At 40.7% G+C, this 64,362-nt stretch overlaps 1 protein-coding gene across 1 annotated transcript; it reads right to left on the bottom strand.

Annotated features, from left to right (window-relative positions):
- Nucleotides 1-32,131: 32,131 nt before the first annotated feature.
- Nucleotides 32,132-58,796, bottom strand: LOC134371549 (cytochrome P450 3A4-like). The gene is made up of 13 exons (XM_063088372.1): nucleotides 58,721-58,796; nucleotides 54,941-55,034; nucleotides 52,999-53,051; nucleotides 51,471-51,570; nucleotides 48,995-49,108; nucleotides 48,620-48,708; nucleotides 47,164-47,312; nucleotides 43,363-43,490; nucleotides 42,176-42,242; nucleotides 38,500-38,660; nucleotides 36,819-37,045; nucleotides 34,450-34,612; nucleotides 32,132-32,227 (listed from the first exon to the last, which is right to left on the bottom strand). Exons 1-13 carry the CDS (start codon nucleotides 58,789-58,791, stop codon nucleotides 32,132-32,134), a joined length of 1,512 nt encoding a protein of 503 aa, XP_062944442.1. The 5' UTR covers nucleotides 58,792-58,796.
- Between the last annotated feature and the right edge of the window lie 5,566 nt (nucleotides 58,797-64,362).

Raw genomic sequence — 64,362 nt, 5'->3', positions numbered from 1 at the left:
CTGCCTAGAATCCCCTGTGCCCCATACAAGTCTCCTACTCTTCCTTCCAAAACCAACTCAGACAGAATCCCTTCTTTCTGTTAGACACTTTCCTCACCAACTTCCTCAAACATATGTAACCACCTCCTCCTCTGGGCAACTTCTATTCCCCCCCACACAACTGTTATTAGCCTCTCTTCACTCTAGCACACGTTTCCTGTACCACATCGTGAGATTCTCGAGGGAACAGTCTGAGGACCATTCACCATAATCTCCATAGTCTCCAGCAGAGTGACTTCCACAGAGAGGGCTTGCTGCTGGTTGCTTGAGCTGAGTTGGGTGAGATTGCTGGGTTCTTGCATGTCACTTTCCTGTAACTGTTTGTGACCACTCCATCTTCCTGTATTATTATACAGCAAGAAGGCTTGGCTGGGACTCATCTGCCATCGCTGCAAGTTCACAGTGATCTACCAAGATTCTGCTGGCATCAGGGCCCCTCAAAGAGCCACACAACATGCAAGATATGGAGCTGATGGCTGCAGCAACCAGTAGAGATTCATGCTGCTTCCTGAACAGTCCCTGAGATGGTCCTGCAGTAGACAGCAATTTAGACAGATTCTTAACAAAAGAATAGCCCCTTCTCTCTGGAAAGACTGCATGTCAAAGAACTGTGGGTGAAAAGGGAAAGAAGGGGAGAGTGGCAGTCTGGATGGCCAGATGGATCTGAACCACCTTAGCCACCAATGACGTAGCAGATGTCACTACAGGCAGCACACACAGCACCCATAGCTCCAAAAAGATGATTCGAGCTTTGTCTTTGGGGCAGTGGAGATCAGACCAGATGGCTTCCTGCTTTACACTGAGTGGGGGATTTTCTAATGGGTGGAGAACCGGCCCCAGGAACCATAAGGAGGAGGACTGTAACAGCAGCCACTGTCACCTGTAAGCCCCCGCTGCACTCCTGATGGCAGAGATCCCATGGCTGAGCATTTGGAAATCACACAGGCTCATTATCACCACTCTGACCCATGTTCCATATAAGCTTGGCCTGAGGAATCATGGATTAAGTGACAAACAATACCTCAAAGTTCTTAAAACTCAACAGAAAGAGAAGTTTAAGCTGTTCTTGTGTACTTCCTTTTATTGTTATCCTTTCCCACTTTCAGCCCTTCTGCAGAAGCTGACACCCGTACCTCACCAACTCTTCCCATCTGTCTTGCTTGTAAGTGCCCAAGGCTGCCCGACACTGGCCTGAGTAGGTGGACACCTCATTGGTAAAATGTATTAAGTCACAACTATCTCACCTGCCTCCCTTTCTTTCCTTGGGAGCTTGTCAAGCAGACTGAAATGTCTACCATCATAATTTGTAACCGTTGTTTTGAGGATTTCTCCTCCAAGCACTGAGTAAAATCCCTCGCTCCTGGCAAGTGTAATGCAACAATACATCTATTCATTCGTGCACTGATTCAAGCCAAGTGGGTGAACATCACGTGTAGGTATTGTGCCAGGTGTGGGCTAGAGGCCACAATCTCCCCTTCCTCAGGAACAGCCTCCCAGTGGAGTGACAGACAGAAACACGCAGGAAAGGAAGTGTGCATGTGGAATACCCTGGATTCTCTGGGATAGCAGAGCCCAACATAGAGGCAATTACAGAAAGAAGTGACAGCAAGCTAGAATATCAGCAAAGAACAGACATGGGGAGGTGGGAGACAATCCTCAGGAAAAGTAGGACTGAAAACCCAGGGAATTCTGCGTCCTTCCAATGGCTCCACTGGACACTATTAAATAGGGTCATGCTCCTATTCCTGGTTTACAAATGTAGAAACTGAACTTAGAGACTGCAAGTGTCTTTGCAACAGCTATTGATCACAACAAAATATTTTATATAAGCTAATGTGGAGATTGAAAAGTCCTCTGCTGCTCTGGCACACCATTATTTAGCACCTATCATTCCTGATAAGGGTCACTATGGGAAATAGTGAGACCCAAGACTGCAAAACAAATTGGTTTAGATGCTAGTCACTATCTTAATGGTTACTCAAATATCTCCCCAAAGGATCTTCCAGAGCAAAGGACTCCATCTCATCTCACCACAGACAAAAAAAGTGCAAGGCATGACCATACTAAGGGTACTGTTGTGAAAGATCTCCCTCTCTATGTTCCCAACCTGAGAAGTACACAGAATACATTCAAACAAGGAAGTATAAGACTGTCATCTGTTAACTATCAACAATTTAATTAGCTCACCAAAACCCAAGGCCTTATTTGTACTTCTTGGAAACAAAACTCCTGTGAAAACTGCATTTTTATCTTCCTCCAAAACACATATTTGTCTAAGTTGATGCTATAGTTTAAATGTCTGTCCCCTCTGAAACTCATGCTGACACTTAATCACCATTGCAACAGATAAGGACATATCTAATCAGGAAGGTGAGAAATCTACCTTTGGTTTTTGAAATATGAATCATTTAACAGGTGATGTGGTCATGAGAGCTCTGCCCTGATGGATGAATTAACACATTCATGGATCAAAGAAACAATAGTTTAATGTATTAATGGGCGATCAAGAGAGTTGCGCTGGTGGCTTTATAAGAAGAGAAGGAGAGACCTGAGTTTGCACATACTAGCCCCCTCACCATGTGATACCTTGCACCATCTTGGGACTCAGCCAAGAGTCCTCACCAGCAAGAAGAGCCTCGCCAAATGAGACCCTCCAACATTGAAATTCCCAACCTCCAGAACTGTGAGAAATAATTGTCTTCTTCATAAATTACCCAGTTTCAGGCATTCTGCTATAAGCAACAAAAAATGGACTAAGACATTTTATAACTAATTCTAATATGACCATCCACCTGCTTTACCTACCTCAGGATCTGATCCAGCTGGTTGCGATCTATATCAACATTAATACGCTGGTCATTCGCTGGGACTGAAATGTAGCCAGCACCACGTACTAAACAAAGCAAGTAGCCTTGCTCTGCAAGGGGAAATAATAGAAGTCATGTTCTTTGTGCCACTTAATTCTACAGAACGTAACACCTACTAAGAGACTTACCTACTAAGAATTGTGCTGAATGTGTGAAGGAAGACACTATGTATTGGAAAAATATGCTGACCACCCCATGTCTCTCATCTACTCACTTGTGTATTAAAGCACTCATCATGTACTTTTAAAGCTATGCTCCAAGAGCTATGGGTACAAAGATGACTAAGGCCCAGACATTATTCTGGTTGAAGATAGACACAAATATACAGATAATTAAAGCAAAGACAAGTAAAGGTAATTATACAGGTATGAGAGACATAGTGTCCTTATTAACATTGAATGACTTATCTTCTTTCTCGGTCTCCTTAGCAATGGGTGGAAATGATATTATAAATAACCTTCTGAGAAGCATAAGACTGAGTTATCAGCATAGATGGGGAGGTTGTCCAGAGACTCGGTGATACAAAGAGCACCATCAGTCCGATATTTCCGTCCTTTTTTGTTAGCCCAAGTGGTACTTCTTCTGGGAAGCTTGTTGTGACTTCCATGGGCCAAGTGAATTGCTCATGGTATGGGGAGGCAGCATTGTTCCAGAATGATTACTGTTTTAGATTCAAATTTCACAGGTTAAAATTTTTAAATACAAAAAAAAAAAAAAAAAAAGCAAAATTATTTTTCCGTAACTCAGTTCTCAAGTCCTTATTCTTCTCAGTAGGGTGAAACTTGATCTTGCCTGTTGGGGGTAACGAGGTGGTATCTAAGTTTTGGTGGCTGGAGGTGGAGAGTAGCCTCTGGGCCTCATGGTTGGGGGAGGTGGTAGTGAAGAGAGTGGCAGGTCCGTGGACATTCTCTTTCGGCATTGGAGAGGTGGCTGCCTCACCTCAACAGCATTGTATGTTGGTTGTGCTGTATGTCTGATGTGTTCAGACCACGTGGCAAGTGCTAAATATAATAGAATTAGCTCCTTATCCTCATGAAGTTTACACTCTAACAAGGAAAGAGACTCTAAACAAATAATCACACAAATTAATATTGAATTATGAATTGAGATAAATGCGATGAAATACAAGAACCCTTTACTTAAGCTCCCAGCAGTATTTAACACAGTTGACTCTTCTATCTTTCCTGAAATTCTCTCCTCCTTTGAAAGATATAAAGACAACAGAATCAAAAGGACTTCATGGATGGCAGGGTGAGACCTTGGGCATGCCCAGGCCTGTTTCCTCATCTGTCTGTGAGGGAAATTGACCAGAATTGACCTAAGAAGACCAAGATCATCCTCCTCCCAATCACGGGACCCCTGCAGGACTGCCTGCCTCGCTCAGCCTCTGTGTCCCTCTAGGATTTTCTAAGACATCCCTCTCCTTCATTTTCCTTCTCTTTTATATCACTTAGGATCCCCCAGGTCCTCCATCTCCATCAGGAACCAAGACATCCTATGGGCAAGATAAAGAGCAAAGATGGAATAGGATGAACCTGGGAAAAGAAAACAGCCCGTGTAGGCCCTGAGCTTTAAATTCTAGAATGATTTGTCTCCCAGGACCGCAGAGAAATGGACACACACACACACACACACCTACCTTACTTCAGGCAACAACACCTAATGTTTATCATTCTCAGTACTTTACCTGCTTTAACTGATTCAATCTGTCCAACAACCCTATGACACAGGTATTGTTAATATCCCTACTTTACAAATGAGCAAACTGACCCACAAAAGATTAACCGACCCATCAAGGTTACATCACCAATTTCCAGCACAGCCAGGATTCAAATTTAGACTGTCTAGCTTTAGAAGAAAGGTCCTAATCTTTTAACACAGCCTTGGCTTTTCCCAAGGCCAGACAGAATTCATGGGAGAACTAGCAGTACAACCCAGGCCTCCTGAATGGATAGTGACCAGACAGAGGAACACGGTGAGAACCCCTAGCAAGCCTGTTAATGACAGCTAGAATGGGGGTGGCAGGGGGAACGTCCTTGCTGCTCCCTTGCCCTAAAGCATAAGCACTTCTGTAGACCTTACAGCAAAAGGAGGAAGAAATCAAGGACTTAATCATGGCTGCTCACATTCTACTCCATCCAAGAGTGTCTTTTTCCTGATAAACTAACCACTAACATCTCTGTGGTACTTTACAGTTTATAGTTTTTTCCCATCTCTCTTGATTGATCCTCACAACTCTGTAAGATAACAAGTGCTGGGAAGACGGTAAATCCCACTTTGCAGATGTGGATAAAGACAGAAGGGCAAGAGACTTTCTCAAATGATTATACCATGAAGCCAGGGCATGGACACAGGCTTCCAAATTTTGCCAGTGTAATACGTGCTTGGATTCCAAGGGGCCTCCTGAAATAACTCGACAGGGTGTGTCGGCCTCAAATGGGATAAACATTTCATCCACACTTACCAGTACACTGACAGTGTGGCTACAAAATGCTACAGAACTGGTTGTGAATACAAAAACAAAGATCACAAGCACACCCTTCTACCCATTACCAAATTGAGTGTTCACTGAACTCAGGACATCAGCCGGAAGCTGGATGTTGCAGCTAGTTCTGACTTGTCACAATCAGAATCATATGTGTTGCCAGGAAAGCAGAAAGTAAAAGGTGATTAAACCAAAGAACAAGAGAAATCAGAATGTTAAGCAAAATTCAGAACACATAGAAGGAAATTAATGAAACAAAAAATTAATGAATAAAAAGATAAGCATCATGGGGTGTTTTGCAAAAGAACTTCAAAGCCTGAGCTGTCTCTCATAATTGTTGCAGTTCCGTCCTAACATGTTTTGCCTGGCCCCAGGCTGGCCTTATCAAGGGAATCCCCCCTACTCAGCCACCAGAGAGAACCTCATAAAACACAAATCTTATAACTTTTCTCCTTTGCTTTAATTGCTCCAATTGCTCCCATCATCACAGTATAAAAGCTAAATGCCTCCAGGTAGCAATGCAAGACTCTTCTTCATCTGGCCTCAGCTGGCTTCCTCAGTCTTGTCGCAGACCATTTCTCCATATGGATGACATGTTTTAAACAAAAAGTATGATTTGCCACTCCCCAAACTCACCAAATGTGACATGTCCACATCTCCTTGTGTCTGCACAGGCTGTTCTTCAGACTGGAGTAGGCCAAACCCATTTTCCATCTGGTAAATTCCTGACCATCCTTCAGGAGTCAACTTAGGCCATCGTCTCCCCCAACAAGGCTCTTCTACTGCCTCAGCAGGCAGGTGGTGGGGAGGGTCCCACTACTGCATGCTCCCAGTTCCTACAGAGGAACACACAGTGGCTGTCAACCCAGGATGCACGTTACACTCCAAGTGCACAGTGAGCTTTTAAAAAGTACAGATCACTGGACCCATCAGAACATCAGAAAGGAGAGAGGACTGCACAGGGGCTTAACTACTAGGAGGCATGGACCATTGACAGCCATCTAGAGCTGAAGCTGAGAGAACCCAAAGTGTCAAATCAATGTATAGAACTGAAAATCAGAGCATCATCCCTAACTCATTCTATGAAAGGAAGTCACACCAAAAAACAGGACAACAAAGGAATTATATCCGGTCTCACACATGAGCAGCAACATAAAAATGTTCAACAAAATAGCAGCAAACCAAATCCAGCAGTGATCAAAAGATGATACACCATGACCAAGTTGAATTTCACTCTGGAATTCAAGGGTGGTTAGTAGAAAAAATATATAGATACCAATGATCATATCAATAGATTAAAGGAGAAAAGTCGTATTTTCTCGATACCTTCAGAAAAATAATTTGATAATATCCAACTCCCATTTATGATATAAAAAAGTCTTTAAATAACTAACATCAAAGAATTCCCTTAATCTCTTAAAAGTGTCTATCAAAAAAGACATCATTCTTAATAATATAAAAATATTATCCTCTTCTACCATTTTAATGCTTTACCACGTGCACACATAAACTTTCAAAAACAATAACATTTTTTCAAACCAAGGAAATCCCACTAATTAACTTACTATTTGCTATAAATGGTGAGGACTTTTTACGTGTTTTTTGTTGTCGTTGTTGTTGTTCTCTGTTTTGCGGAATCCAGCTTGGGGATCCCAGGGTGAAAAGAATGCAAAGTTTGAAAATCACGGAAAATATTTAATATTTTTCTGTTTCATGAGGTAACTTGTACTGACCCGATTTCATGGGCAGCTAGGGGTAAATGGAAAGGAGAAAGCCAGTGAGTTCATTCAGCTGAGGTCACCTCAGTTCATAAGCTGGAGTTCTCGACCTTTAGTTGGAACATGGGTTCCTTTGATAATCGGATCAAAGTAATGAAGCCTCTCCCCAGAAAATTAGCAAGCACCTCTCATGTCTGTATGCAGTTCTGTGTCCGTGGTAGTGCAAGCAGAGTGTCACTCCTCTGGGAAGCCCCCCACCTGGGATGGCTCCAGATTCCTTTATCTCTGCCTCCCCTAAGCTCCAGGGTCTTTGCAGTCATCTCCGTACAGTGGATTACCCCACCTAGGCTCTCTGGGTATCGCTCCCTTTGTGAGGGTCTTGTTCACACTTTGTCTTATGGTCTGTCCCTCCTTGGTGCATTATATCACTGGGCACAGTGAAGACCCAATTCGGACTGGTACAGAAGGCCCCATGGCCCTGGGGATAACCATGCAACCAATCAGAAGAATCGGGCATCTTCTGCTGGAGGTCAGAGGTGGGCTGAACTTGGCTAGGGACGGCTCGCGGAAAGTCACTGGGCTTGACAGGCACCATAGTCATATGCCTCATACTTGTTAGCATATATTTCTGAGATTTTGGAAAATGTACAGAGGTAAAATTCAAACAACATAAAATTCACCATTTTAAAGTGAACAAATAAGTGGGATTTAGCACATTCACAGTGTTGTGTAACCACAACCTTTCTAGTTCCAAAACATTCCCATCACTCCAAACTACAATCCTGCAACCATTAAGCAGTTTCTCCCTACTCTTCCCTTTCCCCAGCCCCTGGCAACCACCATTGTGCATTCTGTCTCTACGGGTTTACCCATTCTGAATATTTCATGGAAACAGGATCATATAATATGTGGCCTTTTTGACTGACTTCTGTCACTTAGCATGATGTTTTCAAGTTTCACCTATGTTGTAGCATGTGTCAGTACTTCATTACTTTTATGGCCAAATATCTCATTGTATGGATATGCCACATTTTTGGCCATTCATCTATTTATCGAAGTTTGAGTCGTTTCCACCTTTTGGCTATTTTGAATTGTGCTGTTATGAATGTATTTGTTTAAGTAACTATTTTCAGTTATCTTAGATATATAACTACAAGTGGAATTGCTGGGTCATATGGTAATTCCCTGTTTGACTTCTTGAGGAACGCCAAACTGTTTCCCATAGCAGCTGCACCACTTTACACTCTCTCCACGAGTGTGAGAGGGTTACAATTTCTCCACACCCTCGCCAGCACATTTTCCTTTAATTTTAATGGCCATCCTAGCAGAGGTGAAGTGGTAAAATTTCTGGGATTTTGACTTTGTGCAACCACAAATGGTTAAGAATCTATGAGAATAGGCCAGAGACAGATGGGACATGAAAAGGGTGTGGTTGGGAACCCAGCCCAGGTGGTCCCTGGGCTTTCTATGGCCTCCTAAAACTCCTATTCTCTCTATTCTGCAGACAGCTAGCTATGCAGGGATCCTCAGAATGCAGCTGATGCACAGGCCCCATATGAATTATTTAAACTTCCTCAGCCTCAGTTGCCTACCCTATAAAATAGGTGTTAATTATTACATCTTTCCCTCCCAAAGAACCCCAGACCAGGCCAGACCCTGTCCTGTGACCAGAAGTGGGCTTGGGGCCTAGATCTGCAAGTCTGGCTCATTCTGGCTTTGATCAGAGATAACAGGGGACATTGCACAGCCTGGTACCTGACCCTTGGCAGTCCAGCCATAAAATGTTTGCTCAAAATTTTAAAAATTCACCTGGTGGCTGAGAGAGAACAGGAGTTATAGAGTAACGCCAAAGTGCACAATGTATTTTCTTCCATCAAGAAAAGGATTCATGAGTTCTAATTTTATTTGAAAAAATATAATTAAAAGGCTGGGTGTTTGATGTGTGTGGACTGTGGACCTTTTTCCTTTATCACTTGTGTCTGAAGAGCTTTTATTGGTGCCTGCTGTGTGAGAAGCCACTGATGTCATATATGTTTGGGAATTTAATTCCCAAGACCCTAATTGGGGCTGGTGGTGTCTGCCCAGCTGTGTGAGCACAGGTTCCTGGGTGGGACCACCACTCCCCACCTTTCCCCACCTGCTCAGGGTCTTGAAGTATCCCCTACTCTCCCCCACCCCTTGCCGTGGCTGAAACTCCTCCCACCCACCTCTCCCTCAGCTGGGGCAGAACTTCTCTCTATACATTTCCTAAAGTTAAGCAATCTGTAGGCAGAGAAAAGATAAATCCCAAAGTGTCCAAAGGAAGGAGTAGGAGGAGTTCATTCCTTCCTCACCCACACAGTATATTTATAAAATTCAGTCTGGACTTCCCCATGAGAGAGTGACACATTCCACATGAGCACAAAGTTGCCAAAAATCTCAGTAACCAAGATAAATCATACCGTAATGTGATATCTTTAAAAATCAATATTAACACAATAAAACTATGATAAACAACATCTCAAAAATTTTTTAAAAAACACAGGATCAGAAGGTTACCTTTACTTTACAGGGATCATCTAGTTAATGACATGCATGCTGTAGTGTTTACGGGTAAAGCGTCCTCATGCTGCAACTTATCCTGAAATGCAGCCAAAAATAAAGCAGATTGTTGGATGGAGGGGTGCATAGACAGGTGATAAAGCAAATAAAGGAAAATGCTAACTATTGAACCTAGCTCATGTGCACATGGATGTTTAAAATTTTTCCATTTTTTTGTTCAAATTTTCTGTATTTGAAAACTCTCACAGCTTTTCCCCTCCCCCACCGTGGCCCAAGCCACCTCGGAGAGGTTAGCCCAGCAGACCCATGTGGCACCAGCGACCCCTTCCCATTCCTTGGACCTGGAGGGGAGCACCAGCCCCCACCACCTTGCTGCTTTGCTTCACACCAATTTGTCATCTCTCTTCCCCCGGGTGACAGAGCCACAAAAGGATTACTCAAAGCCTATTTCTTCTGAGCAGTGAGAGACTCCAAAGGGGTTAATTTCCTGGAACCCTCAAGAGAGAGGCATTCCTTCCTTTGGAAATTAACCACGAACTGGGGTTCTCTTCCTGTATTTATTTTCAATACAATTCACCACCACAGTAACAGCCAGGGCCACTCCACAGCCAACCTCCCTTTAATAGAAGAAGAAAACCCTCTACCAAATGACCAAATGTCAATGAAAAAATACTGGAACTACATATAAACAAGAAGAAATGACAGCACCAAAAGAATAAAGTAATGCTCCAATGTCGGACTCCATGGAACAGGGAATCCTTGAAATGTCTGAAAAAAAATTCCAGAAATGATCTTAAGAAAACTTGAAGAAATAAAGGAAGACTCAATTAGAGAACACAATGAAACAAGAAAAATATCCAGAATATGAAGGAGGAAATCTACAAAGAGATTAATACCTTTAAAAAAAGTGTAGCAGAGTTTCAAGATGGCGGCGGCTGCGGCGGCTGGCGCGGAGTAGCTGAGGTGGAAAAGGTGGCCACTGGGCCTCAGGCAGCCGGGAAACTTGTGGACCTTCCTCTGGCCATCTCTTAAGGGAGGACTGCTGCTGCTGGCCGGTCGTGGGGGCTCAATGCCACTTTGCCCCCGGCAGGAGAGGCTGCCTCATTTACAGGCAACAGCTTTGAAGTGTGGAGCAGGAAAAGAACTGATTCTTAGCTGCAAAAGCGAGTCTTGAAACAGGGAACACGGCACCAGGGCTGCTGTGGATGCAGCCAGGATCCCGGAGGCTGGGGCCACTCTGAAGGCGGCCACCTGCCCTATTCAGGATTCGAGGTTTCAGGCCGGCATTAAAGAAGATTCCTGGGAGCGCCCGAGCGGCGCCGTGACTGAACAGCCTGAGGCGGCAGCGCCGAGAACACGGAAGGCAACAAACCAGAGACAGAGCGAGCGCCCGACCTGGCACAGCACTGTGAGTGATCCCTGGCACAGCTCTGTTCGGGGGGGTGGATGCCCACGTGGCTCCCGCCTGCACCACCAGGCCACTCACTGCCCCGGTGCTGCCTCCATTTTCCCAGGTGCGGGCAACTCCGCCCTGCTCGGCCATCACTGAGCCCATTTGCTTGGCCTGGCACGGGGATTCCCGGACCCTGCCGGCTGGCCTCCTCTCCCACTCCCTCCGTGGTTCTCTGGCGGGGCTGGGGGTGTGGGGTGTCCCGACCAGTGTTGGGAGGGCTAGGAAGTACAGGCGGGCTGACTGTCACTCCACCACACCCTGGACTCCGCCCCGGTAAACTTCCTGTTACTGGGAGGCAGATACCATCTCTGCGACCACCAGTTTGGAAAAAAGCCTAACGAATTTCTGGTTGGGAATAGTGTGGTAGGAGAGTTCCCAGGTCCGCTTGAACCTGCCAGAGAGCAGGCTGCAGGCGGGCACTAGACTCGGTTTATACCGGGGGGATACAAAGGTGAACAAGACCCGAGAAAGATCTACACAGTGCTACAAAGGCACCCAGAGAGACCGGTCGTCTGTGCCTAGCAGAAACCTGGTAGACTTCCTGGGCGAGGCGGTGCTGAGCAGGGTCTTGAAGGCCCAGCTGATAGACGAGGGGTGCAGAAGACATGCCCCAGCCCAGCACAGTGTGCACAGAGGGGGGAGACGTGCGGCCAGGGAGGCGGAGACTCGACAGAAACCACACACCCGGTGGGGTAGCCACTGCACGATCTAACAGCCTGGGCCAGAGCACACGGAATGGGGAGAAGTCCTGTACAGAAAGTGAAAGCTCAACAGAGATCACACACCCTGTGGTACGTGATCCACCAGCCCAGCAGAGTACAAGCTGACCAGAAAGGTGGATCCCCGGAGAAGCCCAAGACCCGAGGCAACCACACACACAAGACACTAGAGGCCAACTGAGCAGTCACGGAGGGAGCCATACCAAATTGGCAACCACAGCAACATCCTAGTTAGTCATTAGTCTCAAACCGGTGGACTGTGAAACCCCCTGCCACAATGAATAAACACCAAAAAAAAGACACCAGAAATACAAAAAATCAAGAAAGTACACCACCAAAAGTTAATAAATCTCATACTCTAGATCCTATAGAACAAGAAGCCCTTGAAATAACTGACAAGGAATTTCGAGTGATAATTCTAAGGAAACTGAATGAGATACAAGAAAACTCAGCTAGACATCATGATGAAATGAGGAAAAGTATACAGGATCTGAAAGAGGAAATGTACAAGGAAATCAAAGTCCTGAAAAAAAATGTAGCAGAACTTGCTGAACTGAAGAAGTTATTCAACAAAATAAAAAACACAACAGAGAGTTTAACCAGCAGGCTTGTCGAAGTTGAAGAGAGAACCTCTGAACTTGAAGATGGGCTGTTTGAAATAACACAAGCAGACAAAAAGAAAGAAAAAAGAATCAAGGACATGGAAGAAAATCTGAGAGAGATATCAGACAACCTCAAGCGCTCAAATATCCGAGTCATGGGTATTCCAGAAGGGGAGGAAAATGGAGATTCCATTGAAAACATATTCAACAAAATAGTGGCAGAAAACTTCCCAGGTATAGGAAAAATCACAGATCTTCAGATCCAGGAAGCTCAACGATCTCCAAACGTATTCAACCAAAAAACGCCTTCTCCAAGACATGTCATAGTCAAATTGGCAAAACTCAGAGACAAAGAGAGAATCTTAAAAGCTGCAAGAGAGAAGCGTCAAATCACCTATAAGGGAGCCCCAATCAGGTTAACATCAGACTTTTCATCACAAACCCTAAAAGCTAGAAAGGAATGGGATGATATTTTCAAAATACTAAAAGACAAAGATTGCCAGCCAAGAATACTCTACCCTGCAAGGCTATCCTTCCGAAATGAGGGGCAAATAGTATATTTCTCAGACAAACAAAAACTGCGGGAGTTCACTACCACAAGACCACCCTTACAAGAAATCCTCAAGGGAGTACTGGGTTTGGTTCCTGAAAAATAACTACCACTGCCATAAAAACCTAAGAAAAATCTAAACCCGCTAGTACAATAAAAATGGCATTCATGAAGAGAAAACAAGCTAACAAAAACACTATCTACAACCTAAGGAACCAACAAACAAAGAAACCAAACAGTAAATCAGAAAGCAAGGAACAAAAGACACCTAAGACAACCAAACAACCAATAAAATGCTAAGAATAAATCAACACCTTTCAATAACAACTCTTAATGTTAAAGGCTTAAATTCCCCAATCAAAAGACACAGACTGGCTGACTGGATCAAAAAGCAGGACCCAACTATATGCTGCCTACAAGAGACCCACCTCACCCATAAAGATTCACACAGACTAAGAGTAAAAGGATGGAAAAAGATTTACCATGCAAACAGAAAAGAAAAACGAGCTGGAGTGGCTATTCTTATATCTGACAAAATAGACTTTAAACTAAAAACCATAAAAAGAGACAATGAGGGACACTACTTAATGATAAAAGGACTGATCCATCAAGAAGACATAACAATCATAAATATGTACGCACCCAATGTTGGAGCAGCCAGATTTATAAAACAAACTCTATTAGACCTAAAGAAGGAAATAGACACTAATACCATAATAGCAGGGGACCTGAACACTCCACTGTCAATATTAGACAGATCATCTAGGCAAAGAATCAGTAGAGAAACACAAGATCTAAACAAGACTCTAGACCAATTGGAATTGGCAGATATCTACAGAACATTCCACCCAACAACCTCAGAATATTCATTCTTCTCATCAGCACATGGATCATTCTCCAAGATAGATCACATATTAGGTCACAAATCAAGTCTCAATAAATTCAAAAAAATTGGAATTATCCCATGTATCTTCTCAGACCACAATGGATTAAAACTAGAAATTAATAACAAACAAAACTCTGGAAACTATACAAACACATGGAAATTAAACAGCATTCTACTTAATGACATATGGGTCCAAGAAGAAATCAAGCAGGAAATCAAAAAGTTTATTGAAACTAATGAAAACAATGATACATCATACCAAAACCTGTGGGATACTGCAAAAGCAGTATTGAGGGGAAAATTTATTGCATTAAATGCTCACTTCAGAAGAATGGAAAGATGGCAAGTGAACAACCTAACACTTCACCTTAAAGAACTAGAAAAACAAGAACAATCCAATCCTAAAGTTAGCAGACGGAAAGAAATCATTAAGATCAGAGCAGAACTGAATGAAATTGAAAACCAAAAAACAATTCAAAAGATCAACGAATCAAAAAGTTGGTTTTTTGAAAAGATAAATAAAATTGACAAACCATTAGCATGGCTAACAAAAAAAAGAAGAGAGAAGACTCAAATAACAAAAATTAGAAATGAAAAAGGCGATATTACAACTGATTCATCTGAAATACAAGGAATCATTCGAGACTACTATAAACAACTATACGCCAACAAATTTGAAAATCTGGAGGAAATGGATAAATTTCTGGACACACACAAGCTCCCAAAACTGAACCGTGAAGACGTAGAAAATTTGAACAGACCAATAACAATAAAGGAGATTGAAGCTGTTATCAGAAGGCTCCCAACAAAGAAAAGCCCAGGACCAGATGGATTCACAGCAGAATTTTACCAAACATTCAAAGAGGAATTGACACCGATTCTTTACAAACTATTCCAAAAGATTGAAACGGACGCAAATCTCCCAAACTCATTCTATGAAGCAAACATCATCCTGATACCAAAACCAGGTAAAGATATAACCAAAAAAGAAAACTACAGGCCAATATCCTTGATGAATATAGATGCAAAAATCCTCACTAAAATACTAGCAAACAGAATACAGCAACACATACGAAAAATTATTCATCACGATCAAGTGGGATTCATCCCAGGGATGCAAGGTTGGTTCAACATACGCAAATCAATAAATGTGATACACCATATTAATAAACTCAAACACAAGGACCATATGATCATCTCTATAGATGCTGAAAAAGCATTTGATAAAGTTCAGCACTCATTCATGACAAAGACCCTCTATAAGTTAGGTATAGAGGGAAAGTATCTCAACATAATTAAAGCCATATATGCCAAACCCACTGCCAATATCATCCTGAATGGGGAAAAGCTGAAAGCTTTTCCTTTAAGAACAGGCACTAGACAAGGATGCCCACTCTCACCACTCCTATTCAACATAGTGTTGGAAGTACTAGCCAGAGCAATCAGAGAAGAGAAGGAAATAAAGGGCATCCAGATTGGAAAAGATGAAGTCAAACTGTCCCTGTTTGCAGATGACATGATCCTATATATCGAACAGCCTAAAACCTCTACAAAAAAACTGTTGGAATTGATAAATGATTTCAGCACAGTAGCAGGATACAAAATCAACACACAAAAATCAGTAGCATTTCTTTTCTCCAATAGTGAACATGCAGAAGGAGAAATCAAGAAAGCCTGCCCATTTACAATAGCCACCAAAAAAATAAAATACTTAGGAATTGAGTTAACCAAGGAGGTGAAAAATCTCTATAATGAGAACTACAAACCACTGCTGAGAGAAATTAGAGAGGATACAAGAAGATGGAAAGATATCCCATGCTCTTGGATTGGAAGAATCAACATAGTGAAAATGTCCATACTACCCAAAGTGATATACAAATTCAATGCAATCCCCATCAAAATTCCAAAGACATTTTTCTCAGAAATGGAAAAAACTATTCAGACATTTATATGGAACAATAAAAGACCACGAATAGCCAAAGCAATGCTCAGCAAAAAAAATAAAGCTGGAGGCATAACACTACCTGACTTTAAGCTATACTACAAAGTTATAATAACCAAAACAGTATGGTACTGGCGTAAAAACAGACACACTGATCAATGGAATAGAATAGAGAATCCAGAAATCAACCCACACACTTACTGCCATCTGATCTTTGACAAAGGCACCAAGCCTATTCACTGGGGAAGGGACTGCCTCTTCAGCAAGTGGTGCTGGGATAACTGGATATCGATATGCAGGAGAATGAAACTAGATCCATACCTCTCACCGTATACTAAAATCAACTCAAAATGGATTAAGGATTTAAATATACACCCTGAGACAATAAAACTTCTTAAAGAAAACATAGGGGAAACACTTCAGGAAATAGGACTGGGCACAGACTTCATGAATACGACCCCAAAAGCACGGGCAACCAAAGGAAAAATAAACAAATGGGATTATATCAAACTAAAAAGCTTCTGCACAGCAAAAGAAACAATTAAAAGAGTTAAAAGACAACCAACAGAGTGGGAGAAAATATTTGCAAAATATGTATCTGACAAAGGATTAATATCCAGAATATATAAGGAACTCAAACAACTTTACAAGAAGAAAACAAGCAACCCAATTAAAAAATGGGCAAAAGAGCTAAGTAGGCATTTCTCTAAGGAAGATATCCAAATGGCCAACAGACATATGAAAAAATGCTCAACATCACTCAGCATCCTGGAAATGCAAATCAAAACCACATTGAGATACCATCTAACCCCAGTTAGGATGGCTAAAATCCAAAAGACTATGAAGGATAAATGCTGGCAAGGCTGCGGAGAAAAAGGAACTCTCATACATTGTTGGTGGGACTGCAAAATGGTGCAGCCTCTATGGAAAATGGTATGGAGGTTCCTTAAACATTTGCAAATAGATCTACCATACGACCCAGCCATCCCACTGTTGGGAATATACCCAGAGGAATGGAAATCATCAAGTCGAAGGTATACCTGTTCCCCAATGTTCATCGCAGCACTCTTTACAATAGCCAAGAGTTGGAACCAGCCCAAATGCCCATCATCAGATGAGTGGATACGGAAAATGTGGTACATCTACACAATGGAATACTACTCAGCTATAAAAACGAATGAAATACTGCCATTTGCAACAACATGGATGGACCTTGAGAGAATTATATTAAGTGAAACAAGTCAGGCACAGAAAGAGAAATACCACATGTTCTCACTTATTGGAGGGAGCTAAAAATTAATATATAAATTCACACACACACATACACACACACACACACAAACCGGGGGGGGGAAGAAGATATAACAACCACAATTATTTGAAGTTGATACAACAAGCAAACAGAAAGGACATTGTTGGGGGGGAGGGGGGGAGGGAGAAGGGAGGGAGGTTTTGGTGATGGCGAGCAATAATCAGCTACAATGTATATCGACAAAATAAAATTCAAAAAATAAATAAATAAATAAAGTGTAGCAGAACTTCTAGAAATGAAAGATTCACTCAATGAAATAAAAAGCACAATGGAGAGCTTGAGCAGCAGGGTAGAGCAAAGAGAAGAAAGAATTTCAGATCTTGAAGATGGTCTTTTCAAAATAAATCGGGCAGACAAAAAAGGAAAAAAGAATTAAAGGGCTGGCCCTATGGCTCACTCGGGACAGTGCAACACTGGTAGCGCTGAGGCCATGGGTTCGGATCCTATATAGGGATGGCCCATGTGCTCACTGGCTGAGCGTGGTGCGGACAACACCGTGCAGAGGGCTGCGATCCCCTTACCAGTCAAAAAAAAAAAAGAATTAAAAATAACAAGGAAAATCTAAGAGAGATAGCAGACAACCTCAACCACTCTAGCATCCCAATTTTTGGTATTCCAGAAGGGGAGAAGAATGGAAAAGGTATTGAAAATCTATTCAAGGAATAGTAACAGAAAACTTCCCACGTATAGGCAAAATACAGACCTTCTGACCCAGGAAGCTCAAAGGTCCCCAAATAGATTCAATCCAAAAAGATCCTCCCCAAGATACATTATAGTTAAATTTGCAAAGCTCAAAGACTAAGAGAGAATTCTGAAAGCAACAAGAGAAAAGCATCAGGTCACTTATGGGGTACCCCATCAGACTAACAGCCAGCTTCTCAACTGAAACCCTACAGGCCAGAAGAAAGTGGAATGATATATTCAAAATACTAAAAGAAAAAAATTGCCAGCCAAGAACCCTTTACCCCACAAGGCTCTCCTTCAGAAATGAGGGGGAAATAGTGTATTTCCCAGAGAAACAAAAGTTGTGGAAGTTGACCACCACCCGACCAGCCCTGCAAGAAATACTCAAGGGAGTCATTGAACTGGAATGTGAATAATGGTGACTACTATCACAAATATACAAGAAAGAGCAAAACCCACCATTAAAACAAAAATGCCAGCAAGAAAGAAAAAGAAGGTAAATCATCCCACCTTAAATCTAAACTAACATTGAGGAAGAGAAATAAAAGGGGAAATGATGACCAAAAGATATTTAGGCTGGGCACACACACCTTGGGGCACCGGCACCACAGCAGGTAGGTGCCACTGCAGGGCTCCCAGGCAAGACCACCATGCACCACCCAGAGAGGCCCCCACAGAGGCCCAAGAGCTGCCGGGCCAATGCAACTTGAGGCACCCATGCCAGAGCAGGTAGGCACTGCTGCAGGACTCCAAGCCCAGGCCAGTGCCTGCCACCCAGAGAGGCTCTAAAGTCACCAGGCCCACAGGGCCCCAAGCCACCTGCACCAGAACAGGTAGGTGCCACTGTGGGACTCCCAGCCCAGGCCAGTCCCCATGGCCCAGAGAAGTCCAAGCCTCCCACCCACTGGCACCAAGGCAGCCATGACAAAATGGCAGTCCCTGCAGGATCCTGCCCAGACATTAGGGTCGAACGAGTGGACCATGAAATTCCCTGCCACAATGACTAAACACCAAAGCAAAGATACTAGAAATATGAAAAATCAACAAAGTACACCATCACCAAAGGGTATTAATAACTCTCAAGCAGTGGATCCCATAGAACAGGATGTCCTTGAAATGACTGACAAGGAATTTCAAGCAACAGTTCCAAAGATACTAAATGACACACAAGAAAACTCAGACAACACAGTGAAATGAGAAAAAGTACACAGGACCTGAAAGAAGAAATGAAAAAATATCAATGCCCTGTTCACTACCACATGGCCAAATTACAAGAAATTCTCAAGGGAGTACTGGGTTTGGTACCTGAAAAATAAGTAACACTGCCATAAAAACTCAAGAAAAATCAAAACCCATTAGTAAAATAAAAATGCCAACAATGAAGAGAAAAACAAAAAGTTTACCTACAACTCAAGAAACCAACACATACAGAAGACAAACAGTAAATCAGAAATAAAGGAACAAAAGACACCTAAGACATCCAAACAAAAATCAATAAAATAATAGGAGTAAATCAACACTTTTCAATAACAACTCTCAGTGTAAAAGGATTAAATTCTCCAATCAAAAGACACAGGCTTGCTGACTGGATTAAAAAAGGAGGACCCAACTATATGCTGCCTTCAAGAGACCCACATCACCTATAAAGACTCACACAGACTAAGAGTAAAAGGATGGGAAAATATTTACCATGCAAACAGAAAGGAAAAATGAGCTGGAGTAGCTATCCTTATATCTGATAAAACAGACTTTAAACTAAAAACCATAAAAAGAGATAATGAGGGCCACTACATAATGATAAAAGAATTCATCCATCAAGAAGACATAACAATCATAAATATATATGCACCCAATGTCAGAGCAGCCAGATTCATAAAGCAAACTCTATTAGACCTAAAGAAGGAAATAGACACTAATACCATAATAACAGGGGACCTGAACACCCCACTATCAATATTAGACAGATCATCTAGGCAAAGAATCAGCAGAGAAACAGAAGATCTAAACAACACTCTGGACCAATTGGACTTGGCAGATATCTACAGAACATTCCATCCAACAACCTCAGAATATTCATTCTTCTCATCAGCACATGGGTCATTCTCCAGGATAGATCATATGTTAGGTCACAGATCAAGTCTCAACAAATTCAAAAAAATTGGAATTATCCCATGTATTTTTTCAGACCACAATGGATTAAAATTAGAAATCAATAACAAATGAAATTCTGGAAACTATACAAACACATGGAAATTAAAAAGCATTCTACTTAATGACAAATTGGTCCAAGAAGAAATCAAACAGGAAATCAAAAAATTTATTGATACTAATGAAAATAATGATACATCATACCAAAACCTATGGGATACTGCAAAAGCAGTACTAAGGGGGAAATTTATTACATTTAATGCTTACTTCAGAAGAATGGAAATATGGCAAGTGAACAACCTAATACTTCACCTTAAAGAACTAGAAAAACAAGAACAATCCAAACCCAAAGTTAGCAGACAGAAAGAAATCGTTAAGGTCAGAGCAGAACTTAATGAAATTGAAACACAAAAAATGGTACAAAAGATCAGTGAATCAAACAGTTGGTTTTTTGAAAAGATAAATAAAATTGACAAACCATTAGCATGGCTAACTAAAAAAAGAAGAGAGAAGTCCCAAATAACAAAAACTAGAAATGAAAAAGGTAATATTACAACTGATACATCTGAAATAAAAGGAATCACAAGAGACTACTATAAACAACTATATGCCAACAAGTTTGAAAAACTGGAAGAAATGGATAAAATTCTGGATATGTACAAACTACCAAAACTGACTCAAGATGATGTAGAAAATCTGAACAGATCAATAACAATAAAAGAGATTGAAGCTTTTATCAGAAGGCTCCCAACAAAAAAAAGCCCAGGACCAGATGGATTCACAGCAGAATTCTACCAAATATTCAAAGAGGAATTGACACCAACTCTTTACAAACTATTCCAAAAGATTGAAACAGAGGCAGTTCTCCCAAACTCATTCTATGAAGCAAACATCATCCTGATACCAAAACCAGGTAAAGATACAACTAAAAAAGGAAACTACAGGCCAATATCCTTGATGTAAATGGATGAAAAAATCCTCAATAAAATACTAGCTAACAGAATAAAGCAACACATACACAAAATTATACACCATAAACAAGTGGGATTCATCCCAGGGATGCAAGGTTGGCTCAACATATGCAAATCAATAAATGTGAAACACCATATCAATAAAATCAAAGACAAGGACCATAGGATCATCTCTATAGATGCTGGAAAAGCATTTGATAAATTTCAACACTCATTCATAATAAAGACTCCTACAAGTTATGAACAGATGGAAAGTATCTCAACATAATTAAAGCCATATATGTTAAACCCACTGCCAATATCATCCTGAATGGGGAAAAGCTGAAAGCTTTTCCTTTAAGAACAGGAACTAGACAACGATGCCCACTCTCACCACTCTCACCACTCCTATTCAACATAGGGTTGGAAGTACCAGCGAGAGCAATCAGAGAAGAGAAGGAAATAAATGGCATTCAGATTGGAAAAGATGAAGTCAAGCTGTCCCTGTTTGCAGATGACATGATCCTATATATTAAATAGCCTAAAGCCTCTACAAAACAATCATTTTGATAAATGATTTCAGGAAAACTGCAGGATAAAAAATCAACACAATAAAATCAGTAGCAGTTTTTATTCTCCGATAGTGAATGTGCAGAAAGAGAAATCAAGAAAGCTTGCCCATTTACAATAGCCACCAAAAAAATAAAATTCTTAGTAATAGAGTTACCCATGTCTGTGAAAAATCTCTATAATGAGAACTACAAACCACGCTGAGAGAAATTAAAGAGGACACAAGAAGATGGAAAGATATCCCATGCTCTTGGATTGGAAGAATCAACACTATGAAAATGTCCATACTACCCAAAGAAATCTACAGATTCAATGCAATCGCCATCAAAATTCCAGTGATACTTTTCTCCGAAATGGAAAAAACTATCCACATATTGATATGGAATAACAAAAGACCATGCATATCCAAAGCCAATCTGAGCAAAAAAATTAAAGCTGGAGACATAACACTACCTGACTTTAAACTATACTACAAAGCTATAATAACCAAAACAGCAAGGTACTGGCATAAAAACAGACACAGCAAAAAATGTAATAGAATAGAGAATCCAGAAATCAACCCATACAACTACAGCCATCTGATCTTTGACAAAGGCACCAAGTCTACACACAGGGGAAGACACGGCATCTTCAGCAAATGGTGTGGAGAAAACGGGATATCCATATGCAGGAGAATGAAACTAGAACCATACCTCTCACCATATACCAAAATCAACTTAAAATGAAGAATTAAATATACAACCTGAAACAATAAAACTCCTTAAAGGGGTTTTAAGGAGAAACACTTCAAGAAGTAGGAGTGGGTACAGATATCATGAAAAGGAACCCCAAAGCAAAGGCAACCAAAGAAAAAATTTAAAAATGGAGTTACATCAAACTTAAAGGCTTCTGCACAGCAAAAGAAACAATCAACAGAGTTAAAAGACAACCAACAGAGTGGGAGAAAATATTTGCAAAATATACAGCTGATAAAGGATTAATATTCAGAATATACAAGGAACTCGAACAACTTTACAGTAAAAAAACAAGTAACCCAATTTAAAAATGAGCAAAGGAGCTGAATAGGCATTTCTCAAAGGAAGACATATGAATGGCCAACAGACACATGAAAAAATGCTCAACATTGCTCAGCATTTGGGAAATACAAATCAAAACCACGCTGAGATGCCATCTCTCTCCAGTTAGGATGGCTAATATTCATAAGACTGAGAATGATAAATGCTGGCAAAGTTGCAGAGAAAAAGGAACCCTCCTATACTGTTGGTGGGACTGCAAAATGCTACAGCTTTTACAGAAAATGATTTGGAGGCTCCTCAAACAACTACAGATAGATCTACCATATGACCCAGCTATTCCAATGCTGGAAATATTCCCAGAAGAATGGAAATCATCATGTCAAAGGGATACCTGTACTACGAGGTTTACTGCAGCACTATTTACAATAGCCAAGAGTTGGAACCAGCCCAAATGTCCATCATCAGATGAGCGGATATGGAAAATGTGGTATACCTACAGAATGGAATTCTACTCTGCCATAAAAAAGAATGAAATACTACCATTTGCAGCAACATGGATGGACTTAGAAAAAATTATATTAAGTGAAATAAGTCAGGCACAGAAAGAGAAGGGGTTCTCTTTTATTCGTGGGAGCTATAAATAAATAAATAAATACATGAACAAATGGGGGAACAAGGAAGAAGATGTGACCATCACAATTCCTTGAACTTGTTATGAGATGTGAACAGATATGATGTTGATGGGTGAGGGGGGGAGAAAGATTGGGGAGGGAGAAATCGGTAAAGGGACACAAAAATCAACTACATTGTATATTGATGAAATAAAAATAAATTAATTAATTAGTTAATTTTTTAAACATACTTAAAAAATCAAGAAGAAATTAAATGATAGGAATTAAGCAACACTTGTCAATAACTACCCTAAATGTGAATGGATGAAACTCCCCGTTCAAAAGACACAGACTGACTGATTGGATTAAAAAGCTAGACCCAAGTATATGCTGTCTTCAAGAGATCCACCTCACCTGTAGAGACACACATAGACTAAAAGTGAAGGGATGGAAAAAAATATACCATGCATATGCAAACCAAAAACGATCAGGAGTAGCTATTCTTATATTGGGCAAAATAGACTTTAAACCAAAATCATAAAAAGAGTCAAAGAAGGACACTATATACTGATAAAGGAATCTATCCAGCTAGAACGCATAACAGTCATAAACATGTATGCACCCAATACTGCAGTACCTAGATATATAAAGCAAACACTCTTAGACCTAAGGAAAGAAATAGGCCCTAATATATTAATACTGGGTAATCTGAACACCCCTCTCTCAGAATGGGACAGATCTTCTGGGCAACAAGTCAACAAAGAGACACAGGATTTAATCTACACCTTACACCAACTGGACCAGACAGATATATATAAAACATTTCACACAAAAACTAAATAATATACTTTATCCTCATCAGCTCATGCTACATTCTCCAGGATAGACCACATATTAGGTCACAGATCTAGTCTCAGCAAATTTTTAAAAATTGAAATCATTCCAAGTATCTTTTCTGACCACAATGTACTAAAATTGGAAATAAACAATAAGCAAAACTCTGCAAGCTATACAAATAAAAGGAAACTAAATAATAGGCTCCTGAATGACCTATGGGTCCAAAACAAATTTAAAAAGAAATCAAAATTTTCTAGAAACTAATGAAAATAAACATACATCATACCACAACCTGTGGGATACTGAAAAAGGAGTACTAGGAGGCAAATTTATTGCAATAAATGCTTATATCAAAACAACGGAAACACTTAAAATAAAAGACCTAACACTACACCTCAAAGAACTTGAAAAACAACAATCTAAACATAAAGGTAGTAGATGGAAAGAAATAATTAAGATCAGAGCAGAACTAAATGAAATAGAGACCCAAAAAACAATAGAAAAGATCAACAAAACAGTTGGTTTTTTGAGAAGAAAAATAAAATAGACAGAACATTAGCTAGATTAACAAAAAAAAAAAAGAAGAGAGAAGACCCAAATAACAAAAATCAGAAATGAAAAGGGGGACATTACAACTGATACCACAGAAATACAAAGAATCATTAGAGACTGTTATAAACAACTGTATGACAACAAATATGAAAGTCTGGAAGATATGGATAAGTTTCTCGACACATACAAACTACCAAGACTGAATGAACCAAGAAGAGATAGAAAACCTGAACACACCAATAACAAGCAAGGAGATTGAATCAGTAATTAGCAATCTTCAAACAAAGAAAACTCCGGGTCCGAAAGGTTTTTCAGCTGAATTCTATCAGACTTTTAAAGAGGAGTTAATACCAATTCTCCTCAAACTGTTCAAAACAATTGAAACAGACGCTACTCTCCCAAACTCATTCTGAGGCCAACATAATTCTGATTCTAAAACCAGATAAAGAAGCAACAAAAAAAAGAAAATTATAGGCCAATATCCTTGATGAACCCAGATGCTGAAATCCTCAACAAAATATTAGCAATCAGAATACAGCAGCATATTTTTTAAATTATACACTATGATCAAGTGGGATTCATCCCAGGGATGCGAGGATGGTTCAACATATGAAAGTGAATAAATGTGATATATCACATCAAAAAACTCAAGGAAAGAACATATCATTATCTCAATAGATGCTGAAAAGCATTTGACAAAATTCCACATCCTTTCATGATAAAGACTCTCAACAAATTAGGCAGAGAAGGAAAATATCTCAACACATCAAAAGCCATTTATGACAAGCCTACTGCCAATATCATTCTGAATGGGGGAAAACTGAAGGCCTTTCCCTTAAGAACAGGAACAAGACAAGGATGCCCATTCTCAACACATCTATTTAACATAGTACTGGAGGTGCTAGCCAGAGCAATCAGGCAAGAGAAAGAAGTAAAGGGAATCCAGATTGGAAAAGATGAAGTCAAACTTCCTCTACTTGCCGATTACATGATAGTATACATAGGAAAACCTAAAGACTCTATCAAAAAATTTCTAGAGCTGGTTAATAACTTCAGTAACATTGCAGGATATGAAATAAATGCCTCAAATCAGTAGCATTTATATACTCAAGTAATAAATTAACAGATAGAGAAATAAAGAAAGTAAGAACATTTACAATTGTCACAAAAAAATAAGATATGAAGGGATCAATATAACCAAAGATGTGAAAGACCTCTACAATGAGAACTACAAACCATCTCTGAAAGAAATTAAAGAAGACACAAAAAGATGGAAAGATATTCCACACTCTTGGATTGGAAGAATGAACGCTGTGAAAATGTCTATCCTACCCAAAGCGATCTACAGATTCAATGCAATCCCCATCAAAAAACCAAAGACATTCTTCACAGAAATGGAAAAAACAATCTGACCTTTCATATGGAAAAACAAAACACCTCGAATAGCCAAAGCAATCCTGAGTTTAAAAAAAAAAAAAAGCCGGAGGCATAACACTACCTGACTTCAAATTATATTACAAAGCTATTGTAACCAAAAGAGCATGGTACTGATATAAAAACAGACATTCAGACCAGTGGAGTAGTACTGAGAATCGAAAAATAAACTATCAGGCTTATAACCATCTGATATTGGACAAAGGCAACAAAAATCTACATTGGGGAAAAGACTGTTTCTTCAACAAGTGGTGCTGGGAAAACTGGATATCCATATGCAGAAGAATGAAACTAGATATGCATCTCTCACCATACACTAAAATCAACTCAAAATGGATTAAAGACTTAAGTATAAGACCTGAAACTGTAAAATTACTAAGGGAAAATATAGGTGAAACACTTCAGCAATTAGGACTGGGCACAGGCTTTATGAATATGAGCCCGAAAGCACAAGCAGCAAAAGAAAAAATGAACAAATGGGACTATATCAAACTAAAAAGCTTCCACGCAGCAAAGGAAACAATCAACAGAGTGAAATGACGACTTACAGAGTGGGAGAAAATTTTTGCTAACTATGCATCTGACAAGGGATTAATATCTAGAATGTACATAGAACTCAAGCAATTATACAGTAAAAAAAAAACAAATAACCCAATTAAAAAATAGGCAAAGATGGTGAATAAAAAATGCTGGATAGGGTGCAGAGAGAAGGGAACACTCCTACACTGTTGGTGGGACTGTAAATTCGTACAACCACTATGGAAAACAGTATGGAGGTTTCTCAAACAACAACAGATAGATCTTCCATACAATCCAGCAAGCCCTGTTCTGGGTATATACACATAGGAATGGAAATCATCATGTCGAAGGGATACCTGCACTCCCATGTTCATCACAGCTCTGTTTACAATAGCCAAGATAAGGAACCAAAATAACTGTCCATCAATGGATGATTGGATAAGGAAACTGTGGTATATTTACACTATGGAATACTACTCTGCCATAAAAAAGAATGAAATAATCTCATTTGCAAAAACAGGGATGAACCTGGAGAAATTTATGTTGAATGAAATAAGCAAAGCACAGAAGGATAAAGACTGCATGTGCTCACTCATATGTGGGAGCAAAGGGAGAAAGAATGAAGGAAAGAAAGACCACAGTAGTGCGTTGGTCTTACAGAGGGAGGGAACATTCCTAGGGTTACAAAGTGCAGTTGGGGGGAAAGAGGCAGGAGGCAGAGGTTGGAGGATAGCTGGGTGGGGGACACAAGATACAAAAGTAATTTCTGGTAATGGGTATGTTGCCGGTATGAAACTGGCCCTCACATCATGGGCACGAGGGGTGACAATTAGCTTTGTATCTCATGAATATTCATTTAAGAACCTAATAATAATAATAAAAAATTCTCATTCTAAAATTTTGGAAACAATAATCAGCAATAGATTTTAAGAGTTTAAATGTCTTTCTAATGTCATCTTAGCCTCTTCTCATTCCCAGTACCCCTGCCTGTCAGACCCTTGATATCACCACTGCCATCACCCTGGCCCAAGCAACCACCTTTCACCCAAATGAGCTACGATGGCTCCCAACATACCTCCCACTTTCACTCTGGCCCCTACCCCCAAGCCAGTCCAAAGACCTTCCAATAGGTTCCCCTCCCACACTCATTTCCTTTTACTACCTCACCCCACTCTGCACCATCCAGCCCCATGGGTCCTCTGTCATTAGTCAAACAAACCCAAGCCCCTTCATGCCTCAGGGTCTTTGCACTTGCTGTTTCCACCACCTAGAATGCTCTTCCCATGGCTGTTCATGGTGTGGATGCCTGACTTTTCATGTCTCAGCTTGAAATCCCTGCTCCTCAAAGAGGCCTTCCCTGACCCTTTGGGCTAACAGGATCCACCCACCCTATTACTTTCACCCTCAGCCCCAGGTTCATTTCCTTCTTGGCACTTGAGCAATATGTAATTACTGAATTTCTTTGCTTTCTTGTTTGCTGTCTCTCTCCCCACTAGGATGTGAGCCCCACGAAGGCAGGAACCCCAGTTGTCCAGTTTACTTCCACATCCTCAACATGGAAACAGTGCCTGGGAAGCAATAGGACTTTGACAGATATTGATTGGATAAAGAAAAGTTCTGGAATGCTATAGAACTTATGCAAGATACTCCAGCTGGCTCCACTCTCCTTTCACAGAATCTAATGCTTGTAAGAGTGACTGATCCCTAACACTGCCAGTTCAGCAAGCTTTTCTCAGGTGCCTGCTCTTGCCTAACCCTGCCTTGAGAAATTTCAGGAGGAACTATCATAGGGAAAATAGTCTTCCCTTATTCTGGTTAGGAAATATGAGTCAATTAACTTGATTGATGGTAGTTTAGAGCTAGAAAAGATATTAGAAATCAGTTCATTGTCCAGATTCCTTCACTCATCAAAAAGTTTGTATTAAATGCTTATTCTTTGCTATTCTCTGTTCTTGGCACTTGAAATATAATGCAGACAACAGTCTCTACTCTCAAAAACCTTACATTCTAGAGGGAGAAGGTAGGTGATAAACTGAAAAATATACGGTGGTCAGAAGAGCAGTGATGAAGATAAACCAAGGGAAAGTGATGGAGAGTAGTTCAGGTTGGCTGGTTGGCTAAGGTCTTTCTGAGGAGGCCACGTTTGTGCTGAGATGTGAATGACAGGAAAGAGCCACAAGAGTGCACAGCAAAGGGTTCATGCAGCAGGCCTTGGCTGTCCAGACTATGCACATTCTGAAGAAAGGACTGACCCTGACCAGGACATAATCTTTAAGCCATTGGAATATGCTGCCTAATAGGAATATCTTGGTTTATCTGGAGGGTGTGAGGCATGCCAGGTAGTTTTTCTAACAATATGATTTAAGGTGCAGGTCTCAGGCCATGCTTTATCAGTTTGACCTCTGAATGGGCTGGAGACTAAATAAGAAAGACCAGATACACAGGTGCTCAATGCATGCATAGCTGACAGTGAATAAAAATCCTGGAAACCAAGATTCAGATGACCATCTCTAGTTGGTAATTTTACCAAATTAGGCTCTTGGGTCTCAAAGACATAGAAACAAACAATGCACCAAGCAGTAAAGCAAGCAATGCTTTATTGAAAGAGGAGATAGACTTATTTATAAAGAAAGGAGCTACTGGGAAGTTAGCTCCCCAAGGGGAGCTGTCCAGACCACATGTCCAGTTAGCTTTTCCCTCCTAGCCACCCACCTCCCCCACTGTATTTCTCTTGAGAGCTCTGTCTCAAGAAAACATGTGCACCAGAATCCCCATCTCAAGCTCTGCTTTAGGAAACCTGACCTAAGACAGTGGCTAAGCCAGAGCTAATCTGTGCACACTGGCATTCAGCTGAGGGCCTTCTAGGCGCTGAAATTCAATTCAAACTCTGCAGGCCAAACTATGCAAAGGAGGTGCCTTTTTCTCATTTGCCCAAAGCCACTGGTTGGTCTTGACTTAGCCCTAGGTTGAGCTGGGATTCAACACCCAGGAACTCCAGCTTCAGAGATCATGCCCTGAAGTGCTGTGTGGTGCTGCTTCCGTCTATTACATGAAGAACGCCAGCAAGACTGAAGTGAAAGAGCAGGGAAGGCTGTATGAGCAGAAGGTGCCTGCGTGCCCTTTCTCCTCAATCACAAACTTACAGAAAAGTTTGTTGAAAGAAATATATTCCGGAGGTTTTGGTGATGGGGAGCAATAATCAGCCAAAATGTATATCGACAAAATAAAATTTAAAAAAAAAAAAAAGAAAAAAAGAAAGAATTATATTCCTGAGAGTAAATGGTTAATCTGATATTTTATAATCCTTTCTTGCAAATAGAGGAGAATATTCCCCTCTGTTACCACAATAGGACCGTCACGATCAGGAGGCTACACTGATGCATTTCAGCCATCTGATCCTCAGACCCCATTCGCGTTCCCCCTGCTGTCACAATAACGTCTTTAATAGCAGAAGGATCCAGTCCAACTGTGTGTTTAGGCGTCTTGTCTCTTCAGTCTCCTTCAGTCTGCAACACTTCTCAGTCTGTCTTTGGTTAGACATTGATTCTTTTCAAGATTACGTGCCATGAACAGGGCAGGAGTACAATATTCCTCAGTCTGGATTTGTCTTGATGTTTTTTCACGATCTTCTTCAGGTTTGCCTCCTTGATGGGAATATCACAGTGGTGACACTCTGTTCTTCTCACTGTGTCCTATCAGGTGGCCCAAGATCGATGTGCCCCACTCCTGATAATATCCACCCGGATCACTTGATTCAGGAGGCATCTGCCATGTTTCTCCACTGTAAAGTTACTCTTTCCCCTTTGTAGTTCATGGGTATTTTTGCAGTAATACTTTGAAACTGTGCAATATCAAAATTTCAATTTATTCATTTGTATATACCTGTAGGTACTCATGTTTTTCTATCTTATTTCATGGACTATAATCTCTGAATATCATTATTTATGAAGACCAAGTTGTCCCTGATTTGGTCAGTGGAAGTACCTCAAGCTGCTTCTGTGTCCTTTCAATACGTCCCCATCATTTTTGAGCATTTTCTTGCCTTCTGGCACAGCAAGCGGTTTCAGGCTCATCTGCTACTTCCCTGTCACTAACCCTGGAATAAGCCATTTGTCTAAGCGGAGCTGGTTCCTTTCAGTGGAAATTAGTATTCATAAGCCAAGATCTAGATACTAGGCGTGCTCATTGCTATTAAAATGTCTCTTTCAGCCTTATCAGCAAAGAGAAGTAGGGAATACATTTCTATACACACACATACGTGCACATGCACTTACATCTATCATCCATCTGTGTATCTAGAAAAGCATCAATTTACACTGATACATTCCATTCCAATCTGACTCCACAGGGTTCACTCTGAATCAGTGACTCTCTCCTCGAACAGGGAGAACTCTGGCTTCCATTATCCTTAGTATATTATTTGATCAATCACGCTTTATGTAGCCAACCCCCATCCATCCCTTCCCGCTCTCAGAGGCCCTCCTTACCTCACCTGGGTTCTGCACATCCTATGTGGGCTCTGGCTGCTGTTTCAGGGCCACCCCTCTTGTGCACCCCTTCTCATCTTGCCCACGCATCCAAAGGCATACAAGCTGCCCCTCCCATGGTTGCCTTCCTCACCCTCTGACTTGGAACCACCATGACTCCCTCTTTTGCCCCAGTGTGTGCCTGCCACCTCCTGTGCCTCACCGGGTTGCCTTAGAACTGGATTGTTCAGGAAGGGAAGGAAAGGGAAAGAGAAGAAAAGGAAAAAGAACTGTGTGAAGCTTCTGGTACCACCTAAAACTGACGAGTGTCTTGCTGCCCAAGCAATGGAACAACCAACCGTTCCTTATTCAATGTTCATTATGTTAAGACAGCTGGGAATTGAAGATGGAATACAAAGCGGTATAGTAAAACATGTTTCCTTCATAAATATCAGGGGAGGTGAGGTAAAAACATCAAATCAAAACTCATTGTATAATAATCAGTGCCTCGGTTAAGTGTTAGAAAAAGTACGTGCTTCAAAAACAGGCAGAATTCAGCTATGAACACACTTTCTAAGAAATGGGCAGAGACACAACAGATTAACTCTACCTTAATAATCAAATTGAAGTACTGAAAAAGATCCCTGGTGACCAGTCATTAAAATAATCAAAAATATTTAGTTGCTGGTTCTCACTGATTCAGTTCTATAGATTCCCCCCTGAAGGGCATAAAGGCATTGGATATTACTTTGGCACACAGGTGTTTATTGACTTACTAAATTTAATAGGAGAGGTCTTCAAAAAGTTCACAGCAGAATTCGTATTATCTTTCAATTCCATTTTTCTATAAACTTTCTGAAGTACGCTCATACTTACAGAATATAACAAACAAAACGTGGTGTAAATGTTACTACCAGAGTCACCACAATAATTCACATTTTCATTAAACACTGCTGATAAAATTGTTGTGAAATGTTTATTATCTGTCCAAAGAACCAGAAAAGCCAAGTCTACATATCTGGCACGGATTTAGTCACTTCCTTTATATTACACACTGTTCAATACTCTACACAGAAAGCTGAGTGAGTGCACAGAATCCCTAATCATTCATCAACTGCAGCAGGTGAAGCCCATCTCCATTTCTGGGTTTTATTCAAAAAGTGAATTGAGACCTCTGGTGCTCTGGGGTACAGCTTCCTTGAAGAACAAAGCCGAAGTCCTTAGGGAAAGTCAGGCTCCACTTACGCTCTCAATTCTCGATTCAACCGCAAGAATAATGGGTTTTGACGGTTGAATAAGTCCTTGGTTGCTTAATTTCACTGGGATCTGCAGCAATTAAACAAGCAGATTCAGAACCAATAAATGAAACATCACCAACAACAGAAGCAAAGTAGAAAAGATACATTAGAAACACTAATACTTTACAACCATATAACTACTTTTAGCATTATATATCTTGCATTCTTTATACTTATTCTATAAGCTGTGTCAAGATTGGACAGGGAATGAATTCATCCAATAAAATATTTAATGTGTACCTATTCAATATCAGGCCCGAGACAAAGGCACAATGGCTTATGTTATTTGATTTAAATTTGAAATAAAAAGGATGAGTTTAGAAATTTAAGCCAGGTTCTTAGGGATTATGGCAAACTATTTTTGAAAAGCCAATAAAGTTAATCTTATGTATATTGAAACGTGCAATGTAATCTGGAGTAGGTACTATACATTTGAATTTTATGGGCAGTCTTTGACTTCCAAAGAATCCAGTAACTCCCCCTCCCCCAACTGAACTATTCAGTTTAAAGATAAAGAGGCCTGTAGGAAACATTATGCTTCTATTTTCTAACATCTCCTCTCATCTTCCAAAGGTAGTGCAAATAGAGAACTTCTGAAGTCCTACAGGGTTTGACCAGTACTTTTAGCCCATTCTCCCTGAGTCACTCCTTCAATACTGGGGAAGCCATCAACAGAGTAACTTTCGAACCTCAGTTGAGTGAAGGGCAGGTAAGTTGTCATGGAGATTGAGAAGGACCGGCCTGTAGATGACTGGGAGCTTGCCTGGGAGTCCCTGCCCTATCCCAGATATGCCTGAGGTCCACTTTCTCTCAGTACTGAGCTCCCTGTCTCTACAGACGTATAGAAGGGCTACATGGCTGCCCTAAAGACACAAAAGAGATGAAAACCATCTCCACCCTTCTCCTCTCTCAGGCAGGAATCCTGCCTAAGAGCAGGAGCTGCATATCAAATGCAAAAGTACTAGCAACAAGCATTCTAGGGCCTTCCTTGATAGGAATCAATCATAACTATTATTTAAGTCTTCAGAGGGGAGATTCCTAAATTTTGTACAAGTGTAACACCTTACGATTTTAAAATGTCAAATGGCACATACGTATTTTCCCTGCGGACACGGAGATAGACACACACACATGCATATACACAAATGTCACCCATGCACATTCACAAATGTCATATGTTAAATTTTAAAGTTAACATAGCTTAAAAGTTGTAACAAGAACCCAAAGTCAACTGCAAATCACCTCTTAACAATTTACTGAATGTTCACAAGGAATAAACTCCCTTGGAGTCTGTAAAAGAAGTAAAAAGAAGTGAAAAGGTAAGGTGAGGGGGAGACATTCTTACATACAAAGAACACACAGAGAGCCAAACTAAATGGTTTAACTGCAAAGTTTTAAGCTAGGCGATGATAACAGGCTGCGGTAACCAGTAAGAGAGAAGAGGAGTGGATAGGCACTGCACTGGGTGGGGAAGGGTCCTTGCAGGGTTGTGAAGAATGAAATAATGTGGGAAGGACAAGAGCACAGTGAGGAGGAGAGAAGGAAGAACATTCATAGAGATGCTCTTGGGATGTAGAAGAGCTCAGCTGTCTGGAGCAGGGCTACTGCAAGATGAGGTCAAAATGAGTCCTGATGGCCCTGCCCTGCAGGAGTCCTTCATATCTGACAGAAATGTCTTAAATCAGTGATTCTCAACCAAGGCTACACATGAAAACTAATGGCAGAGCCTTTAGAGCCACATTCTGGGTGAATTACTTTACAATTTCAAAGATGACCCAAAGATCATGATATTTGAAAGCTCCGCGGTGATTCCAATGTACAGCCAGTGGTTAAGAACCACTCTCACAAGAGACCTTCCATACGTTCTGATGGAGATCACCGTTCAAAAATCATGATGAGGTAATCATTGCACTTCATGCTTGTGCACGACTTTCCCATCTCCCGTTGACTTGAACCTGAATTTACAACTCTGCTCAAGTTCAAAGACACTGCACATAATCATGTCGTGCTAATCTGCATTGACTCTACATGATCTTTATACTTTGGCCTTTATAAAGCCATGGATTTAGAACTCCAGAACTGAAGGACCCTTAAAGCTTATAGATGGCTCCAAATAGATTCAATTACCAAGGGAACACATTCTTAAAAGATGAACGAGCATGTTCTTTCTTGCACATAGTTCTCTAATGTTTTGGGTTTTTTTTAACTCCCAATAAACCATGATTTATGCAGAAAATTTACTTGTCTGACCTGGGTTTCTTTGCAAGGTTTGAAGGAGAAGTTCTGCAGAACTCTGATGAGAGCGAGTTTTATGTTCATGAGAGCAAACCTCATGCCAATGCAGTTCCGGGGTCCACTTCCAAAGGGCATGTATATGTAAGGATCTATGCTGTCCTTGTTCTTCTTACTGAACCTGGTTCCACAACAGCAAATGAAAACAAATGAGTGAAACACAGAAACCACAACAGCTGCATGTGTGAGGCTCTCACTTAGACCCCTCAACCAGTAGTATCCTGGATACGTTCATGGGCTGGTCACTGAAGTCCTGCTGTGGTTATTTCGCTATGAGAATTGTGAGCTAAAGGCCCTATCCATTCCCCTTATTCTACAAAAGCTTTCAGCCTTGTTGAGATGAGACGAACGCTGTTTAAAGGAAAATTTATCTTTAGACACCAAAATTACATTCCAGGTGGTCATGTGTTCACACTCTGAAAGGCACATAGGAAATGAGAATGATTAAAAGAAAGGTAGGTTCCTGCCGCAACTCACGTGTGCTCATTGAGGAAGGAGCAGGAGAAAATGTTTCTCTAATATTTCAATTGTTTTCCCTTTCCTTCTCTCCTCCTTCTTTCTCTCCTTTCTTTTCCTTTCCCTCCTTACCTCCTCCTCTTTCTTTTCTCTCCATCTCTCTTTCCCTTTCTCTCTCTCCCCTGCCTCCATTAAAGAGTTTAAGTCAGACCATTTACATGGGCATATGAGGCTACTCTGCTATGACATCATCTCTGATTTCCTTGTCTATTGGCTGCATGAAGCTGTCAATTCCTTGAAGTTCAGACCCATGTTTTACTCAAATTTGATTCTTTAATATTTCATTATATTAAGAAAAAATATTGATTTGGGGAAAGTGATAATGGGTTTGTGATTGTGTGTTTTTCAAAGAGTCCTCTATTTTGGAGAACATTTAGAAATATTTACAGGTGATGTGCTTTAAAATAACGTAAGAGTTGGGGGAGGGCGATGGTGTGCGGATGGGGTGGCTGACATGGCTGATGGTTGTGGGGGCAGGTGCTGGGCACTCAGAAGTGCATTGAAAGTATTTTCCAGACTGTGTCTAGAGAATATACTTGCAGTACTGTCAAACATTCTCCATAATCGGCATTTGTTAAACATTTGAATTTCTCACTGCCTGGCCCTGGTCCCTGGCCCGTACAAGCACACATACTAACACTTTCATGCCAGAATCAATCAAAGAGAACTACAGCGTGAGTGGTGATTTTATGTTCATGACGCTGCAAGAGGTGGGAGTGCTGAGCTTACAGAAGTCTCCAGGTCCAGAAAATGGAAGACCCGGTCAACTATGATTTACTCTATCAAGTACTATGTGTAGCCTCTATGCTAATGCTAGGGACACTACAGCCAAAACGCAAGGTCCCTGCCACCAGGGACCTTATAATTAGGGGCTGATAAAACTCTAGGTCCAAGGCTTCCTGACTTCCAGCCAGTACCCTAAAAACTTGACAATAAATTTTGTTTACCAATGAAATAATTGGAAAACATCAACTATTTCCAGAGTACACACTGTGCCCAAAGCCTGATAGTTGGCTCTTAATTCCCAGAATAGCATTCTCTAGACACCTCTCAGAAGGAATGCCTCATAGGTCTAGAGCGTAGATGGCTTTGCTTTGGATTGTCACCAACTGCTGGGAGCTCGCACAGGGATACAGCCACTGACACAATCAAGAGGACCTGCACTCTCCCCTGTCCTCACTGTGGCTGCCTAAACCATCAGGAGGAGGCCTCAGCCTGCACTTTTATAATTATGCAAGAGGAAACAGCAACCAATGTTTTAAAAAATAGAAGGTAAAAACGTTTCCTAAAATTGATTGCAAATTAAGAGAACTAAGGGAACAGCACAGAAAAACTGGAAGGAGTAAAAAGCCTGTACCCCTAAGATAGTACTTAAGTAAATTATGGCACATGCATACAATTTCCAAGTGTACATATCTCATCTATACCTACATATCATACATATATATATTCTAGTTAGGAGAGTTTGTAGTTTACTGTTAAACAAAGTAAGCAGCATTCAAAACCAGATAAAATGTGATGTCATTCTAATTGTTAAAAATCTGTATATGCATAGAAAAACATAAGGACATACATCACATTAATGAAGTTTATCTTTAGGTATTGGGACAGTGGATGGCTATAGTTTTCTTTTTTCTATTCTACATTTTGCAAAGTTGTGACAGTCATCAATTTGTAATAAAAAAATTCTAAAAATAAAAAGACTTACTAATAATTGCACAATAACATGTTTGTGATCTGCTCTAAGATAGGTCAGAATGTGCTAGACCCAGCCTAGTGTGGGGAAGTTGCCATTTCCAGGGACTCAGTACCTTTCAGGACGGAACTCCTCAGGCTCTGTCCAGTACTTTGGGTCTCGGTGAAGAGCAAAGATTGGTATCATGACCATTACCCCTTTGGGAATGAACACCCCATTGACTTCAACATCTTTCTTACAGACCCTCACAAGTCTGCCAGCAATTGGGAATAATCTGAGAGATTCATTCACCACCATATCAAGATATTCCATCCGTACCAGGGTGTCATAGGTGACAGGTGCCTGGGAAGAAACAAACAGATATTAATAAGTTGAAGTATGGAATTAACTCTCAAATCATTTTATGTAGTACTACTGAAGGGTTAGGAGCTCTAAAGAATAACTCATATTGGTAAAGGACATCAGCATGTATAAGGCATTTTAATAACTGTCATGCCCTTTGACATGCTCAATGGCCCATTGAGATGTATGGAGTAGTTATGAATGTTGGAAACCTTTCAACAGTATCCTACCCAGGGCCTGAAATCCTTAGCACTAGAACGTACTGCTTTTTGTTTCTTAGGTAAACAAATATGACCAATAGATTATGACCATCACTCTCAAGTAGATTATGCCAAAGTCACTGTCCTCTTTCAAAAGAGAATCGCCATGTCTATACCAAAGAAAGAGAACATGAGAAACAGAGAAAGTTTCCTATTTCACATATGACTTTTTAGTTGAAACATCCTCCTTGCTTAATCTTTTGATATTTTATATATATATAAATATTAAAATTTTGGAAAGAAACACTATATTATATAAAAACTCTACAAATAATTTAGGGAGAAACTAGTTCCTTTCCTCCCAAATTTAACAAAAGAAGGTTAGAATTGGATGCTCCTAGGACACACAATTTCAGTTCTAGTAAAATGAAAGAAAAAGAGGATAGGAACCCTCCACTCAGCCCTACCCTCCTTTGCTGGAACAGCCTCCCAGTTGTTGCTTCAGGGCTTGATTGTAAGCTCTGAGGAGAATCCCTTTGTGTTCACCTCAAGCCAAACCAACCAAGCCAACAGGCTGGGTCTCTTCACAGCCCAAAGGATCTCAGTTAGAGCAGAGATCTGAAAGCAGTATGGGCAATGCATGGCTACCAGTTGGTGTTATATTGGAGGCAACATCGTAGAGGTTATGAGTTTGGCTTAGGAGCCAGACAACCGGATCCGTTTCTTGGCTTCTTCACCACCAACTATGTGACTGGACTATGAGAGATGTGTGGAGCAGAGCTGAGTCTGCCTGCCCATCTCAGCCAAGGCCAGCCTCAATCAGACAACAGGAGACCAGGGCAACAAGTCCAGGCAACACCAACAGAGCTAACTATCCAGACACTTGAGCAATAAATGATTATTGTTAGATGCCCCTGCAGTTTTGAGGATCTTTTTTACTTGGTATTTTTATGGTAACAGATGTGGAGTGCCATTCCCTGCTCCCAGGAAAAATTTAAATTATTCTAGCTAAAATATACTTTGAGAAATTGGTACACCAGGACCAGCACTGTTTTACAGAGATCTTATACTTCTGTGAGTAGCATCCACTACTAACGTTTCTCCCTTTGTTTTTCTTTTCACATCCTTCCTAAATAATGCCAGTGAAAGAATCAATGCTTACACTTTTTGCAAAAACTCTCCTAGGACATGATGAACAGGCATTATTGTTAAGGCTTCACCTCGTCCTTTCTTGTCCAGGTATCATCCACTCACCTTGTTCGGCAACGTTGCATCAATCTCCTCCTGCAATTTCTGCTGGATGTCAGGGTGAGTGGCCAATAAATACATAATGAAGGAAAGAGTGCTGCTAGTGGTCTCATAGCCACCAAAAATGAAAATAATTGATTGGGCCACAAGCTCCAGATCAGACAAAACTAATAGGAGAGGAAAAGATATTTTAGGTAAAGCAGGTCAGTGTCAAACATTGCAGTTTAGATGAAGAGAAATCGAAATGAAGCTCCCCAATCCCTTGGGAAAAAATGGAAAAGCAATTCAGAGTCACACCAGGAGTGGTTTTCCCTCTGATGTCTATCTTACAGAGCCAGAAAAAGGCAAAATTGCTTTAATTCAGTTTTCCCCAAGGTATATACAATTCTTGCCCATCTGCTCCTCTAGATGCTAGCCTCACAACCACCACAGCTGAGTAATTTCAAGAGATAGCATTTCTGTCTAAAATACACAGTGTTACTACTATGCCCCTTGGATAATCATAAGACTATTTTAGACACAAGTAAAATATGCAGTAGTATCCCACCCCAGGAAAAATTTAAATTATTCTAACTAAAATACAGCTTGAAAAACTTTGAGAGAGTATGAAATACTAAGGCTTAAGTGTAAGGAACATTAAAGGATCTTTCATCTGAACATGTTTGCAGGAAATTAAGGGAACAATATTGGGCTACAGATAGAATCTTGCTACTCAAAGTATGGCCCATGCACAAGCAGCATCAGCAGCATTAGGCAGCTTAATACAAATGTAGAATCTCAAAATCCACCCTAGAATTACAAAAGCAAATTCTGAACTTTCACAAGATATGGTGATTTGTGTACACAACCTAGCATGAGAAGCATGGATTACACCTTTGAGAGTCATTGGGTAATAGAATGTCTGAAATGCAAATCTTCAAAATGCATGATCTCAGGATGACAGAAATTCTGTATACAGAATAGACAAAACTCAAGAAGAATGATGAATTCTAGTCTAATGAGTGGCATTAAAACTACAAAAGAAAGAATAAGTCTATAGAAGGGCATTGGCCAGCATGAAATACAGAAAATAGCATCCAGTGAGTAGAATTTGCAATGCTTGAATGTCATAGCCTGAATGTCATGTCACTTAGTACATGCCCCCACTCTTTGCCCTACTTTATGCTCACAAAACAGCCCTATGAGTATAAGTTGGCCTCCCTCTTGATTTTTTTCCTGAGGAAAGCTAACCATGGCAAGGCACAGTCTGTTTGATTGGGACTGAATTAGGACTTTAAGATACCTAGAACACTGAATAAATATACTGCCCATCGAACCGTGTAATTCATAACTAAAAACAATCTGAAATGAGTGTGAGAAAGGTCTGCTGGGTTCTGATCTACCAGTGATGACTACTGTCATACTGTTCTGGGCAAATTCAACTATCAAATTCTTTCTCCCACTTAGCATGAACCCCATGATACTGAATTAAAACTGAACTATGAACTGAAAGTTTAGAACTCTGCTGTTAAATACAGTAGTCACTAGCCACATGTGGTTATTTAAATCTAAATTTAAATTAGGTAAAATTAAATACAATTTAAAATTCAGTTCTTCAGTGGTACTAGCCACATGCCAAGTGCTCAATACCTCCATGTGTCTACTGGTTACTGTATTGAGCAGTAAAATTATTGACTATTTTCTTCATTGCAGAAAGTTGTATTGTACTAGATAGAGACAGATACATAGATAGGACACTGCTTCAAAAAATAAGGAAAAATAGAATTAGAAGATAATATGAATCTTTTTGTGAACTTTTTGAAGACTCCTTGCAGGTAGAAGTAGATGTACACATAGACATATTTATACTGATGTGCTGGAACCACCCCATCCCTGCTCTTAAGAAGCAATTGTTAAATACGAGGGAATTTTGTGACATGGTTGGCAAACCACTGGTAGCTTGAAATTGACCATATATTTATGTATTTATTTATTTACTTATGAGTATTTATGTATGTCACAGAAATAGGCCATAAGTGGGGAAATTATATTTTGAGAGAGAGAGCTAGAGAGCCTGTTTATATTACTGGAAATGGATAGATCTAGAAATATTTCTAATTCTCAGTTCTGTATAAAAATATTTCATTTTCTTAGCTTTGTTCACTTAGAGGATCTAGAAGCAAAGAATCCCCAGGAGCTATGATCACACCTGGCTCCCAGATTTTGGTGTCTAAATACCATTTCCCACTAAAAGGAACCAGGGTTCCTTGGAGAAATGGCTGGTTTCAAAACTGGTCAGGATAAATAGAAGAGAAAGATGGAATATCTTGCACCAGAAAGCAAGAAAGTGCCCCGAATGTCTTAGGGGAAAAGGATAAGGATATTTTGTATGTGTTGTTTTAGATTTGTCCAAACCTGTTGAACGCACAACACCTTTGAGAGGCATCAAGTAATAGAACATGGAAACACAAGTCTTGAAAATGCATGATCTCAGGATGACAGAAACTACAGAGAGAGGCAAAAAATGAGAAGAACAATGATTGACTCTAGTCTAAGACTCTAGTCTAAGAAATGACACTCAAATAGCAGAAAAAAGAATGACTCTATAGACGGTCATTGGCACCTCTCTGAGAACTCTAATGCAAAGTATGGACTTGGGGTATTAATGATGTGTTAAGTAAGTTCACTGACTGTAAACAATGTACCACTGTGGTGGGGAATGTTCACAGGGAGGCAAAGCATATTAGGAGGAGGGAATATATGGCAAATATCTATACCTTTACCTCAATTTTGCTATAAACCTAAAACGGCTCTAAAATGGTACCATTTACTTTAAAATTAAAAAATAAAAGAAGAAGAAAGACTCAGGACCTTACTTGAAAGGGCTTCTTGTGGACAAACCTGTGAGAATTTGGGCATCATAATAAATAGTGATTATAAGAGAGTAAACTGGTAATATTCAAGATCACAGTGATATCAACCAGTCAATCAATCAATAGGGAAGAATGAAATGTTCTCTTACAATGATATGCCAACTCATAATTGTAGAAGAAATTGGAATTAGAAAATTATCATTTTGCAATGATCATAATGGTTTCACTCAAATATCATCCATGAAAGATAAAACTCATAGGTAAAACTTGGAAGAGGAACAGGATGTTTACACAGTCTCAAAGGTTTCTCCCGCAAGGTACTTATTAATTACAATGGGAAAAACAGAACTTTACAGTAAATTAAGCTAGTAAACACACTTTCACCAAGCATCCTTAGTTAATATCACCACTACTGGGAAGAGTGTGCCTCCTGATTTGATGTCTAGCTGCAAGTGTCCAAGCAGAGGTTCTGGTTCAGTGGGTCTGGATGAGGCTGAGAATCAGCATTTGTTCTCATGTAAGGCAGCTATGCTCACCACTATAAGACCAACGCCGCCGGTAGCATTTGTTCTCATGTAGGTAACACAGACCACTGGCTGACTTCCAGCCATGAAGTGCTTGTTTACAGTTGCCTTTCAACCTCTGAACATAGTTATTCCTGACTACTCCTACCAAATGCCTCTGGCTACCACTAATAACATCCCAATGTGCGTCTTTCTGTAATTTGGCAGAAATTCCCATCTACCTGGAAAACTTCCAGCACATTTTTCACAACAACCCTCTCGCTTGAGCTTCCCTATCAGCAGCTCCCTGAAGCACTCCTTGGTTACCTTTATGGGACTGAGTTTCTCCAGAATTCTGGGAGTCAATCATCAGCTGAAGAAGATCTACTCGATGCTGGAAGCAGAAAGAGAAGTTTCAATGACAAACAGTCACGTGTAAAGTCCGAAGTGAATCAGGAGCACAGTCCTTCACCTTCCTTCTGAAAACATTGTCACTTGAACTGCAGAAGTCTAACTGGTATTGCCTGAGTCACCAGTGAACAAAAACATCCATCTACAAATCTCAGAGACTAGGATGTTTCCCTGAGAGAATCCATCTATTGTGCTTAACAGCTTTTTGGTCTTTGCTCTCCCTGATCCTCACCTTCTCTGGCTTTTGAACACAGCTTCCAGGACAAACAGTTGCCTGCTCCTTCTCCTGTCACACCTGCTTCCTCAGGAAGAAGTCCCACACTTCAACCCTGTTTGTTCACGGCCTTAAATCTTAACCAATGGCCACATGGATCAATCTCCTGACATTTCCAGAGCTCATGGGCAGCTTCTGTGTAAGCATCTTCAAACACTTTACCCTCCCAGGACCCTATACAATCTTCAGTGACACCTGGGGTGCCCAATCCTGCCTCCCTGACCTGCAGACATCCTTGTGCTGGCCTCCAAGCCTCATGAAGGCAAAGCTGGGATAGCCACCTTGCAGGCTCAATGCCCACAGAAGACCCGTGCCCACTCCAGGCCATAAGTGTATCAAATTTAACACAGACTGTACTCCACCTGGGGAGCTGTATCAACAGGCCTTCCATGAGACAATGTGTAAAAGAAGAGGCTTGAAATGGAAATGATTCTTTACCAATCTATGATCAGAGGAAATTATAATATCAGTAAAATAATTTTTAAACAGTAAGTTTTATCCTATGATAATTTTTTGAAGGAAAGGGAAGTAGTCAAGTTCTTCTCTCAGTAGTATTTATGCCAGGACATACCAATCATCATGCCTATTACTACATTTTAAATGCTGTTTCTCTGTCTCATTCTCATATTTCCTTCCCCAACCTCCACCTCTTCATTGCCCCTCAAATGTAAAAATGCTCCTGCTCTAAATGTAGAGTGTTCTATCTCCCTTTTACTTTTTAGAGTTCTCTATCTAACTTTTGTGTAAAGAGAAGTACACAGTTCATAAGTATACGTCCCAATAAACTATCAAAAAAGAGCATCTTGATGTAACTGCCACTAGATTTTACCTTTTCTTTATCTTTGAGGCGACTTTCTTTCATCCTTTTTACAGAATCCTTAAAAAATTGTGTAACATCTCTTGGAAACCTAGAGATATTTAATACTTCAAAAATTGGAGTAAGGAATGGAAAGAGTTCTGTAGGGAAAAGAAAAGAAAAAAAGGTAATTATAGTGAAAAGGCAAAATTTACCTAGAGCAATTATAATCTTCTCTATGAATGGAAAAACTAAAAGACACCAGGGAGCTCAACCAGAAGCCATTCCCTCTATGACCTTTGTTCAGGCTCCCAGGCCAATGGCTGGGCAAGGCCATGTTCACACATAGCGGCCCCCACTGTAGCAATGAGATCAGGGTCCCTGTCTACATCTTTGGAGTGATCATGGCACAAGATTAAATTCCTTGACCTCTTAGCCTTTTATCTATGGGACTAGTGTATCTCTGCATAAACCAGACCATAGTCTGCTGCTTTAATTAATTTTGCTGTTCAAGAAATAGTAGTCAGGATAAATATAATACAGCATATGTTCTTCAACTGGCATGGAATGAAACTAGAAATAAACAATCAAAAGAAAATTGGGAAACTCATAAATATGTGGAAATTATATACACTCTTAAGTAACCAATACGTCAAAGGAGAAATCAAAACAGCAATCAGTAATTGTACTGAGATGAAAAAAAAAATGAAGACATGATTTGCCAAAACTTATGAAATGTCAGAAAAGCAATGCTCAGAGGGAAATTTATAGGTACAAAGGCCTAAGTTTTTCTTTTTTTAAAAAAAAGATTTCAAATCAGTTAACTTTCCACCATAACATACTAAAAAAAAAGAAGAGCAAAGTAAACCAAAATCAAGCAGTAGGAATAAACTACTAAAGCCTAAAGTAGAAATTAATGAAATAGATAATAAAAAACAACACCAAAAAATCAATGAAATCAAAAGCTGGTTCTTCAAAAGTACCATCAAAATTAGCAAAACTTTGGTTAGATTGACCAAGTAAAAAAAGAGAGGACTCAGATTACTAGCATCAGAAACACAAGCGGGAAAATTAATACTGATATTTTAAAAATAAAAAGGATTAGAAAGGAATTCTATTAACAATTGTATTCTTAGAGCAATTGTATAAATTAGATAACTCAGATAAAATAGACAAATTCCTCAAAAGACAAAAACTACAGAAACTGACTCAAAAAAAAAAATAGACAATCTAAATATACCTACAACATCTAAAGAGATCAAGCTAGTAATCAAAAACTACCAACAAAGAAATGCTCGGGCCCACATGGTTTCAAAGGTGCATTCTTTCAAATATAAGGGCACTTCAAAACATTCATGGGATGATTCTTATTATCTTTTAATTCTATTTTCCGAAAAGCTTCTTGAAATATGCTCATATTTAAAGAAGAACTAATACTAACTCTTTAAAAACACTTAGAAAATGGTAGAAGAGGAAAAACACTTCAAAATATTCTATAAGGCAAATGTTATCCTGATACTAAAACCAGGCAAAGATATCACAGAAAAAGAAAACTAGAGATTAATATGTATTATAAATATGGGTACACAGATTCTCAACAAAATACTCACAAAGTGAATCCAGCAACATATAAAAAGAATTATATACATAACCCTGTGAGGTTGATCCTAAAAATGCAAGATTATGTAATACACCATATTAATAAAATAAAAAGCAAATACCACACAATCATCTCAATAGAAGCACAAAAAGCATTTGACAAAATCTAACACCATTTAGTGGTTAAAAAAAAAACAAAACAACCAACAAACTAGTAATAGAAGGGAGTTCCTCAACCTAATAAAGGACATTTATTAAAAACCTGAAGTTAACACCATAGTTAAGAGCGTAATAGCTTTCCCCTAAGATCAGAAACAAGGCAATGATTCCTCTCACCACTTTTATTCACCTATTAGAACAAATAAATGAGTTCAGCAACATTTCAGGACCAAGATCAATACACAAAAATATTTTGTATTTCTATACACTGCAATAAACAATGCAAAAGTGAAATTTAAAAAATAATTCCATTTACAATAGCATCAAAAATAATAAAATACTTTGAAATTAATTTTCAAAAGTGCAAAACCTATACTCTGAAAACTATAGTTGAAATAAATTTAAAAGGATCTAAATAAATGGAGAAAGCATCCCATGGTCCTGGATCAAAAAAATTAAAGTTGTTAAAAAGGCAATACTCCTTAAATTGATCTTCAGGTTTAATGTATTCCCTACCAGAATCTTAGTTGGCTTCATTGAAGAAAGTGACAAGTTGATCTTAAAATTCATATGGCATTTCAAGGAATCCAGAATAGGCAAAAAAAATCTTCAAAAGACTCTATACTTTCCAATTTCAATACTTATCACAAAACTCTAATAAAGTCAATGTGCTACTGGCATAAAAATAGGCAAAAAGATCAATAGAGTATAAATGACAGTCTAGAAATAAACCCATGTGTCTATGACTCACTGAATTTTGAGAAGATGTCAGGATCATTGATTGGGAAAAATATATTCTTTTCATCAAATACTGAAATATGTTCTGGGACAACTTGATAGCCACATGCAAAACAATAAAGCTGGACTCTTACCTCACATTGCATACAAAATCTAACTCAAAATGGATCAAAGACCTAAACATAAACACTAGAACAATACAGCCATTAAAAGTAAACAAAGGGTATAAATCTTCATGATCTCAGATTTGATTTTTAGGTTTGATGCCCAAAGAACAAGCAATAAAAAGAAAATACATAAATTGTATACATCAAAATTTAAAATTTTGTGCTTCAAAGGACACTATCAAAGTGAAAAGGCACCGATGGAATAAGAAAAAATTTTTGCAGATCATATGTCTGATAAGGGACTTGTTTCAAAAATATATAAAGAACTCTTACAACTCAATAACAAAAAGACAAACAATTCAGCTATACATAGGCAAAGGACATCAACAGACATATATCTAAAAACGTTATAAAAATGGCCAACATTGCTCAATATCACTAGCTTTTAGGGAAGTACAAATCAAAACAACAATGAGATACCACTTCACACCCACTAGAATGCTATAATCAAAAAGACGATAAAAAGCATTGGCAAAGATGTGGAGAAACTGGAACTCTAATACACTCCTGGTGGAAATATAAAATGGCACAGCTATTGTAGAAAACAGTTTGGCAGTTTGTTAATAAGTTAAATGTAGAATTACTATATAACAAAGCAATTCCACTCCTGAGCATACCCAAAAGAATTGAAAACAGGTGTTTAAGCAAACTTCTACATGAAGGTTTAGAGCAGCACTATTCACAATAGCCAAAAGGTGGAAACAACCAAAATGTCTCTCAACTGATGAATAGATAGGTGAAATGTGGTGTGTCAATACAATGGAATATTATTTGGCCGTAAATAGAAATGAAATACTGATACATGCTTCAGCATGAATGAACCTTGAAGACATAATGATAAATGGAAGAAGCCAGTCAGAAAAGACAATATATTTTATGATTTCATTTATGTAAAGATTCCAGAATGGGCAAATCTGTACAGAGAGAGAGTAGATCAGTGGTTGCTTAGGGTGAGGAGGGTTGGGGGAAGGGATAGTTAAAAGGTACATGGCTTCTAAGTTGACAGAAATATTCTAAAATAGGCAATTGGGATGGTTGCACAAATCTTTGAATGTACTATAAACCATTGAATGGTAAGTTTTAAAAGTAGGTGAATTATATGATATGTGAATTATATCTCAATAAACCTTTTTTTTTTTTAAGTGAGAGAGAGAAATAGTAGTACACATACGTGTTGAGAAAAGCAATGGATCAAAGTAACTAAATCTTAAAAGCTTCTTGGCATTTTCAACAAAGGGATTTTGTGGGTTGTTGAGGGAATCAACGTTTATCCCAAATGACGTGCCAGTGATCACATCCATGCTGTAGGCCCCGAAGATGCTGAGGAGAGAAGACATGGAAAATTAAAATCACCACCTCTTTTTCATCCTTCTACTGCATATGCAGTAAGAAGTATGCGGAAATTTATATGCCGGGCAAGACAGGCAAAGTGCTATACACTTTCAGGAGTTTCTACTGGATCATGTGAAGAGTCTATGCTCTGGTCACACTCACTCATGAGGCATTTTGGGGGGGCCAGTGAAATAGCTGGCCCTGTACTAGGGGTGACAGGAACAATAAGATGAGCTGGACTCACCTCTGAGCTCAAGGAGCTTAGTCTCAGAGCGAAACAGACCCATAATCAGACAAATTACAGTAGTGTGTGTTGAGTGGGAATGACGATACATGTGTAAGCACCAAAGCACCACACTACAGCAAGACAAGAGCAGAATAATGAACTCTTCCTAGGGGACTCAAGAAAGGTGACATCGGCTGGGTCTTACCTCACCACCGTCTATGCCCAGAACTGATTTCTCTTCAGCACATTACAGAACAGCATCATTCTGATCTGAGTGACCAGAAACACAATCCCTCCTTCTCTACACTTCCTGTTAAAGCTACTGAAAGACCCATTCTTCCCCAACCACAGGCATCTGAGGATGCCCTGAGGGCAGAATCATTTCTGTAAAATGTAAGAACTAAGAATATTCCTGGTTTTGAAAAAAGTTTTAAATCACTCCAAAATGGATTTGGGGAATCCCATAGCTAAGAGACCACATGTCCCCAGTTACAGCTGTAGTTCCTGCATAGTTCAAAAATATCTTAGCTTAGACAATAAGTGATATGGTTGTTCTACCCATAGCCTTTAAAGAGCCTTCTCTCTTTTGAGCAGGGAGGAAGGAAGTGGTGGGAAGATTTAATATTCAGTATTTTGCTGGTATCCTCAGCAAAGCCGTGAAGGGATTTAATTTGTTCCAAGTTCCACACTGTCACTTTCCTGCCCCACCCACTGCCTGCCAATATACCAAGTGCCGTCCCCGCCCACCATTCCATACCCTCAACACTCCAAACTTTAGTATGGTCATGTTTCTTCTTTCTAAACTATGTATTTCCTCTTCCAGAATATAGGAGCTAACAAAGAAGTCCTGGCTCCTCTATACAGAGGAGAAGTCCCTTTCTCCCCCTGACTGCCCTGCCTTCTCTTGTGAGCCATCACTTCTAGGGTGGCCCATTGGAGTTGTAACACCACACACCTGCTTTTGTCTGTTCACTGAAGAAATTCCACAGTGGGGATTTCAGCTCTGTGGAAGGGAGCTGGAGGGTTTCGTGGCACAGTTCAGAAGCCCAGAAGCTGCACTCCTACTTACTCTTTCATGGTGACAGGCTTGCCTTTCTCTGCTTCCCGTCTCAGGTTTTTCACCAACACATCTCCAAATTGGCCAATGATGGGAAACATCTAAGCACAAAACATAACCCATAGTTAACATAAACCTAACCCATAGCACCCAAAGTTAAATGCTGACACTCAAGTACCAAATGGCCATGTCTGTCCCAAGCATGGAGCAGTTAGTGACATTTTACACTGAATTTTATAATGTTCCTTCTAAGATGTAAGATAAAAGATGATTTTTAGGAAGCTCAAACTCAGTGGACTACCCCTCGGTAATGGACAATGAATTTACTTTCTACCTATCCACAGTTATTCCTTATGTTTCTAACAAAAAGTCCTCTCATTTCATTACCTCCTTGAGTTTCCCACTGGTGAAGGCTGGAGACAGCAACGTTCGTATTCTCTTCCATTCTTCATCCTTAGATATGGAGATGGCACTTTTCATAAATCCCACTGGACCAAACGGCTAAAGTCCAAAGCAAAAGATATTTTTCCCTACATGAGTCTGGGCGATCTCCACAGATGTAGAAAATTTGTCAAATGCTTATTTAACAGATATTTAGTGACTGGCTACTAGCTGGCAGGTCCTTTGCTGAATGCTCAATAAAGATTTTTCCCAAATGCCTAGGCTCCTGTGAGGTTAGAGGAGAAACCTGGCTACCTGGTGTGGTTTCCAGCCTTTATACTGCAGTCTCCTTTTAAGTGCAAATGTATCATGTGGTAGGAAAGCTGTTCTTCCAGGGGAATAGACAGGAAAAAGATTTAGTACATCCTCCAGGTCTGCACAGCATAGAGAGGGACTGCTGACAGCCTGATAGCCTGATGGCCTTGGCAAGGGTATTTCACCTCAGACCAGTTCTATTTTCACATATGTCTACAACATGAGCAGCTTGAAAAAAGGAATGCCTTGATATGGTTATTTTCTGAAATACTAGCTAATACTCAGAAGATTCTGAAAAAAATAATGCTATCACATGGAAGTCCTTTTCCCTAATTTTTTTCCCACAGCTACAGAAGGAAAAACAAAGAGATAATTATATTTCCAACTTTGGAACTGGCCTATCAAGTCAACTTGCTTGAAACTTTCTTTCATCCTCTAAAAAAATATATATATTTATATTTAAATATATACTTCCAATGCTCATTCATGATAAAAACTTCACAAACTAAGAAAAGAGGCAAATTTCTTCAACTTGATAAAGACAATGTGCTAAGAAAACCTTAAGCTTATAACACACTTAGTGGTGAAAGACTGAATGCTTTCCCCCTAAGGCCAGGAGCAATTGAAAAACGTCGGCTGTCACCACTCTTATTCAACATCGTACTAGAAGTCCTAGCTAGTGCAATAAGACAAGAAAAAGATATGAAACGCATGCATATTGTATTAATCCTTTTTGTGTTGCTATAACAGAAATACCTGAGACTGGGTGATTTATAAAGGAAAACAAAATTTAATGCTTACAGTTTCTGAGGTGGGGAAGTCCAAAGTCCATCTGCTGGTGGTGACAGTGACCCAGGGGTATCACTTTCCAATATGGTGAAAGCAGAGAGAGCAAGAGAGACATTCTCTCTTCTTTTAAAGCCCTCAGAACCATGCCCCTGATCACCATTTCTAATCCATTCACTACTGCAGGGTCCTACAACCCAATCACCTCTTCAAGGCTCCACATTTCAATTACCATAATAGGGTCTCACACCCTCTTAACAATCACAGTGGGGACTAAGTTTCTAATACACAAAACTTGGGGAGGGCCAGCCCCTGGCTCACTTGGGAGGGTGTGGTGCTGATAACACCAAGGCCAAGTGTTCGGATCCCTGTGTAGGGATGGACATTTAGTTCACTTGGAAGAGCATGGTGCTGACAACACCAAATGAAGGGTTAAGATCCCCTTACCGGTCATCTAAAAAAAACTTGGGTAAACAACTCAAGTTTCAGGGAGTTTGGGGGGGACACAATTCAATCCACTATAAATAATGGATATGAAAAACTATAAGTGCTCCTATTTTCAGGTGATACAAATGTTGGTGTGGAAAAGCTCAAGGGATATATAAAAAAAAACTCTAGAAATCATAAGTGAATTCATCAATGTTGTACGATACTAGATTAACACACAAATATCAGCCACATTTCTATGTAACAACAATAAATATGTGAAAACAGAAAAAACACAATACAAAAAAATTGAACCTTTAACTAAACCTCATACCTCACACAAAAATGAACACAAAATGGAACATAGACTTAAATGCATAAAACTATATAGCTTTTAGGGGAAAACAACAGCAGCAACATAGGAGGGCTAGAAGAAAAGTTTTAAGATTGACAATCTATAAAAGCACAATCCATAAAGGGAAAATTGATAAGGTGGCCTCCTGAAAATAAAAACAAGCTTTTTTCTGATAAAGAGCCTGTTAAGAGGACAAGACAAGCTACACATCATGACTATAAGAGGCAAGAGGGAGCCTCATGGTGATGGAATAGTTCTGTATCTTGATTGTGCTGGTAGTTCCACAAATCTACATGTGATAAGTCTGCATACAGCTACACACCCATACACACACACACACACACATGAAAGAAGGCATATAAAACTGACCAAATCTGAATAATCTCTGTGGATGGTATCAAGGTCAATTTCCTGTGATTATAACAACAGGAATATACTTTATAGTGATGCAAGACGTTATGCAAGATGTTACCATCAGGGAAACAGGAAAAAGTGTGCAGGAAAACTCGCTGTACATTTTTTTGGCAACTTCCTGTGAGTCTGTAAGTGTTTCCATACAAAAAATAAATAAATTTTTAAATTTTAAAAATGGATGCCTACCCGCCGATTTGTGAAGACCGAATAACATTCTTTCACTAGCACTGTTTTGATCATGTCTGTATCCGTGATAGCCAACATAGGCCATCGACCATCATATAACCTGTGTTGGGAAAACAGAGCTGATTAAACCTCACAAGCAAGATTCTGCAGCTGGAGCCACGCCCAGGAATGTAGACTTTGACCCTGACATATTAACACAATCTATACCCTGAGCTATATTAGGGTATCTATACCCTTAGCTACATAGCAAAGGTAGCTCCTAGTTCAAGTTAGGGTATAACACACAGCCAGATTCTGTCCACAGAAGCCACTTGAGCTTTCGTAAAATGAAAGGTAGTGCAGCTCAAACAGGGAAGAGACAATTAAAGAAAAAATAGCTCTTCAAAGAAAAAATAGTTCTTCAAAAATTAGAACCTTTGTTAAATGTAGGTGGTTCATACATGGGCATTTCCTATACCATTCTCCATAGTATTTTCTATGTTTAAAATATTTCATTATCAAAAAGGATATTAGGTCAGTGAAAAATCAAAAGCAAGTATATTATCAAGTGCTCACAAGAAGTGTGATTGTTGCAAGGGGCAGTTGGAGTTGGGCCAGTGGCGATCCAGAGCTGTGCACTGATTGTACTCGGTCACGTTGCCTTTGTGGGCTGTGCCAACTCAGCAGAACTCTGTGGCCAGCCCGATGGCTTCAGAGGACTTGATGAGAGAAGGTGAAGAGGTAGAAGGGGCAAAGTCTTCTCCACTTGCTTTCAGCATAACAAGCATGACTACCCCTCTTCCGTTGCTCTCACTAAACCAAACCTCCAGCAGCTCTGAAGGGGAGAAGCTATAACCAGCCAAGCCCACCCTACAAAATCATAAAGTCCATCAGGACACTAGGGAGCACAGGGGTTTAAAAATATTCTACGTCTCTTCTTCGAAGTCACTATAATACAGTAAACAAATAAATACTTGTGTACACTTCTACTGAAAAGTCTTGGCTTGAGATTTTAAAAAGAAACAAAAAACTCCACATTCACAGAGAAAGTAGAAATGCTGAGAATACATGACTTCCCAACCTATTTTCCTACAGCCCCCGGCTCTTCTTCCAAAAGTGCATATTAAATCCAAAATTTAAATGAAGGACTTTGGCCTTTAAGTGAAAGTGACCTATCTGAGGAGATAATGCCATGCATTTATGAGCACACATGAAAAGGGTCTGAAATAAAATATTTTTATGCATTTGAATGGGACCTGAGGAAGGAAAAATGGAGAAGAGGGGAATAGCCAGACACCAGACAGGAAGTGATGCTGGGATTCCGGGCCCATCAAAGCCTGGAGGAAAGGGATGGCCTGCAACATTCTCGGGCTGATTCAGACTGTAGACCCCGACAGCAGGTGATGTAGGGGATCCTTGGTAAGACAAGCCTCCAAAAGCTTTACACTGGACAGCTGCATCCCAAGAGACTCTGGGCAGAGACTGTCCTCCATGCAGTGGGTGCCTCATCACAACAAGTGTTTGCAATGGAAGTTTCCAGAATACTCACCCCCACATACGTCCATACTTTTCATAACATTTTATGTCAAAATCTCCAAAACTCTGGTAAGGGAAACAGAATAAAATTTGATTATTATTCTAAAGGAACTGAACCCTACCTGTAATTGGGGCAAAAATGACCCCAATTGAATGAAATCAGTATTACTATCGTTCACTAGCAATGGGAGGGAAGCTCTTATTCAGAGACGTCTTAGGGGAAATGAGATAAAATAGTGATATTCAAGATGGAAGATTTAATGTCACTCTTGAGTTTTCTCTGAATATTGTTGACCCTGAACGACTTACCCTTGTCTGTGAATACTAAGTAACTGCCTGTCTTTCTGATGTGTTTTTGCTTGTGCGAGGGTTGTCTCTAACATCTTGCAACCCTCTGAGTTATCTCCTCCGTGGGCACGTGAGGAACTGAAGCAGAGGGAAAGTGGGCGAGGGTCTCAAGGGTGTGCGCCTCTTATCTCCTCCTTCCGCATCTTTTCATTCATCTCATCAGCTCGGTCTGGAATTCTAGCGGGATGAGGAAGCTGAAGACACAAGTGTCTTCGTTCAGTCCAGCGGTTTTATAAAAGTCTAAGTAAGACACGTTGCTGAGTGAGCGTGAATGAGTGAGTGAGGGACGACATTTTCCTGCTCAGCTCAGAAAACGTGGGGAACTATCACCTCTACACGTAGGACACAGCATTTTAAACTACTTGCTCTGAGTGTTCACTTTTGAAACTTAAAAACAAAATTTCCCCATTACTAAGTTTCAGTTGTCATGTTTTAACTATGCAGAAGAAAGTCCCAGACATGCAGATCTTGGGTTACATCTATTAAGGAGTTGACCTGTGAAAAATAAAATATTGCTTTTTCGGAGGAAAAAAAAAGTATGAAATTCTTCGGTGGTAATCAGACAGTAAAGGCCTCAGTTGGGAGAAGCAGAATCTGAGAAACAAGCCTCACTTCTGTGGGAATGGAAATCTGAGCCCGAGAGCAGCCTGCACACAGCTTTGCCGCTGGCCTTCCCACATGAGCTTGTGACATTCCATCCAGGGACCAGGCTGGGGGGGAAGCCTTAGACCGGGTGAGCCACGAAGGCTCAGCCAAGATTCTGTCTGTGTGGCACATATTACATTCTGTTCAGTTAAATTAAATTTTTAATAATGTTTTCAAATCATCTACTTTCTACTGATTTTGTATAAATGATTCTGCCTTTGTTTAAAAAACAAAACTCATTAGTGGTTAAATATCTGGAGTTGATAGACAACCACTATCTTGCCTCAGTTATACAAACTTTCTGCTCAGACTCACCTGTAGGGTGCCTCCTCTCAAGGAAAAGAAATGTAGCAGAACACTTTGCTCTGTCTCAAATCCCCGAAGATGTCATGGGAAACAAAAGCCGGGGTAGAGCCACGGAAATAACCGCAGGGGACTTAGCAGTTCTTGAGAGAACTCGAGTAAATGCAGATTCCCCAATGGTGAATACTTAGGCTGCCTAATAAACTGAAGTTTCAAAACTATCCAAGAAGAAGGCAAAAAAGGGTGACCCAGAGCTCATGCTATGACCAGAAAAGTTAGAATCTGGGGTACACAGCTTAATGAGCCGCTACTGGACCCCTCCTTCTTGCTTTTCTCCTGATGTCTCTCCCTTCCTAGGAATCTGCACTGGGCAGAAAGAAAATCCTCTTTATGATGCTCACACAGTCTGAACATGAAGTTCGGAACATCAAGTGCTGAATCTGCAGTGTTTGGAGCGGTTTGATGGAGGCAAACCTGAGGCTCCGAACTGTTGACAACAGATTCCTGGGATAACCATGGCCATGCCCTGGGTGGGGCCTACACAAGGCTTCTGAAAGTGTGAAACCTCTGAACTTCCTCCCAAGGAGGGGCACTCTACTGATGGAACTAACCTGGTATTTGTGACCATAAGGAACAAAAGAAGCTCAAACAACACTCACCTTGAGGTTGCCCAAAATAGTTCCCAAAAAAGGCAGAGGTGTTGGCCCAGGAATTCCTATCTTCTTAAATAGTCCATGTCTATGGGTTCCATATCTATGAAGTGAAAGAGAAAGCCTGGTCACAGGGACTGTGACTTTGTAGATACAGGGGCTGGCTAGTCACTGACTCAAAAACTGTAACAATCAAGTGAGGGAGGTAACCTGTAGGCGATAAATAATAACAGCAACTCCTACAGCAAAAATTACATTACTTCCTAATCTCCTTTCCTGCCTCCACTGTGAGACCCTCCAAAAGGCACAATGATTAGCTAAAAGCAGCGGAAGTCTTCATGGTCCCTATCTTAGAGTTAATGCTTGATACACATCCCCAAACTCGAGCACTCCTGAAAGAGTCAGGCTGGAATTCTTCTAGGGCATTTCATTTACCTATGTCTACTTAGTAAGTTGACAACTCTACCATGATTAGGTATTTTCTCATTCTAGGTAAAAAGGCAGAAAAATTTTTTTCTGCTACAATGATGAGATTTTACATAACTGTACCCACTCAATCACAGAGCGCCACTGAGAACATATGGTGACACTGTTCTTACAGTTTGCTCAGAGGCTTTTGTGCTTTTCATTCTCTCTAAGCCAAGATCCTGTTTTAAAATCTGGTCCTTTTCAAACCGGTCTTCACAGAGACACCTTGGAGCAGTCACAAGTTCTTATTTCTATAGAACAAGAACTGTGTTTGAGGCTTTCATTGGCCTCGTAGAAATGTGAGCACTTTTCAGCAACATCCGAGCCTTCATTGTCAGGCAATCTGGTTGATTTGAGCTACAGGGAATGATGATATTGACCCATGTGCTTCCTGAATGACACCGTGCAGAGGAACTAACCACTAAAGACTATTTCCAAGCCATTCCTCCCTCACAGAATCTGGCCTCAAACTGGCTGTACTCACCTGATAAGCACTGCTAGGCACACTCATTTTTTTCAAGATGGTCAATCACAAAACAGTTAGTTTACCACCTCTGTACATCAACATTCTCCATACAAAGACCTATTAAGGCTGGAGCTCCCTATGGCAGGCCTGCCTGCAACTCATCTTTGATGTGTTGTATAGGGACTTCCACAACCGGGGCTCTGGTTCCTTGGAGACCCTCCCACACTGGTGTTACTGAGAGATGGCAGACTGGAGGAAGGAGAGAGGCTGAGGGAAGAGGCTGCCAGCAACCATTTTAACCATGAAGTTGCTAGTCCTACTAGGTCGGCCACATAGAGGCAAATTAGGAAAACATGACTGTAAAGTGTGCTATGTATAAATGGTTCCATGTGCCCCACAATGGCTTTCAACAAGAGACATGGGGCCTTCCGAAGTTCAGCCAAAGATGATAACAAAAAATAAGTTACTGTAAAATGTTCCAGACAGTTGAATTAAGACCCTGTTTCCTCTTTTTCAGAAGTTAGTCTTTGAGACAGTGTAGGTTTCAAATATTCTGTACAAATCCAGAAAATCCAGATAAAATAAAACCAAAAGTTGCATGAAAGAATGTGTGTTTGAAAGAGCCAGCAGAGGCATCTCAACCAGACCCAGCTGGGCATTTGGGTCCTTTGCCCAGAACAGTCCATGGAAGTGTGTGCACCAACTGCTAAAACCAGGATGGCCTTGGTTAGTCCCACTCAAGTTCCTTCCCTTGCTATTGCAACCATGGCAAATCAATTAGACTAATTTCTGCTTCTGAACTTTCAGTATGTTACATGAACTGTCAAGTGAGGCCAAGCAACTGAATTAATGTGCCAGTAACACTTGTCCCCAAGGAAAGATCTAATCTCTTGTCTAAACTCGCAGGCACTATATAAATGCAGACAGTTGTCTGGGTGAATTCCTTGGTTTCTTTCCAGCTCCCCTCTTTTTAGTAGAGACATGCTGCTTTTGGTACAAATGAAGAGGCTAACAGAAAAGCCAATCATTTTTATTGCATTTACATTGTGTTGGCAGAATGAGAGCATTGTCTACATTACAGCTTATGACCCCTGGGCTGCACCAGTGTCTTCTAAGTCTGCAGAGTTGTTTTCTCAGCTCCCACATTCTCTAGTGACAGCCCTACTACAAAACAGACCACACACAGAGTGACTGAGACAGTATCCCTGTCTCCAGGCTTCAAGCTGCTGAGATGCTAATCCGTCTGCCCATCATGTGTCCTCTATAGTGGGGGCCAAGAACCATGAATGCCTCTGGGAATTCTTTCTGGATAGGTGAGGAATATTCTCCCACTTCATCCTGACTCCTATCCACATACCTTTTATATCATCATTGGCACAGGGTCTTGCTTACGTATCTGTACTGAGATTAAAATAACCCGCTAGGCAGGTATATTTAAAACTAAGGGATTAAAATACCTTGTTGGGCAGGTATATTTCAAAACACATGTGGGACCTATCTCATAAAAGGTTCATATTTCTGCATTAGATTCATATTCTTGACATTATTCTAGCAAAGTGAGGTTATATTACAGCTTCTGTTATCACAGCACTGAACCAACAACCCTCTTTTATCTTTCGTAAGAAACATGCTGGAAAGGTTCTTACCTCAGTTTTTAGAAATCTGATATTAAATAGAATGAAATTAAACCATGTCAATCAATTTTAAAATGTCATTGGATGGAAAATATGTTGCCACAATACCCTAAATTTTTAAATTTTCTTTCAAAGAATTAAAACCAAGTTGATATTTTCTGTTTTCACATCATCACGATTCTCCACGCTTGAAGAGAGATGGAGACAGAAGTCAAATCTGGCATGGGGGGAGCCTGTCCCACCCATAAATGGAAAATAACATTTCCCTCCACCTGCTCCGAATCCTACCACTGAAATGAATTCCTCTACCAAGTAGATTTCCTTTAACCTTCTGCACCAAAATGTAGAGGGAAAAAAATATTTAAAATCCAGATTGGCTTTTGGGGATCTTGCTTCCTCAGGCTACTAGTAGATTTCATATCACAGAAGAAATAAATCTCTATACTGAGGCTTAACTCACAGAGACTGGAAGAAAAATGTAAAAGAATATAACTTCAAGAGTTCTGCCTGGTCTCCTTTGCTCTAAAGATTCCTCATTTAGAGGTAAATAGCTCTGCATATCACAGGCTGGAGGAACTGAGTTTCAGGAGGGAGGGAATTCCAGGGGAGGGACACAGAAAAGAGGGAAGAGACAAGTCTGAGTATCCCGTGAAGTCTTCAGTGCTCCGTGGTGTTTGCTTAATGATCCTGGGGGGTGGAAGGGAGGGGAGCAGGACCCACCCACGTCCACAGGGGACAATCCTTCTACACATCTCTTGCAGCAGACACGAAGCTCAGAAGGTGAAGTTTATGAGACAGAAACCAAACCAAACCCTCTTATGCCCAGAATCCCCAGAGCATGAAAAGGGGATGAGGATCCCACTGCACATGGAGGCCAGTTATTTGTATTCTGCCGCTGCTGAATTCTGCTTGCTTAGTTAGGTCCAAACTGACAGTCAATCAGAAGATTATCCCCAGGATCAAACGAGGTCACTAAACCCTCCTAGTCACAGAGGTGGGAGATGGATGGCAGGGGCAGAGGGGAAGGCGATTGCTTCTTCACTCCTTCAATGGATCAGCATAAGATTAATAATAATCCCTTATGTGTTTGTAGCATCCAAAGCTTAAGTAACCTCCCCTCCATTCTCTCTCTTGAACTTCAAAACAGATAAGGAAAAGAGAGGACTGGTTAACACTTCAAGTCCAAGATCACAGAGCAGACAAGCCTGGACAGTTACTCACAGATAGATGAGCACCAGGCTTGTAGCCAGGAGAACCCAGCTAGCCAGGGAAAAGTCTGGGATCAGGTCCATCGCCATTTTCCTTCCCCAATTCTCTTCTCTGGGTTTTCCTTTTGGCTCTGTGTGCGGCTCCTTGCCGAGCTGTGCAGACACAGCTTTCCTGCCCTGCCCAGCACTGATTCACTGGGGCTGCCTGGAGTATTTATGTGCTGAGGAGAGAGGTGGGGCCAGAGCAGCAGCCAGTAGAAGGGCCACCTGTGCTCCTCCGGCAGCTGGAGGAATTCGGGTGCCCTCTGCGCCCTGGCGGTTGGCAAAGGATCATGGACACCACTACTTTGACCTCCTTTGAATTCATATTCTGTGGTCAATCAATAAACAACTCAGTCAATATTATCAACAAGCTCAAAGGTCATGGGTTCTTGTCAGAAACTGAAGTGAAGCCATTGGCATTAAATCTCTATCCTGCTCTGGTCTCCATGCTGCCATCATTCCAAAATACTTGAAATCCATCCAATCGTGCTATACCTACAGATCTTTGCCCAGGTAGTTTCCTCTGCCTAGAATCCCCTGTGCCCATACAAGTCTCCTACTCTTCCTTCAAAACCCAACTCAGACGGAATCCCTTCTTTCTGTTAGACACTTTCCTCACCAACTTCCTCAAACATATGTAACCACCTCCTCCTCTGGGCAACTTCTATTCTCCCCACACAACTGTTATTGCCCTCTCTACACTCTAGCACATGTTTTCTTTTTTTTTTTTTTTAATGGGGAAACTAATATTTATTTAGCACTTACTGTTTAGTAGGAACTATTATTACTGCTACTGAAACTGTAATAACAACATCTACTTTCTTTTTTTCTTTTTTTTGTCTTTTTTGTGACCAGCCGCACCTCACTCACTGGGGCGCCCTGGCCATCCCTATATAGGATCCGAACCCGCGGCGGGAGCGCTGCTGCGCTCCCAGCGCCGCACTCTCCCGAGTGCGCCATGGGGTCGGCCCTCTAGCACATGTTTTCTATACCAGATCATGAGATTCTCAAGGGTGTAGTCCGAGGACCATTCACCATAATCTCCCTCGTCTCCAGCAGAGTGCTTTCCACGGAGTGGGCTTGCAGCTGGTTGGCTGAGCTGAGTTGGGTGACATTGCTGGGTTCTTGCATGTCATTTTCCTGTGACTGTTTGTGACCACTCCATCTTCCTGTATTACTATACAGCAACAAAGCTTGGCTGGGCCTCAGATGCCATCACTGCAAGTTCACAGTGTTCTACGAAGATTCTGTTGGCATCAGGGCCCCTCAAAGAGCCACACAACATGCAAGATATGGAGCTGATGGCTGCAGCAACCAGTAGAGATTCATGCTGCTTCCTGAACAGTCCCTGAGATGGTCCTGCAGTAGACAGCAATTTAGACAGATTCTTAACAAAAGAATAGCCTCCTCTCTCTGGAGAGACTGCATGTCCAAGAACTGTGGGTGTAAAGGGAGAAAAGGGGAGAGCGGCAGCCTGGATGGCCAGATGGATCCCAACCACCTTAGCCACTAATGACGTGGCAGATGTCACTACAGGCTGCACACACAGCACCCAGAGCTCCAAAAAGATGATTCGAGCTTTTTCTTCAGGGCAGTGGGGATCAGAGCAGATGGCTTCCTGCTTTGCAATGAGCGGGGGATCTTCTAATGGGTGGAGAACAGGCCCCAGGAGCCCATAAGGAGAAAGACTGTAACAGCGGTCACTGTCACCTGTGAGCCCCCGCTACACTCCTGATGGCAGAAATCCCATGGCTGAGCATTTGGGAATCACACTGGCTCATTATCATCACTCTGACCCATGTTCCGTATATGCTGTTCCATATATTGTTCCATATATTGGCCTGAAGAATCATAGATTACATGACAAACAAAACCTCGAAGTTCTTAAAACTCAACAGAAATAGAACAAGTTTAAGCTGTTCTTGTGTACTTCCTTTTATTGTTATCCTTTCCCACTTTCAGCTCTTCTGCAGAAGCTGACACCCGTACCTCACCAACCCTTCCCATCTGTCTTGCTTGTAAGTGCCCAGGCCTGCCCGACACTGGCCTGAGTAGGTGCACACCTCATTGGTAAAATGTATTAAGTCACAACTATGTCTTCTGCCTCCTTTTCCTTACTTGGGAGCTTGTCAAGCAGAATGAAATGTCTACCATCATAGTTTGTAACCTTTGGGTTAAGGATTTCGCCTGGAGGCACTAAAAAAATCCATCGCTCTTCCTGGCAAGTGTAATGCAACAATACATCTATTCATTTGTGCCTTCTTTCAAGCCTAGTGGGTGAATGTCATGTGTAGGTATTGTGCCAGGTGTGGGCTGGAAGCCACATGTCCCCTTCCTCAGGAACAGCCTCCCAGTGGAGTAACAGACAGAAGTATGCTTGAATGGAGGTGTGCATATGGAATACTCTGGAATCTCTGGGACAGCGGAGCCCAACAGAGAGGCAATTACAGAAAGAAGTGACAGAAAACTTGAATATCAGCAAAGAAAAGACATGGGGAGGTGGGAGACAATCCTCAGGAAACGTAGGACTGAAAGTCCGGGGAATTCTGCCTCCTTCCAATGGCTCCACTGGACACTATTAAATAGGGTCATGCTCCTATTCCTGGTTTACAAATGTAGAAACTGAACTTAGAGACTGCAAGTGTCTTTGCAACAGCTATTGATCACAACAAAATATTTTACATAAGCTAATGTGGAGATTGAAAAGTCCTCTGCTGCTCTGGTACACTATTGTTTAGCACCTATCATTCCTGATAAGGGTCACTATGGAAAAGAGTGAGACCCAAGACTGCAAAACAAATTGGTTTAGATGCTAGTCCCTATCTCCTTGGTTACTCAAACAGCTCCCCAATGGATCTTCCAGAGCAAAGGACTCCATCTCATCTCACCACAGACAAAAAAGTGCAGGTCACAACCATACTAAGGGTACTGTTGTGAAAGATCTCCCTCTCTATGTTCCCAACCTGAGAAGTACACAGAATACATTCAAGCAAGGAATGATAAGAGTGTCATCTGTTAATTATCCACAACTTAATTAGCTCACCTGAACCCAAAACCTTTTTTATACTTCTAGAAAACAAAACCCCTGTGAAAACTCCATTTTTATCTTCCTCCAAAACACATACTTTTCTAAATTGATGCTATAGTTTAAATGTCTGTCCCCTCTGAAACTCATGTTGTAACTTAATCCCCATTGCAACATATAAGGAAATATCTAATAAGGAAGGTGAGAAATCTACCTATGGCATTTGAAATGTGGGTCCTTTAACAGGTGACGGGATCATGAGGTCTCTGCCCTGATGGATAAATTAACCCATTCTTGGATCAATGAAATAATGGGTTAATGGATTAATGGGTGATAAAGAGAGTGGGACTGGTGGCTTTATAAGAAGAGGAAGAGAGACTTGAGTTTACACATACTAGCCCCCTCACCACATGTGATACCTTGCATCACCTTGGGACCCTGCAGAGAGTCCTCACCAGCAAGAAGACCCTTGCCAAATGGGACCCCTCAACCTTGAACTTCCCAACCTCTAGAACTGTAAGAAATAATTTTCTTCTTTATAAATTACCCAGTTTCAGGCATTCTGTTATAAGCAACAAAAAATGGACTAAGACAGATGATTTTATAACTAATTCTAATATGACCATCCACCTGCTCTACCTTTCAGGACTTGGTCCAACTGGTTGGAATCTATATCAACAGTAATAGGCTGGTCATTGACTGGGACTAAAATGTAGCCAGCACCATGTACTAACCAATGCAAATAGTCTTGCTCTGCAAGGAGAAATACTAGAAGGCATGTTCTTTGTGCCACTTAATTCCACAGAAGGTAACGCCTACTAAGAGACTTACCTACTAAGAATTATGCTGAACGTGTGAAGAAAAACACTATGTATTGGAAGAACATCCCGACCACCCCATGTCTCTCATCTACTCACTTGTGTTTTAAAGCATTCCTCTGTACTTTTAAAGCTATGCTCTAAGAGCTTAGGGTACAAAGATGACTAAGGCCCAGACATTATTCTGGTTGAAGATAAACACAAATATACAGATAATTAAAGCAAAGACAAGTGAAAATACTTATACAGGTACGAGAGATATAGTGTCCTTATTAACATTAAATGGCTTATCTTCTTTCTCGGTCTCCTTAGCAATGGGTGAAAGATATCATAAATAACATTCTCAGAAGCATAAGGCTGAGTTATCAGCATAGATGGGGAGGTTGTCCAGAGACTCAGTGATACAAAGAGCACCATCAGGTAGTCTGTTCCTGGTGTCGCTCTCTCCCACACAGCGACCAATTTGCAGCTTTTGAGAAGCAGCGACAGAGGACCGAAATCTGTGCTAGAACGGACAGGAGCCGCCCGCCACGGGACCCCAGTATAGGTTGCTCCCCATTTCCTAAAGAGACTTTAGAGCTTTAGAGCTTTTGGGCCCAGACGCCCTGAGCCTGCCGGCCAGAGAAGGCATTCGGGGTCGGAGCGGGACTTCTGGCGCAGGCCATCGATCTCCATGAGCGACCTGGGAGGCACGGGTTCCCAAGCCCCGAGCTGGACAAGCCAGTGAAGGCTGACGGTGCGGGACTTTCAGCCCAGGCCGCCCGCATCTCTGTGAGCAACCTGAGACGCTCTGGGTTCCCAAGCCCTGAGCCAGATGAGCTGGTGAACACAGCTAGGGCGGGGCTCCCCGCACAGTCTGTCTCCGTGAGCGACCCCAGAGGCTCGGGTTTCCAAGACCCGAGCCTGACAAGCGGGTGAACGCAGGTGGGGTGGGACTTCCGGTCCAGGCTAGTTTCTCCTGTCCAGAAGCAGCGGACCCTTCAGGATTCAAGACATACATCAGGGTGATAATAGTGAACTGTGATACCCCCGGCCACAATGACAAAACACCAAAGGAAAGAAACCAGAAATATGAAAAATCAAGAAAGTACATCGCCACCAAAGGAAATTAATAACTTACAAGTACTAGATCCTATGGAACAGGAAGTCTTTGAAATGACAGACAAGGAATTTAGAGTAACTATTCTAAGGAAACTAAATGAGATACAAGAAAACTCAGTGAAACAACACAATGACATGAGAAAGAACATACAGGATCTGAAAAAAGAAATGTACGAAGAAATCAATGCCTTGAAAAAGACTGTAGCTGAGCTTGTGGAGCTGAAGGATTAATTCAATGAAATAAAAAATACAACAAAGAGTTTAAACAGCAGACTTGAACAAGCAGAAGAGAGAATTTCTGACCTTGAAGACAGGCTGTATGAATTTTTTTCACAGGCAGACCAGAAAAAAGAATCAAAAAAATTGAAGAAAATTTAAGAGAGACAACTGACAACCTTAAGCGCTCAAATGTCTGAGTCATGGGTATTCCAGAAGGGGAGGAAAAAGGAAATGGCATTCAAATCATATCAATGAAATAATAGCAGAAAACGTCCCAGGTATAGGGAAAGTCACAGATCCTCAGATTCAGGAAGCCCAAAGATCACCAAACACATTCAACCCAAAAAGGTTCTCTCCAAGACACGTGATAATCAAACTGACAAAAATCAAAGACAAAGAGAGAATCTTAAAAGCTGCAAGAGAGAAGCGGCAAGTCACTTATAAGGGAGC

The sequence above is a fragment of the Cynocephalus volans genome, chromosome 3 (assembly GCF_027409185.1).
Source record: "Cynocephalus volans isolate mCynVol1 chromosome 3, mCynVol1.pri, whole genome shotgun sequence".
Classification (NCBI taxonomy): domain Eukaryota; kingdom Metazoa; phylum Chordata; class Mammalia; order Dermoptera; family Cynocephalidae; genus Cynocephalus; species Cynocephalus volans.
Note: the sequence above shows the minus strand (reverse complement) of the source record. Positions and strands in the feature narration are given on the sequence as shown.

Bases quoted from the DNA above. Each gene is read 5' to 3' on its own strand.
- LOC134371549 (XM_063088372.1), bottom strand. From the start codon at position 58,791: ATGGACCTGATCCCAGACTTTTCCCTGGCTAGCTGGGTTCTCCTGGCT. The intron at 55,035-58,720 runs GTGAGTAACTGT...TTCACTTCATAG, and splicing joins AGCCTGGTGCTCATCTATCT to ATATGGAACCCATAGACATG. The intron at 42,243-43,362 runs GTAAAATCTAGT...TTCTGCTTCCAG, and splicing joins GCCTCAAAGATAAAGAAAAG to CATCGAGTAGATCTTCTTCA.